General features: G+C 31.3%; 2 protein-coding genes and 3 long non-coding RNA genes across 5 annotated transcripts; 4 read left to right on the plus strand and 1 right to left on the minus strand.

Annotated features, from left to right (window-relative positions):
- Positions 1–13,628: 13,628 nt before the first annotated feature.
- LOC127700945 (uncharacterized) lies at positions 13,629–24,128 on the minus strand. The gene is made up of 8 exons (XM_052204681.1): positions 23,644–24,128; positions 23,041–23,100; positions 21,757–21,826; positions 20,696–20,725; positions 17,193–17,365; positions 15,485–15,610; positions 14,742–14,864; positions 13,629–13,907 (listed from the first exon to the last, which is right to left on the minus strand). Exons 1-8 carry the CDS (start codon positions 23,683–23,685, stop codon positions 13,764–13,766), a joined length of 768 nt encoding a protein of 255 aa, XP_052060641.1. The 5' UTR covers positions 23,686–24,128; the 3' UTR covers positions 13,629–13,763.
- Positions 24,129–28,055: 3,927 nt separating this feature from the next.
- LOC127700946 (uncharacterized) lies at positions 28,056–31,253 on the plus strand. Its single transcript, XR_007981779.1, has 3 exons — positions 28,056–28,189; positions 29,426–29,526; positions 31,221–31,253. It is a non-coding gene; the product is annotated as an uncharacterized LOC127700946 (long non-coding RNA).
- Positions 31,254–36,478: 5,225 nt separating this feature from the next.
- LOC127702894 (uncharacterized) lies at positions 36,479–40,063 on the plus strand. The gene is made up of 4 exons (XM_052207200.1): positions 36,479–36,632; positions 37,514–37,661; positions 39,083–39,246; positions 39,955–40,063. The coding sequence occupies exons 1-4, from the start codon at positions 36,538–36,540 to the stop codon at positions 40,061–40,063; spliced, it is 516 nt and encodes a 171-aa protein (XP_052063160.1). The 5' UTR covers positions 36,479–36,537.
- Positions 40,064–41,208: 1,145 nt separating this feature from the next.
- Positions 41,209–44,407, plus strand: LOC127702902 (uncharacterized). Its single transcript, XR_007982565.1, has 3 exons — positions 41,209–41,307; positions 42,100–42,177; positions 44,364–44,407. It is a non-coding gene; the product is annotated as an uncharacterized LOC127702902 (long non-coding RNA).
- Positions 44,408–44,429: 22 nt separating this feature from the next.
- Positions 44,430–49,147, plus strand: LOC127702903 (uncharacterized). The gene is made up of 5 exons (XR_007982566.1): positions 44,430–44,553; positions 44,956–45,106; positions 46,055–46,143; positions 46,880–46,992; positions 48,106–49,147. It is a non-coding gene; the product is annotated as an uncharacterized LOC127702903 (long non-coding RNA).
- The last annotated feature ends 20,410 nt before the right edge of the window (positions 49,148–69,557 follow it).

Raw genomic sequence — 69,557 nt, forward strand, 5'->3', positions numbered from 1 at the left:
AGTGCTATATTTGTTGCATTCAGCAATATAGGGTGCCAATATTGATCATTTTCTTGGTTATTACTTATCGGCATTAACATTTTATCCTTTCGGTACCTGAGGATTGATAGTTTTACACAGGTTTGGAGTCTACGGTTACTAAAACATTTGTCGACAACTATAAGAATGCATAATTTGACAACAATTGAGAGATTTATAAGTGTACGGTTACTGATATTTATGTCGATACCAATTAAAAGTGACAATATTTCATATGTTGTATAATATCTATGAGTTTAGATAAATTCTCAGACACAAATGAAGAAAGAAATGAATGTTTCAGGTTGCTGTATTTGTTGTCTGCATCTATAAATGGAGCCAATATCTATCCCTTTTGATGATACTTCTGTGCCAGCATGAACATTTTATTCTTTTGATGGATAATTTGACACTGTATAAGTCTACGGTTACTTATATTTCTGTCAATAACAATTAAAGGCGACAATATAACTCTCTTTTTGATGATACTTCTGTGCCGGTATAAACATTTCATTCTTAGGATGGATAAATTGACACTGTATAAGTCAACGGTTACTTTTATTTGTGTCGATAACAATAAAAGGCGACAATATTTCTTTCTTTTTATTGATATTCTTGTACCGGCTTGGTAATTGAGTACTTTTTGTACCTCAAAATTGATTGTTAGACATTAGAGTGAAGGATTTTAAGTTTCAAATTGCTAAGTAGGTTTTTTTTAACAATTTCTTCAAGAAGGTATGCCAAAATTTGCATATGGAAATTCAGGGGAGATAATCTGTTAAGGCTTATAGGCAAAATTTGAATATTAAATATTAAGAAATGATAGCCTTTCATGAAGTTTAAGTGTCAAGCTGCTATATTTGTTGTATTCATCAATATCTTGGGCCAATATTTACCCTTTTTTTTGAATATTCTCTACCGGCATAGTAAATTTTTCTTTATGTACCTCGCGATGAAAATTTTTTCAAAAATTAAGCGCTTCGTAAGTCTACGGTTGTTATACTAAAACTTTTGTCGGCAAGAATAAAAAGAACCAATATTTCTTCTTTTGAATGATATTCTGGTACTGGCCTTATAATTGAGCACTTTTAAATACATCCTGATGGGTTGTTTGACATTAAATGGGAATGAAAACAAGTTTAAATAACAAAATTTGTTGTCGGTATCAACAAAAGGTGCCAATATCTTCCCTTCTTCCTGATTTTTCTGGTCCGGCATCATTATTTGAATCTAAGAATTAATGGTTTGACACAAATTGAGAGATTTATAAGTGTAAAATTATTATGCCGATAGAGAATATTCAAGGAAAAGGGTAAATATTGGCGCAAGATATTGATGAATACAACAAATATAGCAGCTTGACACTTAAACTCCTTCATGAAAGGCTATCATTTCTTAACATTTAGGTGGAGCACATTGGATCGTTGTACCACAGTTTCTGACACGTTTTCTTCGGCGACCTATAACTTTTGAATGCCCCGATACATTTTCAATATCAAGACACCAAAACGCTAAACAGTTTATAAATCGGACGGTCAACAACAGAGATACGATTTTTTCAAAGTTTGCCTATAAGCCTTAACAGATTATCTCCCCTGAATTTCAATATGCAAATTTTGGCATACCTTCTTCAGGAAATTGTTACAAAAAGACTACTTTATATACAACTAAGTATGTATTACTGTAGGGGGACCCTTGAATCCAAAACATATCGGCGCATGCGCAATTGAAAGGGTTAGGGTTAGAAAAAAAAAGATCCGGCTAACCCAAACCCTAACCCTCATATATTCATACGCCAGCCATATCACAACCCTTAATTGTCAGCCTACACCCCAGGTGCCCCCCTCTATATGATACCTAACCCTAACCCTAACCCTAACCCAAACCCTAACCCTAACCCTAACCCTAAACCCTAACCCTAACCCTAACCCCTAACCCCAACCCTAACCCTAACCTCAACTTGGATTTTTATCAAACTATGCAGCTATACAGTACTTGCAACCTTAGGCGTTACTTTTTGACGTGAACTTGACTGATCGGTGAATGGTCGGTGACGGATGTTTGACTGATCGATGACTGATTGGTGATCGATGACCCATAGAATCCGTCAGATACGTCAAATAAGCTATGTGAGACTTACCGTGACAACGGTCAGCGATCGATCAGGAAAATAATTATATGCACGGATCGGACGGATACGTATATAGTTAAAATTCTTATGTAAAACAAACTCCAAAGTATTTACATTCGATAAACGCGGACCTCAACGAAAACACCTTTACTCGTTAATTTGTAATCAATGTGGTCGTAATAACACAATATAAATTAATATAATATAAATTACTGTTCACGCACATTATATGTATTACTTCATATTCTCTTATTTTGATAGAGAATGCAATCATTTCTTTAATGTAATGAAAGTTATTGACCGCCATCGGATTTTTGTACTTTTTATAGTTTAGGATTGATTTTTTTTCTTCATAAAAGTAAAAGAATATCAGAGAAAATATACTAAAATGTTGTTCGCGTTGTTCAAAATTACCAATTTTTCTTCTTTTGTTAAAAAAATAATGCAATGTTATTTGTAACTAGTTATTTCAAAGGCCTCTAGATAAGATTGTTTTTTTTTAATTTTAATAGTGTAAGGAGAATGATATTTGAATTTCAAGGAAAAAATACTAAGTTTTTGTTTGTGTTGCTTAAAAATGCAAATAATTCTTTTATATCAGAAGTAATGCAACATAAATTGCAATCAGTAATTATAGATGCATTTAGATAAGTAATTTTGTATAAGATATAAATTTATAGATGAATATGAATTAACTTTTTGTTTTTGTTGAATAACAATATGCAATCATTTCTTTTTTAATGGAATTTATTGACCGCCATTGGATTTTTGTACTTTTTATAGTTTAGGATTGGTTATTTTTCGTAGAATTAAAAGAATATCAGAGAAAATATACTAGAATGATGTTCGCATTATTCAAAATTACCAATTTTTCTTCTATTGATGAAAAATAATGCAATGTTTTTTGTAACTAGTTTTTTCAAAGGCCTCAAGGTAAGACTTTTTTATCAGAATTTTAATTATGTAAGGAGTTGCTTAAAAATGCAAATATTTCTTCTTTAATATCAGAAATAATGCAACATCAATTGCAATCAGTCATTATAAATGCCTTTAGATAAGTAATTTTGTATTAAATGTGAATAATTGAAGGATAGATGTGCATAAACTTTTGTTTTTGTTGAATACCAATGTAATAATTTCTTTATTTTGATAGAAATTACTAACCGCCATTAGATTTCAGTACTTTTTGTGTATCAGGATTGGTTGTTTTTCATAAATTATGCTGAATTTCAGGGAAAAGATACTAAATTTTTGTTCGCGTTGCTTAAAAATGCAAATGTTTCTTCTTTTATATCAGAAATAATGCAACATCAATTGCAATCAGTCATTATAAATGCCTTTAGATAAGTAATTTTGTATGAAATGTGAATAATTGAAGGATAAATATGCATAAACTTTTGATCTTGTTGAATATGAATGTAATGATTTCTTTATTTTGATAGAAATTATGAACCGCCATTAGATTTCAGTATTTTTTGTGCATCAGGATTGGTTGTTTTTCATAATATATGCTGAATTTAAGGGAAAAGATACTTAATATTTGTTCGCTTTGCTTAAAAATGCAAATATTTCTTCTTTTATATCAGAAATAATGCAACGTCAATTGCAATCAGTCATTATAAATGCCTTTAGATAAGTAATTTTGTATAAAATGTGAATAATTGAAGGATAAATATGCATAAACTTTTGTTTTTTTTTAATGAGAATGCAATCATTTCTTTATTTTAATGGAAACTACTGACTGCATAAGTTTATTGTACTTTTTGTAGTTCAGGATTGGTTGTTTTTCATAAAATTAAAAGAATATCAGAGAAAATATACTAAAATGTTGTTCGCATTCTTTAAAATTTTCAATTTTTCTCTTTTTGATAAGAATAAATGCAATGTTTTTTTAAACTAGTTATTTCAAAGGCCTGAAGATAAGATTTTTTATGAGAATTTTAGATATATAAGGCTTAAACTTTTGCTTGTGTTGAAAATGATTGCAATAATTTCTTTATTTTGATAGAAATTATGAACCACCATTTGATTTCAGTACTTTTTGTATATCAGAATTGGTGTTTTTCATAAATTCTGCTGAATTTCAGGGAAAAGATACTAAATTTTTGTTTCGTGTTGCTTAAAAATGAAATTATTCTTTCTTTAATATCAGAAATAATGCAATGTCAATTGCAATCAGTCATTATAAATGCCTTTAGATAAGTAATTGTGTATAAAATGTTAATAATTGAAGGATAGATATGCATAAACTTTTGTTTTTGTTGAATAGGAATGTAATAATTTCTATATTTTGATAGAAATTATGAACCACCATTAGATTTCAGTATTTTTTGTACATCAGGATTGGTTGTTTTTCATAAAATATGCTGAATTTAAGGGAAAAGATACTAAATGTTTGTTCGCATTGCTTAAAAATGCAAATATTTCTTCTTTTATATCAGTATATCAGAAATAATGCAATGTCAATTGCAATCAGTCATTATAAATGCCTTTAGATAAGTAATATTGTATAAAATGTGAATAATTGAAGGATAGATATGCATAAACTTTTGTTTTTGTTGAATAGGAATGTAATAATTTCTATATTTTGATAGAAATTATGAACCACCATTAGATTTCAGTATTTTTTGTACATCAGGATTGGTTGTTTTTCATAATATATGCTGAATTTAAGGGAAAAGATACTTAATATTTGTTCGCTTTGCTTAAAAATGCAAATATTTCTTCTTTTATATCAGAAATAATGCAACGTCAATTGCAATCAGTCATTATAAATGCCTTTAGATAAGTAATTTTGTATAAAATGTGAATAATTGAAGGATAAATATGCATAAACTTTTGTTTTTTTTTTAATGAGAATGCAATCATTTCTTTATTTTAATGGAAACTACTGACTGCATAAGTTTATTGTACTTTTTGTAGTTCAGGATTGGTTGTTTTTCATAAAATTAAAAGAATATCAGAGAAAATATACTAAAATGTTGTTCGCATTCTTTAAAATTTTCAATTTTTCTCTTTTTGATAAGAATAAATGCAATGTTTTTTTAAACTAGTTATTTCAAAGGCCTGAAGATAAGATTTTTTATGAGAATTTTAGATATATAAGGCTTAAACTTTTGCTTGTGTTGAAAATGACTGCAATAATTTCTTTATTTTGATAGAAATTATGAACCACCATTTGATTTCAGTACTTTTTGTATATCAGAATTGGTGTTTTTCATAAATTCTGCTGAATTTCAGGGAAAAGATACTAAATTTTTGTTTCGTGTTGCTTAAAAATGAAATTATTCTTTCTTTAATATCAGAAATAATGCAATGTCAATTGCAATCAGTCATTATAAATGCCTTTAGATAAGTAATTGTGTATAAAATGTTAATAATTGAAGGATAGATATGCATAAACTTTTGTTTTTGTTGAATAGGAATGTAATAATTTCTATATTTTGATAGAAATTATGAACCACCATTAGATTTCAGTATTTTTTGTACATCAGGATTGGTTGTTTTTCATAAAATATGCTGAATTTAAGGGAAAAGATACTAAATGTTTGTTCGCATTGCTTAAAAATGCAAATATTTCTTCTTTTATATCAGTATATCAGAAATAATGCAATGTCAATTGCAATCAGTCATTATAAATGCCTTTAGATAAGTAATATTGTATAAAATGTGAATAATTGAAGGATAGATATGCATAAACTTTTGTTTTTGTTGAATAGGAATGTAATAATTTCTATATTTTGATAGAAATTATGAACCACCATTAGATTTCAGTATTTTTTGTACATCAGGATTGGTTGTTTTTCATAAAATATGCTGAATTTTAGGGAAAAGATACTAAATGTTTGTTCGCCTTGCTTAAAAATGCAAATATTTCTTCTTTTATATCAGAAATAATGCAACGTCAATTGCAATCAGTCATTATAAATGCCTTTAGATAAGTAATTTAGTATAAAATGTGAATAATTGAAGGATAGATATGCATAAACTTTTGTTTTTGTTGAATATGAATGTTTGGATTTCTTTATTATGATAGAAATTATGAACCGCCAATAGATTTCAGTATTTTTTGTACATCAGGATTGGTTGTTTTTCATAATATATGCTGAATTTAAGGGAAAAGATACTAAATTTTTGTTCGCGTTGCTTAAAAATGCAAATATTTCTTCTTTAATATCAGAAATAATGCAACATCAATTGCATTCAGTCATTATAAATGCCTTTAGATAAGTAATTTTGTATTAAATGTGAATAATTGAAGGATAGATATGCATAAACTTTTGTTTTTGTTGAAATCGAATGTAATAATTTCTATATTTTGATAGAAATTATGAACCGCCATTTGATTTCAGTATTTTTTATAGATCAGGATTGGTTGTTTTTCATAAAATATGCTGAATTTAAGGGAATAGATACTAATTTTTTGTTCGTGTTGCTTAAAAATGCAAATATTTCTTGATTTATATCAGAAATAATGCAACGTCAATTGCAATCAGTCATTAATAATGACTTTAGATAAGTAATTCTGTATAAAATGTGTATAATTGAAGGATAAATACGCATAAACTTTTGTTTTTGTTGAATAAGAATGCAATCCTTTCTTTATTTTGATGGAAATTATTGACCGTCATTGGATTTTTGTACTTTTTGTAGTTCAGGATTGGTTGTTTTACCTTAAATTAAAAAATATCATAGAAAATATACGAAAATATTGTTTGCATTGTTTAAAATCATCAATTTTTCTTTTTTTGTTTTTTAACAATGCAATATTTTCTGTAACTTGTTATTTCAAAGGCCTCAAGATAAGATTGTTTTACAAGAATTTTGATTATGTAAGGAGAAAAATACTTAAACTTTTGTTTGTGTTGAATATGAATGCAATAATTTCTTTATTGTGATAGAAATTATGAATCGCCGTTTGATTTCAGTACTTTTTATACATCAGGATTGGTTGTTTTTCATAAATTATGCTGAAATTCAAGGAGTAGATACTAAATTTTTGTTTGTGTTGCTTAAAAATGCAAATTTTTCTTCTTTTATGTTAGAAATAATGCAACTTCAATTGCAATCAGTCATTATAAATGCCTGTAGATAAGTAATTTTGTATAAAATGTGAATAATTGAAGGATAAATATGCATAAACTTTTGTTTTTGTTGAATAAGAATGCAATCATTTTCTTTATTTTAATGGAAATTATAGAGCGCCATTGAATTATTGTACTTTTTGTAGTTCAGGGTTGGTTGTTTTTCATAAAATAAAAAGAATATCAGAGAAAATATACTAAAATGTTGTTTGCATTCTTTAAAATTTTCAATTTTTCTCTTTTTTTAATAAAAATAAATGCAATGTTTTTTGAAACTAGTTATTTCAAAGGCCTGAAGATAAGATTTTTTATGAGAATTTTAAATATATAAGGCTTAAACTTTTGCTTGTGTTGAAAATGACTGCAATAATTTCTTTATTTTGATAGAAATTATGAACGGCCATTTGATTTCAGTACTATTTGTATATCAGGATTGGTGTTTTTCATAAATTCTGCTGAATTTCAGGGAAAAGATACTAAATTTTTGTTCGTGTTGCTTAAAAATGCAAATATTTCTTCTTTTATATCAGAAATAATGCAACATCAATTGTAATCAGTCATTATAAATAACTTTAGATAAGTAATTTTGTATAAAATGTGAATAATTGAAGGATAGATATGCATAAACTTTTGTTTTTGTTGAATATGAATGTAATAATTTCTATATTTTGATAGAAATTATGAACCACCATTAGATTTCAGTATTTTTTGTACATCAGGATTGGTTGTTTTTCATAAAATATGCTGAATTTAAGGGAATAGATACTAAATTTTTGTTCGTGTTGCTTAAAAATGCAAATATTTCTTCTTTTATTTTAGAAATAATGCAAAATCTATTGCAATCAGTCATAATTAATGACTGTAGATAAGTAATTTTGTATAAAATGTGAATAACTGAAGGATAAATATGTTTAAACTTTTGTTTTTGTTGAATAAGAATGCAATCCTTTCTTTTTTTTGATGGAAATTATTGACTGCCATTGGATTTTTGTACTTTTTGTAGTTCAGGATTTGGTTGTTTTTCCTAAAATTAAAAGAATATCATAGAAAATGTATAAAAATGTTGTTCGCATTGTTTAAAATCATGAATTTTTCTTTTTTTGATAAAAAAATATGCAATATTTCTGTAACTTGTTATTTCAAAGGCCTCAAGATAAGATTGTTTTACAAGAATTTTGATTATGTAAGGAGAAAAATACTTAAACTTTTGTTTGTGTTGAATATGAATGCAATAATTTCTTTATTGTGATAGAAATTATGAATCACCGTTTGATTTCAGTACTTTTTGTACATCAGGATTGGTTGTTTTTCATGGATTATGCTGAATTTCAAGAAAGAGATACTAAATTTTTGTTCGTGTTGCTTAAAAATGCAAATTTTTCTTCCTTTATATTAGAAATAATGCAACGTCAAATTCAATTGGTCATTGTAAATGCCTTTATATAAATAATTTTGTATAAAATGTGAATACTTGAAGGATAAATATACATAAATTTTTGTTTTTGTTGAAAAAGAATGCAGTCATTTCTTTATTTTAATGAAATTTGTTGACTGCCATTGGATTTTGTACTTTTTGTAGTTCAGGATTGGTTGTTTTTCAAAAAATTGTAAGAATATCATAGAAAATATACTAAAATGTTGTTCGCATTTTTTAAAATTACCAATTTTTCCTTTTTTGATAAAAAAAAAATAAATGTTTTTTCGGAAAAAAAATCACAATCGTGATAAAAACCGTTTTAGCACTCTTCGGGTATGAATATATCTAACCTAAATAAAAACAAAAATCACAATTCTTTTATAATGATATTTAAAATCAGTTTTATCTGCATATTTCTTTTCTTTTTAAATTCTTAAAACTTTGCTGAATAATTACTAAAAAAAAGTGTGATCTTTTGTACTTGAACGTTTCGTATTTCCCATGGCGCCATTTTGATTAAATGAAACGAAACTAAGATTCCGTAATTTGTATTAATTCATCATGTGACGTAGTAGAGTTCAATCCGTCAGAAAGGTCAATCGGTCCGATCCGTCCGATCCGTCCGATAAGTCAAATATTTTTACTATAAGTCTGACGGATTGGTGACGTGAGTTTGACGCGAACTTGACTGATCGGTGACGGATCGATGACCGCTGATTGATCGCTAAAATAGTAACGCCTAAGGTTGCAAGTACTGTATTAGTAATATATTGATCTTACTGAATCACAGGTCATTATGTAGTTTGGTGTGTTGCTTACAAATTTCTAGGTAAAAAAAGATTGAATTTGCAGTTCGGACTATATTCAGATAGTACACTTTAATTTTTTTTATAACTTTTTCAAATCAACTAGGATTTTCATCAAACTATACAGCTATCTTAGTTATATATATTGATCTTACTGAATCATAGGTCATTATGTAGTTTGGTGTATTGCTGTCAAATTTAAGGATTAAATTAATCTAGGTCCAAAAAGCTTGAATTTGCAGTTCCGACTATATTCAGATAGTACATTGGTCTTACTGAATCACAGGTCATTATGTAGTTTGGTGTGTTGTTTACAAATTTCTAGGTAAAAAAAGATTGAATTTGCAGTTCGGACTATACTCAGATAGTACACTTTAATTTTTTTTATAACTTTTTCAAATCAACTAGGATTTTCATCAAACTATACAGCTATCTTAGTAATATATTGATCTTACTAAATCATAGGTCATTATGTAGTTTGGTGTGTTGCTGTCAAATTTAAGGATTAAATTAATCTAGGTCCAAAAAGCTTGAATTTGCAGTTCCGACTATATTCAGATAGTACACTTTGAATCTTTTGATAACTTTTTCAAATCAACTTGGATTTTCATCAAACTATACAGCTATCTTGGTAACATATTGATCTTACTGAATCAAAGTTCATTATGTAGTTTGGTGTATTGCTGTCAAATTTAATCTAGGTCAAAAAAGCTAGGATTTGCAATTTTGGACAAAATTCAGCATTTCAGATAGTACACTTTAACTTTTTTATAACTTTTTCAAATCAACTTGGATTTTCATCAAACTATACAGCTATCTTGGTAACATATTGATCTTACTGAATCAAAGTTCATTATGTAGTTTGGTGTATTGCTGTCAAATTTAATCTAGGTCAAAAAAGCTAGGATTTGCAATTTTGGACAAAATTCAGCATTTCAGATAGTACACTTTAATTTTTTTTATAACTTTTTCAAATCAACTTGGATTTTCATCAAACTATGCAGCTATATTAGTAATATATTGATCTTACTGAATCACAGGTCATTATGTAGTTTGGTGTGTTGCTAACAAATTTCTAGGTAAAAAAAGATTGAATTAGCAGTAAGGACTATATTCAGATAGTACACTTTAATTTTTTTTATAACTTTTTCAAATCAACTAGGATTTTCATCAAACTATACAGCTATCTTAGTAATATATTGATCTTACTAAATCATTGGTTATTATGTAGTTTGGTGTATTAATGTCAAATTTAAGGATTAAATTAATCTAGGTCCAAAAAGCTTGAATTTGCAGTTCCGACTATATTCAGATAGTACACTTTAAATCATTTTATAACTTTTTCAAATCAACTTGGATTTTGCTCAAACTATACAGCTATCTTGGTAACATATTGATCTTACTGAATCAAAGGTCATTATGTAGTTTGGTGTATTGCTGTCAAATTTAATCTAGGTCAAAAAAGCTAGGATTTGCAATTTTGGACAAAATTCAGCATTTCAGACAGTACACTTTAATTTTTTTTATAACTTTTTCAAATCAACTTGGATTTTCATCAAACTATGCAGCTATATTAGTACACTACCAACAATTTGCCTAACGTTTACATGTACATTAAATGCCGCTATATAAATAGTACTTTTAGGAAACACCACTAATCAGTACATTAAATACCACTATATAAACAGTACATTTAATGCCGCTATATAAACAGTTCTTTTAAAAAACATCACTAATCAGTACATTAAATGCCGATATATAAACAGTACTTTAAAGAAACATCACTAATCAGTACATTTATTTATATATCATTTTTAGTAATGTTGAGACAAAATTGTTTTCGGTACTGAAAATTTCGGTCACTTTCCAGTACTGAAAATTTCAGTAATTTTTCAGTACTGAATATTTCAGTCATTTTTCAGTACTGAAAATTTCAGTCATTTTTCAGTACTGTAAATTTCAGTCATTTTTCAGTACTGTAAATTTCAGTCATTTTTCAGTACTGTAAATTTCAGTCATTTTTCAGTACTGAATATTTCAGTCATTTTTCAGTACTGAATATTTCAGTCATTTTTCAGTACTGTAAAGTTTAGTAGTTTTTCAGTTCTGAACATTTCAATCAACTTTCAGTAATGAAATAGTATTCATATGTTATACCTAATCAAAAAGTCATCTAAGAACTATACTATTGTAAGATGATTTTTGTTAAGTATTCTTTCATTTAACTTTCCATTTTGCCTTGAAAGTTTTTTCGATGAACCACATGCTTACGCTGCATTTTGTTTATATATCTTATTAACCTTGTTTATATCTTGTTTCATTTTTGGCTGCTGCTTTAATGTTAAAGTTGAATATTCAAATAGACACTTCAGCTAGAACAGATGTGTCTCCTAAAGGTAAGGAGTGTTACACTAACAGAGATTTGAGTTTCCATGCAATATTATATCCTCATTGTTAATGTGTATGAAAAGCAGATTTTCAGCAATTTCATTTATAAGTCACAATGCCACAGTCTTTAACAGTAGGTAGTCCATGCCATGCAATAAGCTGCGACTTGCTTCAACAAAAATTAAAATGGTAATACTATTCTGACGTGCAACACAAAATTTCACTCAGTAAAGTAAATGCTAAACTACACAATTACATACCAATGGCACTATGTCCTTTTTTGACTTTGGACAGACTCATATAAATGTAGCGGACTTACACTTTTGCTGACCTCAAATGTATATTACATTATGATTACTGGTTACTCCTGTTCTTTGGTTGAAAGATTGCAATCCTACCACATGTCCTTGTTTTTTATTACCACATTAAACTATAGATTATAAAGTAGTCCATATCAGAACTGTTACTGTTTAAACGTCAAACAGTGGTTATAATGATAAGACAGTTTACTTGTTTGAACTACTTAAACTGCAAATCCAGTCTTAAATGTAAAGTTCACATATTTCCTTACTAGATACAAAGTTTTTTTTCTGGTACATTGACTATTTTGTATGGTTATATTTTGCAAAGTTACTTTTAAGAAAGTACACACCTATCAATATCTCTTGGCCCAGTTTAACCAATTTTTTGGGATACCTCATTTAAAGTGACACTAGCAGACATTGTCCTTTGACATTGTAATGTCTAATATTTGCAGGGTATTTCCATGGAGTATTTTGTGGAGACGATACCCATGTTGACTCCATATCAATACGGATGATGTTTTCAGGATTTTTTGGTTATGAAATTAAGCATGCAGGGAGAACTTGACAAAAAAGTTAAAATGTTCGTGATTAAATTGTATTTCAGGTATCTGACAATTGATTAATTTTTTACAAAAAATCTTTTTTTTTTAAGAAATGTCTTGAAATACTCAACATCAGTATTTTGTATTCAACGAGAACAAATTGTAAACCGACTTTATGGTTTTCTTATCTTTTTATTTGTGTGGTTTTAATGTTGAAGGACAATTTTGAATGAAGAGCTGAATAATTTTAGGGTATTAAGGCATCATTCGTTTATACTAATTTGAATAAAAAGAAATGTTAGCTAGGTTATTGCACATGCACATCAATTTTTAACAAGGATATTCAAGTTAATTACATATTATAGTTATTAACCAAGCAAGTCTGTATACATCATTTAATCTGCACGGCTCGGGTGACCCTAAATAACCCGAACAATGTAGGACGCCTATCTGTTGTTGAAAACAATACTATACGTTGTCCTCTGGTAGTCATTAGTTTGGTTTTTTTTTGTCATTTGCTTGCTGACTTATTGACGTACAACCTACATCTCCTACAGTTTTAGTTCCGTTTTGTGTACTTTTAAATCGATGTATGAAAAATCATAACTGAAAGGGTTATTGAGTATATTAATTTACTTTCTTTCCCTCAATAATATGCTTAGAGGAAGTGAACCGAGGAGAAATTTACCAATATTTGAAATATTAAGTAAACAGAAAAAAAAATGTTTCACTTTTCAATCTTTGACTTCCCCCGTTCCCCCTTCAATTTTTTTCTACTGTATTAATTTTTAAGACAATTCGCATCTAAACAATTGATCTGCAGCTTATTATCCCTCGCCCTGTTTGAGGTAGTTAAAGTTGCACACGTTTGCTGTGCATTATCCAGATTATAGCACAGTTAGAACGAAGAGATTTCACCCATTTGATGTGTTAACCAGATGTTATTGTACAGTATATATGCATCAAGACTATGCAAGGTCCTAAAAACTGTCCACATTTGAGTACGAACATGATTAAATATCTTAAGAAAACATTAATCCAAATAGTCCAACAACAATGAGTTTCAAGTTTTTTATTGTTCTCTCTCCTCCCTCCTCAAGAGTCCTTGGTAGAGGGAAAGGCGTGTTTCTTTTTCCTTTCCCTCAATCTCAGTATGTAGATCTTCCACCTTTCTCCAAAAGGTTCCCTTTGGCGGATTTTCTCTATGAAGAAATCTCTATAAAATAAATGAATACAAAAATTGATTTAATTCCCACTAAAAACAAAGGAATTTCCCGGCATAATATTTTAGTAATAAATTAATAAAATGTAAAAGAATTTTGCAAATGTTTGAATAGTATTGTTATCAAATATATCATTTCAAGACTGCGTTCAATGAAATCCAAAAAATGGCGGCATAAACAGGCATATCAAACACAACGTGAAAATGACATATCGTAAGGTCAGACTTAAAGAACATTCCCATCTCAAAATGATTAATCAACTTTATCTTCATTTTCCGGTAAAACTCTTAATTTTCAAAACAATTACAGTACCTAAAAGTATTTGGTCTTGTCCGGAATATGCCTGAAATATTTGCAACTTGACATTAAGCAAACCATCAATCAATCAATTGGTATTTAGTGTAAATTTAAGTATCGTGTCTTTCTTAAGTAACAGAAATATTCATAAAAGAAAAGTCATTTTTTTTGTCACTATATTACAAGAATATTTTGTATGAATGCCAATCAGACAACTCTTTGCTGGTGATCAAATCACACAGAAATCAACCACAATAGGTCACCGTACGGCCTTCAACAATGAGCAAAGCCCATACCACATAGTCAGCTTAAAAAGGCCCCGAAATGACAAATATAAAACAATTCAAACGAGAAAACTAACGGCCTAATTAATATACAAAAAATAACAAAAAGAAAATATGTAACACAGCACAAAACGACTGACTTGGGACAGGCACATACATATAGAATGTGGCGTAAATTTTATATTTGATTGATTTTGTTACTGGATGTGGTGGTTTTTTTTCATGAAAATTCTTCCATTTATTTACCATTATCAACACCATTTGTTTTCTGTAATCAACAACTTCTTTGTCTGCTGTTGATGCGTCGGTGTAGTTTCCGAACAAACTCCGTAGTTGCTTCTCTTTAGTTTGTTCCATAGTTGCTCTGAGCTACAATACGAAATTTTAAATTGATCATGTGACAGCATGCAGTGTGGAAGCAAATGTAACTAGTGAATACATAACCGATTTAGCACTTAGCAGTCAAATGAACTTCTACGTTTTTTTTCTTTTTCTTAAGTTCGAGTAGATGCAGGTGAATGGCATTTTCTTGAACTTAATGTGAACTTGCTGTGAACTTCATGCTTTGCTTAATCTTAGCTTAATTTCAGCCTTCATTGTTAAGTGATAATTAAATTTAGTTGCAGTTGATTTGGATATTATTCAAAATATACATTATTTGGTTTTGTGGTTTGGTTTTTATTTATTTTAGTTCATTTATATGTTTTGGAGTTTAGTGCGATGTCTATTTTCACTGAGCTAGTACTCATTATTGGTTAGGGGCCAGCTGAAGACAGCCTCTGTGTGTGGGGTTAACTCGCTGTGTTGAAGGCCCGTCGATGGCCTTGGGCAGTTTTCTGTTCTGTTGTCGGTGTGTTGTCTCTTTGACACAATGCACATCTCCATTCACAATTTCATCTTGTTAGTAGATAGGTATAAAAAAAAATCTGTTTTTTTTTATTGATTTGTATGACAGTAACATAACCTAGCTTTATTCAAACTACATTTACCGTTCTATAAATGGCTGGCCTGTATTCAGTTGAATACTTTCTTTTTACAAAAGATAAAGCTTTCTTTATTTCGGAAATTTTTGCCTGCCTGCCCATTTCCTCTTGTATCAATTCACTTACTTCAGTCTACAAGAAGAATAGAAAGTTTTCCTCCTAGACCTTATATTAAACAAGATTGCACACGCTGAAATATCTTGCCTTTCTTACTTACCATTGATTTTATGTTGTTAAGCTTTAATTACTACAACTATCACATACACTGAACTGGATCCAAGACAATGAGGTCAAGGTCAGATAAACCCAACTTGAAATACTTGTACATTTTACAATCAATTCATACACCAAATTTGCTTTGAATATATTTGATATATTGCACAATGTTTCTATGAAACAACATTTAACAAGGAAAATTTAACATTGATCAATGAATCATGAAAATGATGTCAAGGTCAAATGAGCCCCGCCAGACAGACGTGTACATCATATATTTATTACATGCTTTATATATTGTTGACATATTCCATATCATAGAATCTGAGAAACAAAAAATAACTAGGAAAATTTAAGATTGACCACTGAGGTCATGGTCAGAACATTATTGCCAGATAGACATATACACCTTACAATCATTCATACAACAAATATAGTTGGCCTATTGCTTTAAGTATTAGACACCCGTCGTGACTTTATTGAGCGAAAATACCATCAAAACGTAGACAGTCACTGTTCATGCAATATATGAAGCCTCAAATAAAGTAATCCATTACACAGTTTAAAGATCAGCTATAAAAGTCTATCTTGTTCAAGTAAGTATGTTAAAAACGGCCATTGACTATACTCTTATGGATACAAGTTTCCTTTTTAGACTCATATCTTATTAACGAAATAGACCAAGTACCGGCATTCATATCAAATAAGAAGATGATAAGTAAGTATCGTTGTCAATGAGACAGCTCTCCACCAGAGACCAAATAACGTAAAAGACAACAACTTTAGGTCACTGTACCGCCTTCAACCAAATGAGAAAACCATATCGAAAAGTAATTTATAAAAGGCCCCAAAATTATAAAAGTAAAAAAATTCAAACGAGAAAACTAACGTCTTTATTGATTTACAAAACAATAAACGGAAACAAATATGATATACTACACCAAACGACATTCACCGATTTACAGGATCGTGACTAGGGACATACACATACAAAATGTGGCGGGACAAACATGCATGTATGCTGACCTGAGACAGTTGTGTAACAGTAAAACATCAGGACAAGCTATAAATACCAGATCGCTACAAAACACACATAACACAACTTACAGAAACACCAAAGACACAAAGTTTAGAAATACCCGTCGATACTGAAAGCTTCTTGAAAGCCAAAACAAGCAATAAAAAGGTAACGTTTATAATGCTAAAGTATCAAACCGAAGTATTTAACATATAGTCGTCATTAACAGTCATAGAAATACATAACTGTGTGCAATGTTTAAATATATACATGTAAGTAGCGACAGATTGTAGGACTGTGAATGCTCATATGTTCAGATTGATATGAATTTACTGACAACAAAATTAAATTGTATTGAGCACCGACTAAAAACCAGCAAATATCGAATATAACAGCCGTTTCCACGAATTCCGAAAATGATAATTCCTGGTTGACAAAATACAATCAATACAATAAAAACTTTATTATTATAGCACTCACTTTGCAAGCATCCGGAATTGAGAACATATTACGGCCAAAATACCGCTTTGCAATTACGGCTATATCCCTTTTTATCTGGCCTTCTACCCTAAATTGATGGCTTTGTTGCATGGTCTGATGCATAGCCTTAATTTCCATTTCCATGTCCTGTAACATTTTGAAGATGTTTCTGTCTGTAAAATAATACATTACGGCTGTTTGACCATTTGCTTTGTATGTTTTAATATATATGCCCCAAAAAGAAAGTGTGAAAGTACTAAGGAACCCAAAAAAGCAATTTTAAAATAAATACCTTGACATTATTAAAGTCGAAATTTACAGGGCCGTAACTAGTCTCTTTTAAAAGTGAGGCAAAATATATTCGGCGAGGGGTCTGGGAAAAAGCTTTGGAAAAATTGACGCAAAATTGTGCATTTTGAGCGTTTCTCGGACCCGTTCTCAATCTGAAACGCAAGTTTTGTTTTAATTATGTTTTCGACAATATTCTGGTCTCAAAGCAAAATATATAGATTCATTGTAAGACCCTTAGTTTTTAAGGACAACATCAAAAGACCGATAAGAAGGATTAAGCAAAAATCGTATTTCACATAATTAAATGTGTGGCTGCTGTTTTTTTTTTTTTTTTTGGCAGGCAGAAAACGTATTGTACCTGTCAATTATTTTTTTAAGAGTTAAGAGGGGGCTGATTATCATTTATTTAACTATGTGAATTCAGATTTTATAACGCATTTCAATTACAACTACTTGATGTAGTTGCTAACTGGGATAAAAGGGTACACTCAGGGTAGTCTCAGGAAAACTGTTCTTAGACCTCATTGCTACATTTTATACCGGCTGATAATGTCGGATCTGTCTGTTCTGGTCTTGTATTGTGTTTAGACTTTGGTGTATATTTTTGTGACTTTGAAATTTATTCACAGTACAATACTTTAAGTATCGCTTAAGTTGACGCTAGGGGCCGTCTTGACCTTGTTGTAGGGTATGAATGATTCTTTCATTGTTGAAGACCCTCAAGCGACTGTCAAGATGAAGAACAAAAATAAAAACCCTGCATGTTCATTGATAATTTGTACTTTTTCTATGTAGTGTGTGCGATTTTGCCCCATGCACATTTACTCCATATCCATTTACTTTCTATTTAAGGGCCTGAACACGGCTAAATGCAAGTTTAGCCTTCAGTGTAAAAGGTCGTATGGCAATACATGATTTTTCTTTTTAAATGATTTGATTCCGGGAGATTGGTTGTCTCACTTTAATTTAACCCATGTCAGCTTTTTCAATGAGTTTTATTTACAGAAAAGAGAGCCAGTCTTGTATTCTTTAATATAAAGTTTAATTTTCCATGAAAAAAACGACAAATTTTTCTATGTCCGGTAGCATGGAATCTTCTCAAACCATTCTTCGAACAATATCTGGACATCGGTGGACATGCAACATTGCCAAACCACACAACCTTTCACCCGTCATCGTTGATCTTTCTCAAGTCTTAAGTCTACTCAAAGCAGCGAATGAACGTTTACAACATACAGATGTTACGAGAAGAAACCAACAACAGCTTAATATTGGACAACTAAAGCGTTAGTCATAAAGATTGATTGATTGATTGATTGATTGATTGATTGATTGATTGATTGATTGATTGATTGGTGTCCGCTTAACGCCGCCTTAGAACAAAAAATTGAGAGCTAATTTCAAATAGTTTTACAATTTAAAGTAGGTTTTAAAATTAGACAAAAGGTCCTTAAACATAAAATAAAATTCAAGTTTAAAACAAAATTACTAAATTAAATTTTTAAATGAAATTCAACACAAAGACAATAGTCATAAAGAAGGGCAATAAACGACCAAAAGACAAACCCGGTAACAGATAAGACACATAACGACAAACAATATAGACCATCAACACTGAAAACTAAAAATAAATGAGGAACATGGATCCCGAAAAACAGGGGACGACATCAGAGGATGAACAGAACTTGCTTCTTGCAAGACACTCGCCGTGAAAACAATTTGATATGAAGGCAAGCTTTTGTTTCAATTTATCATTTTTTTTTCAAAATTTTCAACATGAGGCATTTGCCTCATTTGCCTCAATGTAGTTACGGTCCTGATTTAATTAAAAAGAAATGGAGAAAAAAATAAGGAGGTGTGGTATGATAACAATGATTACCAATGATACAATTATCCACCAAATTTCAAACGAAGTAAATGTAAGCAATTAAAAGGCAAATGTACGGTTTTCAACAATGTGAAAAATACACACCAAATATTTGGCTATAAAGGAGACACTTTGTATTTATATTAAATCTGTTTCTGACCCTATAATCATCTTACATCTTTAACTGTTGATTTTGTTTTACCGACACCACATTGAAGAAAAATCTACGTATCAAAAGTTTTAAAACATTTTTATGCCCCACCTACGATAGTAGAGGGGCATTATGTTTTCTGGTCTGTGCGTTCGTTCGTTCGTCCGTCTGTCCCGCTCCAGGTTAAATTTTTTGGTCAAGGTAGTTTTTGATGAAGTTGAAATTCAATCAACTTGAAACTTAGTACACATGTACCCTATGATATGATCTGTCTAATTTTAATGACAAATTAGAGTTTTGGCCACAATTTTACGGTCCACTAAACATAGAAAATGATAGTGCGAGTGGGGCATCAGTGTACTATGGACACATTCTTGTTTTAAATTTAGATCGTTTTTCGTAAATTTTATATATTTCCTATACAATATTTATGTTCACCTATTTTGAAAGATTTAAATCATATATACTTAAGACTAGACAAAGTGATGCCCCCGCACTCCACTGTGAAGTAACTGTATTATAAAAAAGTCAATGTGAGACTTTCTTTGAGATATTGTTGTGTATGGGAGACAAATTGATGCCCCACAGATGCAACGTGTTATTTAAAAATAACTATAACATTTAACCGCATACACCCCAAAAAATGACAAAGTAATTTTATCTCCCAAAAGCAAAAATTAATAAATTAATCCTGACCACATTCACACCTTCAACATATGTACAAACAGCCATCATAGTGAAAACTGCCTAGCATTAAAACTGTAGGAGGAGTTATCTGGAAACAGTTAACGCTCCTCTTATGCAAGTATATACATCAAAATGGGATGGACTGACGGACGGAAGGACAGACAGACAGACAGACAGGGGTAAAACAATATACCCTCAGTTACAAATATAAGAGATAAAAGGGATTTTTTTCGATATTTAGTTGTTCAACGAGCCAATTGAAAGGTGTATGCGAAATATTTTAAGAAAATCTATGACATAAATTGAGAATGGAAATAGGGAATGTCTCTTTATCACAGCTAGAAAACTTTGGTAGTGTCACTTTTATCTTTCTTGCGTTTATGGCCTTTTATAATCTTATATGGATCATCTGTGTCTCATGGACACATTCCCCATTTATTTCTTAACAAGGCACTTGTTCTCCACTTGTAGTAAACTGTTACTTGACCTTAATTGCCAATTTCTTACCTGGAACATGGTCTTGGTTGTCACTTGTTCCTGAAACATTTGTGTGAGAAAGATGCGTATAAGAAATTGCTAAGTAAAAAATTATAACGAACAATAAATAAAACTTAAGATGATATGCGACGTTTAACACACCGTGCAAATCCCGCACCCTTCAAGTGGGCCTTAACTAGCCCCGTAACAAAAATGTATACTAGTTAAGCGAAAAAAGACCTAACCCTAAGGTCAGAAACATATAAATGAACCACAATTAAAAAGAACATAAAAGACTAACAGAGGACAGAGGTTCCGGATTTAGGACAGTTGCCAAAAGCTACGGGGTTATAAGTGTTTTGTTTTCCTCTAGCCAATGTCGAATAAACAAATACACACTTACACCGCTGTTCCATGTTAGGGGAGGGTTTAGTTCCTGCTAACATGTTTATCCCAGCCACATTGTGTATGGGCCTGTCCAAAGTCAGGAGCCTGTAATTCAGTGGTTGTCGTTTGTTGCTGTGCTACCTATTTGTTTTTCGTTCATTACTTTCTACATGAATTGGGCCGTTAGTTTTCTGGTTTGTATTGTTTTTACATTTGTCATTTATGGGCCTTTTATAGCTGACTATGCGGTATAGACTATGCTCATTGTTGAAGGCGTTACGCCAACCTATAGTTGTTTATTTCTGTATCATGCTTGTATTAAGTCATAAATGGCTCTATATTGCAACCCTTATATTTTGCGCAGTCATGATGCATTGACTGTATATTTTTTTCCAATTCTTTTTTGTATATACTTAGCAATTAAAACATATTTCTAAGTGCAGAATATTATTTTTTCTCATGGAGAGTCTGCTTTTTATAATTTTATATTATTTTATATTGCATGTAATTTAAACTGATTGGAAATAAGGGAAATAAAATAACTGGTTATGGATTCTGGAACTGTGTTACTACTAGAGAAAGAATAAGATTTGTTCAACCCTTGATTAGCCAAATGTTCCAAGAAATGATGTATTTGTAGTTGTTCATAGTATTTTATAAAAATCTAATGGCTAAAGTGTAATAAAAGAGTACGTATAATTCACCTTCATTTCTTTCAACAATCTGTGAAATTGTTTGGCTCTCAAAGCTGTCTGGAACATAATCCAACTGATCCTAAATTAATGAATTAAAAACTTCATGAACTGATTTTGAAATTGTAGTTTCTTAATCTGTATTCAAATAGTATTTTTTTTCATTGTATGGTTACTAAAATAATGCTAAGGGCAGCATAAATCGTTAATGACGAATACTTAGGAGATATCTGTATTGTATTTTAAGCTACGATGGCATCTATTGGTTATTTGATGGTCGCAAATTAAGAGTACGGGTATTTGTCACCATCAAATCACCAATTGATGCCGTCAGAGCTTAAAATACAACATTGTTATCGCCATTCTAATGAAAATGACAGAAAACAACGTCCAATATACATTTAAATTTGTCATACGTCGATTGCACATTCGCGCACGTTTAAATAGCACCAATTGTTGATACCATGAAAATTGGTGACGTTATCCTATGAAAATGAACCTTAAAACATTTTCATAGAAAACTATAAATTCTGCTTATGTGTTGTAAAATTTCACTTTATCTTTCAAACAAGTTGAAGAAGTGTCTGCATTACAGATCAAAACTTTAGTAAACACTTCAACTGAAGTTTCATGCTCCAGTCAAAATATATGACATTTTTGCTCCTGTCTAAATTCAGGAGTCTTGCATGTTTTTCAATTTTAGTTTATTTATATGTTTTGGAGTTTAGTGTGACGTACATTTTCACTGAATTAGTACACAATTTTAGTAAGGGGCCAGCTGAGGACCACCTCCTGTTGTGGGATTTTCTTGCTGCGTTGAAAACCCATTGGTGGCCTTCGGCTGTTGTCTGGTTTTTGGTCTTGTTGTTTCTTTGACATATTCCCCATTTCCATTCTCAATTTTGATAATTCTATTTGATGCCAAGACAACTATGACGAAAATTTATCTTGTACCATAAACATTTGAATGAATCGTTTAAGTAGATTCAATGAGATGTAAAACGTTGATCGAGGCACACTTTGTGTGAACCTCAGGAGCTTGCTGAACATGTGTGCTTAGTCAACAATTCAACAGCCATAATGTAATTACAAAAACGATGCTAAAATCACTATGTATATAATTCATTTCTTATAAATAATCAAAAAGTCATTTCACTTTTGCTATTACGTTCACAGAACCTTTGTCAGTTGTTACCTAAATCTTTTTGTGCAGTTGTATGTCTGCTTTGAATACAGTTTTTTTGTGTCAATTGTTTCTTAAAAATATATAGAAGGTTAATGCCAAGTTCTACCAACCACTCTATTTTGATTTCTTTGAAGATTTTCTGCACTTTCTGTTTCTTCTTCTACTTCATTCTATTTTATGATGAAAGACATAAAGACATATATAGTTTTGCAGCAAGAACTTTTTATCTACAAACCATCTAGATGATGAATTTAAAACTACTGACAGTATTCACTTTTACAGCTTTTATATGATCATATTCATACATTTTAGTATAAGCTTTTTGTTTAATTCTATGAAAATTTTGAACTGTTAATTCTTCACATTTGACTTCGATTTAACGGAATTTACCATGTATTTTTTTTTTAAACGGACGAAGAAGAAAGTACAAATAACAATCTTTCGAATGTTATACATCATGAAATGGCCGTTTGTGCAGTGGCTACATTAAATTCGTTCACTTAAATTCTGTTTGAAGTTTGTCACTCCAATTGAAGACTTCATTGATTGTTGAGTCTTTAAAAAATATACCTAATTCTGGGCGACATAATGAGAATAATCAAAACAAGAAGACAACTTTTGTGTTATCATCCCAGCACAGTTTATCTAATTTTTCTAAGCGTAGATGTTTTCTACTAACTAATACTTAATTATGATTTATATACATGTAATACCTCAAGTGGCATCAAGAAAAGTTTTCTCAGCATTTCAGCCATATCTGGATCTAGGAATGATAGTAAAGAAAATATATACTTATTACATAATTAAAGCAGCAACTTATGTCTGTAACACGGTAAAAAAGTCAAATTTGATCAAATATGCATTGGGATTACCCAGTTGTTTAAACCCATTGCCCCAGCAGTTCTGTATGGCTAGGGATTATAGACTTTGCTCTTATAAATAGCTATTAGGTAGTACTTCATCGAAGGGGCAACGAATTTATGGGATGAACATTCCTAGGGTACGAAAATTACGTCCGTAACATGGAAATAAAGCCAAATTCGATAAAATACGCATTCGGGTCACCCACTTTCCGACCCATTGTCTCGGTAGTTCTCTATGGCTAGGCAGCATAGATGCTGCCCTAATGAATAGCTATTGGATAGTACTAAAAGGTGAGGGTAAAGAATTTCTGGGTTAGCATTCTTAAAGGCCGAAAGTTCCGTCCATAGCGCGGAAAAATAGTCCAATTTTATCAAAGATGCACTGGGGTCACCCACTAGTTTAAACCCATTGCACCGGCAGTTCTGTATGGCTAAGGATTATAGACTCTACTCTAATAAATAACTATTGGGTAGTACTACAACGAGGGGAACGATTTTATGGGATAATCATTCATAGAGAACGAAAATTGCGTCCGTAACATGGAAATAAAGCCAAATTCGACCCATTGTCTCGGTAGTTCTTTATGGCTAGGCATTATAGATGCTGCCCTAATGAATATTTATTGGATAGTACTTCAAGGTTAGAGTAAAAAATTTCTGGGCTAAGCATTGTTAAAGGCCCAAAATTCCGTCCGTTACACAGAAAAAAGTCAAATTTTATCAAATATGCACTGAAGTCACCCACTTGTTCAAACCAATTGCCCCGGCATTTCAGTATGGCTAGGCATTATAGACTCTGCTTTAATAAATAGCTATTGGAGAGTACTACAACGAATGGGCAAAGAGTTTCCGGGGTAAACATTCGTAGAGGACGAAAATTGCGTCCAAATCAGAAAATAAAGAAAAATCTGATCAAATATACACTTCGGTCACCCACTTGTTCAAACCCATTGCCCCGGCAGTTATATATGGCTAGGAATTATAGACTCTGCATGCCCTCATAAATTATATAGCTATTGGGTAGAACTACAATGAGGGGGCAACGAATTTCTGGGGTATGAATGAAAATGTTAATACTTTAACACGTTTAAAACCCGCTGCATTTGTTTGCACCTGTCCTAAGTCAGGAATTTGATGCCCAGTAGTTGTCGTTTGTTGATATGGTCCATAAGTGTTTCTCGCTTCTCATTTTTTATATAGATTATAGACCGTTTATCTTCCCTTTTCAATGGTTTTACACTTGTCATTTTTTGGGCCCTTTATGGCTTGCTGTTCGGTGTGAGCTAAGCTTCTGTGTTGAAGACCGTACTTTGACCTATAATGGTTTACTTTTACAAATTGTTACTAGGATGGAGAGTTATTTTTTGATATTTTATAAAAAAAAATTTGGCACTCATACCACATCTTCTTATATCTATTTAGATGATAATCACAAGTTAGTGTTCACATCCTTAAAAATTGAATAACAGATGTTTTGTTCAATTTCTTCAAATATTTAGAACAACCTGGGAACAGTATATCTAACATATATGTTCCTGGAAAACTTCACATTAGTCCGTGCTCACTTTTCATTTTTTTTTAAGAAATGGATGCTTGTAACATATTTAATTTGCTCATTCAGTTTAAACATGGAAGTTATATTGTTTGAATATTACTTCCATGGTTTAAATGATGACTTTTTGAGAACGTTGCATGGCGAAGTTTCCATAAATTTCCTTTTTTAAGTGAATAATTCATCTGTTGATATATACTGTGAACGTTTTGTGTATATTCATATGCGGACCCAGGGGGTCTAGTCCGCCCCCTTTCGTGGGAACAATTTGGTTGATTATATAGGGAATCACTGAAGCATGACTCGACCCCCCGGCTCATTTTTAATTAAGACTTGTATGACTTGTATATATGACGGTGCATTACGTTTGCGCGCATTACCATTACATTTGCGAGCAAAAATCATTACGATTGCGCACAGCTTTTGATAACATTTGCGCGCATTTATTTGGCAGGTAACTACAGGTAATAGTACTTATTTATTTATTAATTTATTCAATTATTTACTAGTACAAATACCCTTTCCGTTAGTCTGACTCTGAGTCCCCTACACACCAACGAGGAAGTGGATCCCAAGTGGGATTTCAAGCAGAATAAGTCCGTTTTATTATATTCTGTCAGTATGGAAAGTAAATCCATCGTATACTATAAATGATTTTTACCCGGTTTGTAATTTTTTGGCCCGATTTAAAAAACATAACAAAATAGGGCCAATTTTAACCCTTCGTGAACCTTCTCCTTTGTGACGATGACCCTCGGCGATTGAGCTCGGCGATATTTGATCTTTCAACGTTCACGTCTCCATTAAATCGGAATAGATCTACTCGTGTTCCGTGCGACAATTTCTATTGCATTTTTTTTTAAACATACCCTGAAGACCCTCAATGGTTTCAATGTTTTTCTATTATCTGCTTCAGTGAAGACACCAATGGATAGATCGTATGTAAATTAGCTACGTGTAACTGATTTGTTGGACTTCATCTTACTTTTATATCAAAATATACGTTACTTTAGTGTTTTGCAAATCACCTGTTATTGTCTCTCTAAGACTATCAAAAATTCTTCTTTTTTTTGTTTTAAAAATATGTCTTCTTTTAATCTTTATAATATGTCTCGTGAAATAGTTGCAGACGAAAATTATACTCCAAGGTTTTAAAAACGTTTGAATCGACGCGTTCTAAAGAGCTTTTACAAGCGCTTCAATCACCTGATCACTGCACGAGCATTCTGCTTCTGATTCTGCATTTGAAATGTTTCAGTGTAATCCTTGCGAATTTTCAACAGAAAAACAGAGCAATTACTGCAAACATCTAGAAACAAAAAAGCATAAAGATGTAATAGGTTTATTGCAGTTTTGTGAAGAAGAACAAAGTACAGAGACAAATGATGTGTGGCAAGAGAACTTCAACATTGACAGTGACAGTGCAACTAAACAGGAACTCGATGACTCAGAGATTTTTACAGACGACTACTTCCCTTTCGCCAACAGGCTAGAGCTACTGCTCTACGTGTTACGTGGATCATATTTATCACTGTATAGATTGCGCTTTTATAATCATATATATTGCAATCTTCAATCTTGCAATCATGGTGTCCGGTAGTCCAAATAATTATGACGTCTTGAAAGGCTATTATATTTTTTTTCTTTGACGCCTTACATCGATGTAAGGCGTCAAAGAAAAAAAATATAATAGCCTTTCAAGACGTCATAATTATTTGGACTAGGTGTCCGGTCAAGCAAATTAGTATCAATCCGGGGGGGGGGGGGGGTTTACTGACTATCCTTTTGGCTATAACTGTGCCGACAGCACTTGCCAAATCATACCCTGTTCTAACTAGAAAACATTGAAAAATATACCCTGTTCTAAACAGATATATTGAAAACATACCCTGTTCTAGACACACCCAAGAAAATGTAAAATAGATGCTGTTCTAGACCCGGGACCGGTTTCTAGACTGTATCTTAAACAGTTAAATAAGCAATCCTGTTCTAGACAAATACTTTGTTTAAAAAAAGACCCTGTTCTCACCAGCAGGGCATGAAAAAGCGACCTTGTTCTAACCAGCAGGACATGAAAAGGGACCCTGTTCTCACCAGCAGGGCATGAAAAAGCGACCCTGTTTTGCGGCACACTCGTATCACTAAAAATGTAGGATGTAACAACCCCCCCCCCCCCCCCCCCCCCCGGGTATCAATTTAAAAAAATACACTTTATATGGATGCATAAAAATATGAAAAAATCTTGCACTGAAGTTTCTTTATGATATAGAAATGCATTTCAAGAATTGGATAAATATTATTTTTCACCAGTAATTCGTTTCATATGACTTTAAGAAGATGTGGTATGATTGCCAATGAGACTATGAAATCATCCTGATAGTGATAATTAAATGACAACAACTACATGTCTATGCACAACCTTCAACTATGAGTAAAACTAATGCATCAAAGTAAGCTATATCATGATAGAAGGCCCAGAAATGACAAATAATAAACAATAGAAAAAAGAAAATTAATGGCCTGATTTAATTTATACTGTACAAAATATTAAAAATGAAAAACAAATATGATGTATAATTTAACAGCCAAAAAAGATGACCACTAAAATTGTGAACTACATGCATGCAGACTTCCACATACAGGAAGTTGCTGGTTAACCAAACCCTTCGCCAAACCTGGAACAATGATGTACATTGCAACTCTTTCTATTTTTAGGATCAAGAACTTTTTAAGTTTATTTTACACATAATCAGAGTAGTAGTTGAAGACAATATAAAGAGTATTCCTCCATTCCATAAGATATGGAATCTTGACATTGAAGGATTAGAACTTAAACCATCAGTGGTAAGATACATGTAATCTAGCTGTTTTGACAAATTTGCTATTTTTAGAATACTTTTAATTGAAAATGGATAGTAATGAAATTTTCCCTACAAATGTATGTATGTTATAATGTACAATGTATTACTTATTTAAAAAAAAATTGCCATGATTTTACCACTACAAATTTTAGATGAACATCGAAAAGTCAGAAAGAGAAAATTCCATAGCACAATCACAAATTGCTAATATGACCATGCAAAATTTTCAACAAAAAACCAGAAAATTATGATACTAAGAATTTCAGAGAACTTTTCAATATCTTACAAAGCTGTAAGATGAATATAATTATGCCATATTTGTCATTTTTTTTGGTTTATTGCTTTGTGCATGAATTGTGCAGTTAAGTTTCCTTGTTTGAATTATAATAATGGATAGATTATAAAATGATAGGGTTTGGAAATTAATATAGGGACCAGGAGAGGCAATTTATATTATTATACCTTACATATATTACAAACAATTCTATTGGGTAACACCTTATCACGTGACATGGAATAATTCAGTTAATTTTCATTTAATTGCAAGGGAGGACGAATAACCCTTAAAATTTACACCAGCGATGAATGACCCTATCACTCACCGGCGAATAACCTTTTGAGTGTCTAGATTTGCACTTGAGTTATCTCCCATGAAAATGACGTCACAGACGTAAATAAACAAAATGGCATCGTTCACGTTACACTGACAGCCTATCGAGAGACGAGGAAATAAGGCTTTGGACATGACTAGAGTGCCAGCAGCCAATGATATCTCTTATAAACGGTCCTTTTCAGGCCCATCAATATTTTACAAAAAGATTCTACCTTTGTTGTACATTCGAGAAATTCCAGAACACAAATGTATTTTCAAACCTCAGCTTGTGTTTGTTATGTAAAGAAGATAGTAAGTGTTCTAAATGCCCTTCCACTGTTAGTTCGGTATATCATAAAACAATTGTGGCCCTTAGAATCCATGAAAATCCAAAATTGTCAACCCTTCAAAGTTATTTCACTTCGGGCTGCGCCCTCATTGAAATAACCTTCTTGTGTTGACAATTTTGGATATTCACCTTTTCAACGGGCCATAATTGTTTATTGTTTAAAGACAAACTTTAATGTTATTTCTTTCAGTCTTCTAATAAGGGTTTGGAAATTAATATAGGGACCAGGAGAGGCAATTTATATTGATTAAAGACAAACTTTAATGTTTTTCTTTCAGTCTTCTAATAAAGATACCGACAAAGACATCTTTTACATAAAGCCATCTAGTATAATTGAAATGCAGCTTTCAAAGAAAAACACAGCAATACAGTTACAAAGGTAGTTCATTATGTTATTTTTCTATTATTCTTTATACCAGCCTACCACTTAATTGTTTCATCAGCTTTAAGTTATTTAAGTGTTATCTTAAGTCTAAAAGAGAGGTGAAAGATACCAAAGGGACATTCAAACTCATGAGTCAAAGATAATGGCTATAATAGAAAAATACTCAACAGTCACAAACAATTTAATGGTTCTTTGAAATTTTTTATTTATTTATAGAAAAGAAAGTTAAGAATTTTAAAAATATTGAAATATGTACAGATTTTCTTTACAATTATCAAGATTTAGTTGGGCAAAGCTTGAAATGAAATACTGGTAAACTACCATGTAATATACTATTTCAAGTCTTGATATTTAGGTGTATCATAAGCAGGGGTCAAAATTGGCGCTGGTCTGGTGGACCGAGACCAGTAGAATTTGCGTTGGACCAGTAGATTTTGTCAGCTGGTGGTCCGGCGGACCAGTAGAAATTTGTCGAAAAAACTCCGATTGCATCCCAAAATCGGTTTGTTTGCAAACAATTTTACCTGCAAAATCAATTACACTGTACTGGCGGTACTAAGTATTACAATTGATCAAGTTAATTAATATCGTGAGCGTCCTACACAACAACACAAAATGTGGAAATTTTTGGAAGGACATCTCTACAAAAAAATAAAAAAGTGTCTTTCAAGAGGAAGATCGGAATAAAGTTTAAGAAATTGACAAAAGGAAACGTTAATATAAAAAATCCTTGGAAAAAGATCGCGAATTGTTAAATTATATAGTCGACCGCAATGTAGTGAATTAAATAACAAGTGAAAAATTTGTCCCGGCTATTCAAATGTGGCAATTCTGGGCAGCGCTCCAGACAACCCAGTCAGGCGCCCTATGGTCGTCTTGATGATTGTGATGACATGGAAGACAATGTTGACATTTTTTCTGTTCTTGATACTGATTTTGATAAAGAAAATCATTGAGATTATCAAAGCCATTATCAAAATCAGGATGGAGACTCTCTCTTTTTCTTGTCTAACATATGTAAAAGAAAGCACGAAAATAAAAGTAAATATCTATCATTTATATTAGTGTCAAATTAATGTAATTTTTGCAGGACCAGTAGATTTGCACCCGGACCAGTAGATTATTCAGTCCACTGGTCCGGCTGGCCAGTATACATAAAAGCTTAAATTCGACCCCTGATCATAAGCCAAAGATCAAGACTTAGTGACTACCATGTACTTCATCAATAATTAAAACATCCTATACCCAATGCTCAAGCCCAAATTTGGGTTATATCATCAGGTCACATGTTTTCTGTATCATGTCAAAATGTTTACCGTATCATGTCAAAATGTTTACCGTAACATGTCAAAATGTTAACTGTAACATGTACATTAGCTTAATAAAGATTAGGTACTGTAACATGTGTAACCATTGAACATCCCATCGGGATTTTTCACTGACAGGGATAATTGAACCTGTTTAGATATCAACAAGATTCATATTTATCCACCTGATATATATCTGATCTACCTGATAACTGTACCGCCAATTAACGGAACAGCCTGTTTACTGAACAGCTCAGGTTAACTCTGAACCACCAGTTATCACAGTTACTGTATCTTTATTAAAAGGGTGCAAACATTAATCTTCCATTCCTCCTCTGATGATGGCCCCTTTATAAAACATTTTTTTTCTTTCAAAAATAGATTTCCCAGACAAAGCAACTTTTTTGAAGGGCAAAGTAGTGGAAGCAAGTGGAAGACTGAAATAAAGTCTTTGATGGCAAAAAATTCATCTTCAGAAAGAATATAGAATGGCACAAATGGAGAGTGTGGGACTGTTGTTCAGTTTTTTTCCCAGGTAATAATGTAGATTTAATGAAGAAATGTTATTTCCACTTCTGAGAGACCAAATGACACAGGAATAAGGTTATTTTAAGTCAATAAAGTACAGCTACTCTGACATGTTGTACGTTGTATAATTGAATTAAAATGTTATCATTGCATGTTAAGTGTAACAATTCTGAATATATATGAACGAAAGTTGTGGATCTTGCCTTAAACAAATAACACATTTTAAATTCAAACACATTATGTAAGAAAACCTTTGTTCACACATGTATCTAATATTTTTATAACTGTATATGACTTCTTTAGCTCAGATTCAGTCATCTGTTTAGACATGGCAACTACATCCTATATTGTCATTGACACTTATTATTATGTTTTTTTAGGAATTTGAAAATACACATCAAGTATATGCATCTGTAAAGTGTGAAAGGTTGGTATAAACACTACAAATGTAAAGAGAAATAAAATAATGAACTGGTATACATTCATTTTGTGTACATTATAAAAGTTGAAGACAGCAATTGAACATCATTAAATGCTGTTTTTTCTTCTTAAAATTACAGTGCATGGTTATTTCAATGTGTAGCAGGAATTTATCTTGCTATCAAACCAGTGAATCTGCATTTTTTTTTTAATTATTAACTTTGAACAGATTGAAAATATAATATTGAATAAATACAACATGCACTCATGCAGTTTTTTATACGCCTGTCAATTTTTGACGGGACGTATTATGGTATACAAATGTCCGGTGTCCGTCCGTCTGTCCGTCTGTCTGTCCAGCGTAAACATGTCGCACCGTAACTTGAGAATGACTTATCCAAATTTCATGAAACTTAACATAGTTGTTTCTTTTGATGGTCAAACGATCTGTATACTTTTTGGTGAAAATAAGATTAAAACTTTTTGAGTTACAGGACTTAGCAACTAAAACAGGTGTGTGTTTTTTTTCACATGTCACACCGTATCTCAAAAACAGTTTATGATTATTGCTTAAAACTTTACACACTTCTTAGTTATATTTACCTTAAGATCTGTATACTTTTTGGTGATATTCAAAATTTTTTTTTGAGTTATTGAGTATTTTGTAAAAAAAGGGGGAGGGGTTTTTCACATGTCGCGCCGTATCTCAAAAACGATTTATGATTATTGCTTAGAATTTTACACACTTCTTAGTTATATTAATCTAAAGATCTGTATACTTTTTGGTTTTGATTCAAAATTTTATTTTTGAGTTATTGAGTATTTTGTAAAAAAAAGGGGAGGGGTTTTTTCACATGTCACTCCGTATCTCAAAAACGATTTATGATTATTGCTTAAAATTTTACACACTTCTTAGTTATATTAATCTAAAGATCTGTGTAATTTATTGGTTTTGATTCAAAATTTTATTTTAGTGATATTGAGTTTTTTGTAAAAAAAAAAGGGGGTTTTCGCATGTCACGCCGTATGTCAGAAACTATTTATGCTTATTGCATAAAAATTCACACACAAGACGACGGGCGTATCATGCGCTCATGGCGCAGCTGTTTATTTTAGTTGATATATGCACTTTCATCTACATGAAGGATATTTTTTTACTCAGGTAGTGATGGGATTTCTCTTTAATAGAAGAAATTAAAAGGTCCCAGTGAATAAAAATAACTGAGAAAATAGGACAAGTGAAGTTAAAAATGTTTAAATCCAGTTATCAATAGGGGAGATCTCTGTAAACAGTTTCATTTAAGAATTGAATGCTTCTTTTTGTAAATTTATTGGGGTGTAAAAGTAAATCATTGGGGTGTAAAAGTAAATTCATTGGGGTGTAAAAGCTTTGACCGAAGTACATTTTGTATGAAGCGTGGAAGCGCTTCATTCTAAAAATGTGCGCATGGTCAACGCTTTTACAACCATATGAAATTAGTAAAAGAAGCATTCAATATTTATAATTACATTTTTTCGCTATGACAATGGACAATCTATTTTTATCATTTCTTTAAATAACCTGTGCACTTTTTGGGATAGCACGTGTCAATATGAACTTTTGGGCTATGAAGGTGAATTCTAGTATGACGAACAAGCGTTGTTATCCAATCAAAATAACGGATTCTTCTGAAACATACATGTAATGTAATCATTTGGTTCACATTAAAACTTCTGAAATTAAGTTACTAATTCAAACTCACCATATCTAGATGTAAAAATTAAATCATATACAAAAATTTCAGCAGTACAAGTAATAGATATTTTCAGGAAATGTTTATTATGTTTGTATCTTTTGGTAACTGTGAGTTTTAATATAATTGTAATCTCTATTTGTAGTACAAGAAATATATCTGTGATAGCAAATGATCTGTTGAAGTTGGACCAGACAAATGTGAGTTTGTTATAAAAAAATATTATGAGCTACTAGATTAATACCTGTGTGTTTATATTTTGATGATGATGCGATCAAAATTAAATAATAAAATTGAGAATGGAAATGGGGAATGTGTCAAAGAGACAACAACCCGACCACAGAACAGACAACAGCAGAAGGCCACCAACAGGTCTTCAATGCAGCGAGAAATTCCCGCACCCGGAGGCGTCCTTCAGCTGGCCCCTAAACAAAAATATATACTAGTTCAGTGATAATGAACGCCATACTAAACTCCAAATTGTACACAAGAAACTAAAATTAAAAATAATACAAGATTAACAAAGGCTAGAGGCTCCTGACTTGGGACAGGCGCAAAAATGCGGCGGGGTTATACATGTTTATGAGATCTCAACCCTCCCCCTATACCTCTAGCCAATGTAGAAAAGTAAACGCATAACAATACGCACATTAAAATTCAGTTCAAGAGAAGTCCGAGTCTGATGTCAGAAGATGTAACCAAAGAAAATAAACAAAATGACAATAATACATAAATAACAACAGACTACTAGCAGTTAACTGACATGCCAGCTCCAGACTTCAATTAAACTGATTAATAGATTAGGTCTTCATCATATGAATATCAGGCACAATCCTTCCCGTTAGGGGTTTAGTATCATACCATCATAACATATATGAGAAGAACATAACCCGTGTCATGCCAGCAACTGGTTTTTAAATAAATGTGTTTAGTGCCGATGTTTAGTGTATGAAATATTTCACACAGAATGAACACGGAATATAGTAGGAATATTGTGATGAATTCCTACCAGAAAAGAGTTATATTCCAGTCAGACTCCAGTAGGAATCCACACGGAAAATTATAAGACGAAAAATTTAAATTAGCAGGAATTTCTTAGTAGGAATATTGTATATTCCTACCAGGAATATTTAAATTATTAGGAATAATTTGGCGGGAAAATAAAATTCCTACTAGAAAAACCTGGTAGGAATTTTTCAAAATTCCACATAGAAAAAACATATTTTCTAGTAGGAATCTAAAAATATACAAAATGTAAGTGTATATTCACAAATACACAACTGGGTCAATCATTTAAGTTTGAATCTCAACAACAAAGAACAAAGGAAATGTCTGGAATAGATTTATTAAAAAAAAAGACTTTTGAAATGTATTAGGAAACTGTGATGTATTCACGTTAGAAATTGTGTTATATATGTAGATGGACAAAAATGTTGATTAGATGAAATTAAAGAGTTATGAACAAATAATGAGGAAAGTTATGCACTGTTGTTTAATTAACTAATATATATTGGCAAACAGATAATAAATTTCATATTAAAAGTATAAAAATTACCTTCAATCAACATGAGCCATATTTTCTCATATTTCAATATTGTAGTTGTTTGATCCTTGCAGCGTTGTGTTCCAACACAACTTTTCATTCTTCTACCCTCCAACTTTTGAATTTGTGAACTGGAACTTGGTTGCATTCAACACAGCAAAATTTGTGTCATTAGCAAACAGGAATCCAGTTTAAGATAATTAAAAAGATTCCATGTAAAAACATTTTCTAGTAGGATTAAATAAATTCTGGTAGGAATCTTGTAGTAGGAAAATGAATAAACTTATCATATTTCCTGTCTAAATTCCCACTTAAGATTTTCAAAACAGAAAAAAATTCATACAGACTTTTAAAATTCCTGCTAGATGGTAGGATTTTCTAGTGAGAAAATAAAAAAATCCAGTCAGAATTTTGTTCATTTTCCCTGTCCGTCTACTTTCTATACAGAATCTTTGATTCTAGGTAGATTCCTACTACATTCCTTCAAGTGTCTAGGTGGAATCCTACTACTTATTTCATACGGGACACTACGTCTATATATAAGTAATTACTAAAACAAAAATTACCAATAAAATAAATTTTAAAAAAAGTATGCCACTAGTTTAAAAGAAAAACATATGTTCAGTCACTAATCATTATACAAAAAAGTAAGTACTTTAGCAGGGAAAGCAAAAACATTACTCATTAATCTGTTTGTCAAGTTATTGAATGGTTATTTTTATGGAATCAAAAAGACATAATTATCTTCAGCAAGACAGATGACATGACAGATATGATGAGGCAAATACATGAAACGTTATTTTTTTTCTCAAAAAATTTGAGAGAAAACTAGGTCAAAAATCAATTAAGTTTTTAGTGTATTTTGGATGATGTTTGTTTCACTTTCTATTATTCTTCACTAGGTGTATGAGGGTGATGATGTTGAAAGAGTACAAAATCTGATTGAGATGTCAAAACAGCTAGACATGGACATATACACAGTTCCTATAAATATATTTGTAGATGACACAAGTGGTAACAGGTACATAGAGTATAAACATGCAAGAAATTGTAAAATTATTTAAATTTTAAAATAGTGATTTGATAACAGGTATCAATACCCCCAAAAGGGTTAGTGAAAGTTATTGTCATTGTGGATCGTTCTTTATCTATCATTAAATATGAAAATAAATCTTCTCTGATGAAACCACTGAACTAGTGTAAACCATATTTGTTTTTCGTAAATTGTTTTGTTATAAAACATTTTGTTTTCTCAGTTGAATAGTGACATTTTTTCATGTGGTTAATACTGTATGGATTTTTTTCATTGTTGATCAACATGATCAAAGCTGTGTACACAAGCCTTCAATTGCTTACATAAACTTCATTAGACTGTATAAGACAATTACTTATATAAACATTATACAGGTAAAAAAAATGGAACCCATTAAGTGTGTGGACTCTTCAGTTGGCAGGATTACCAACTTCTGAAAAGATGAAGAAATCATCACATCATTTCATTGGAGTAACAAAACCAGAAGACGGGTCATTCGTTACACCTGTGGTGAATGATTTGAATGACATGTTTTAGTAAGTGTAAACATTAATTAGCAAAATAGAAAAAAAAATATACTTTCAAGAAAAAGACTCTTTGATGTGTATATTTTTACAAGAGAGGGTCAGTGTAGAGCAACACCTGTAAGGTGGTAGTTGCTAATGGCTAGTACTTCATCTCTATTTGATCAGATTTAGGTTGAACAGAGACAAACATTGAAAAGAACTCAATAACATGTCTAGCGGAGTCATCGATCTCTCGTTTGTGCATTGGGGTCTATTTAGGGGTATTTTAAGGGGCCTGAATAAGGGAAGGGTTAACTAGAACACTATGGGCCCGATCCCCACCTAAACCATATATATACTTGTATAGGACAATAAAACAAATCAATTGAAAAATATTAATTAATTTGCCTTAATCAATTCATTAAATAAATATACATGTTTAAATGATTTTACACTATTCATTTTTTGGGGCTCTTTATAGCTTGCTGTTCGGTGTGAGCCAAGGCTCTGTGTTGAAGACCGTACCTTGACCTATAATGGTTTCCTTTTATAAAATGTGATTTTGATGGAGAGTTGTCTCATTGGCACTCATACCACATCTTCCTATATCCATGTAAATGAATGCTTAATGTTTGTTCTTTCAAATTGTTTGCATCGATTTTTGGTTAACTGTCTATAGCGCTATGATTTATATCGCTTATTATCAGTGGTCCAATTGACAGTTATTTATATGGCATCTAGACTAAAATACACAAGAAACGAAGCTACATATTATCGAGCTATTATATTGTTTATTTTAGAATTTTTATAATTTGGATAAATATTTTACATTGTTATAAATCAAATATGAGAATTTGAGTCAAATCAGAATACATGAAATCCCAAACTTGATCAATGTATTTAAATTTTAGTGAAGGAAAAGTAATGTATGGTGCAGCTTACAATAAAAATGTTATTGTAACATCCCAAATAGCAGTTGGGTTAATGGACAACAGTATGGCCTCAGAATTTTGTCACCACATGGGTGCTGCAGCTAAAGAAAACTGTAGATTTTGCAGGGTAAGACAATTAATGATAAATATTATCACTGATAAATAGTATCTGAGTCAACAATAGTCTCAGGTTTCCTTTTTTCCATTGCTGTGTAATATTATAAAGGTTTATTGACATATGATAAATTGTTTTCTTTTTTTCTTCTGTTGAAATAAGCTAGGTCTACAGGACACAGTTTTAAATCTATGACTTATACAATATGAAATTCATGTCAATAGCTATAAACAGTTCCCAAAAGTTCATGAACACTGCTTACAGCTCTTTTGGATTACTTGTCCAAAAACTAAAATCCTCTTTTAGCCCTCATGGCCATCACTTGGTAATTTCTGCCATCGTTCTTAAACTTTCACAAAATTCTTCTATGAAACTATTTAGCCAAATTGAACTTATCTTGGCAACAATCATTATTAGGGTGTCTTGTTTTAAGATATGTGTCTGATGACCCCCACCTGCCAACCAACATGTCCTACATGGCTGAAAATAGAACATAAGGGTAAAAAGCAAGTTTTGTTTATTATTTTGAAGCTGTTATAAATATTGAAAATCTGAAAGGGGCAAAAATGTTCAGAATGTTTAGCTCTACCAATTGTAAATATACGTCAAAACTTTTCTTGATATTTCACAAAATAGCACTGAAACTGACTGATTTGCATTAACAACCTGTTTAAATATTTATTATCTCCCCTTGAATTTGATCATTATCATTTCTTGCTGATAGAAATGACATTGCATTTAAGGAATAACAGTACTGTAGTTGAAAAGTTGCCACCTTCAATTGTCCATTTGACGGTCGCAAATGTAGTTTTACTGGTGACGCGTAGAGGAGACAGTAAAACGGAGATTTGCGGCCTTCAAATCAAAATTAACGGTAGCAACTCTTTAACTACAGTACTGTTATTCCGATTCTAATACATTACAAAAAGAAATAATACAATAAAGCTTGAAAAAATGTATAAATTTGACATACAAAATAAATTCTGCGAAACTTCATGAATGATTTTGGCGCGAAGATGTCATGGCTAAACGTGACGTCATACAAATGAAAACTTACAAACTGGAGGTTATTACGTTACCTCTGCGATTCAAATTTGGATAAAATTACTTTAAAACAGTGAATTCGAGGTAGGTGTTGTTTTATTTTCGATGATATTAGTAATTGAACATTTATTGATTCAATCAATTCAAAATGGCGGGTCCCTCCTTAGTTACCCCTGGTCAACTGTGGATTTGATGGTAACTTTTAGCCAATGAAAAAAATTGTTACATAAAAATTGCATTAAACTTTATGAGCCATCAATGTTCCCAGTCTGCTAATTTATTCAGGTCCTATATTTGATGGTCTTGAATTGGATAACATTTTTTTTTTACAAAAACCCAATGACTAAATATTAATCATATATATTTTATCTTGTTCCTTTTTTTGTCAGTATCGAAATAACCACTTACTTATTGGAGAATTAAGAACAAAAAATAAAACTGAGGAAATTCTAAAAGAGATTGAAAATAGTACAGAAACATCAACAATGACTGGGATAAAAAAGAAAATATTGGCTGAAGAAATGAACAAAGCTGCTCATTGGGATCCACACAGGTATGCATGACTTTATTATATATTATTATATATGGTGTGAAAGCATTATTAGAATTACAATATTATATAATCATTTTATAGTTATATATACAAGAAGCAAAAACAATTACATGCACTGAAAATTGAAACTTAGCTTTGGACATGCACACTTCATATATATTGTGATGCCCACACATACACAGGAATGTTGAGAATGCTGAGCTCTGCCAATTGTTTACATTACAAAAAATCTGAACTTTTTTTTTCAAATAATCACTGAACCATGAAAGTGAGGTTAAGGACAATGGACGTATGACAGGCAAAAGCTTATGAACATGAGGCATAAACAAAGTATGAAACATGCATGTCTTCCAACTTCTTAGATCATAAAGCTTTTAAAAAGTTAGTTGGCATCACCGCCGCTGGATCACTATCCCTTTGTCTAACTTTCTGAGACAGAAGTTGTGGATTACGGTAATGTTAACAATAAATCATAAGGTACAGGTGCAGGGTAGTTAATTTAAGAACCATATATATTTGTATTCTGTAAATTTGTTACACCTAAATCAAGATTCATTATTGATTTAATCAATAATTTATAATAAAACTGCAATAAAAATATTCTTACAATTGGTATCACATATGATATCAAGAAATCCACAGTTTTACTAAAGCTAAACAACCAGCTGCACTGTTTAATTATTGTTTTCTTTTTAATTATAATTTCAGGGACATTCCTCCAGATATGCTTCATTGCATATACTTAGGAGAAGTTGCAATCCTATTAAAATGTATGCTAGGCAACTGTACTGACCAGCAGAAGGTAATTGTGACTTGATATCTTTTGTTTTAATGCTAATCATTCTTTTAAATACTATAAAATTTATTTATGTAATAGTCTGATTTATTTCTTTTGGATGCCTACAATATAATTTTTTTTTCACAGGTCTATGTTCTAAGTAAAATTAATTAGTGTGATTCAAATTCTTAATCCTAATCTCAACACCAAGCTATGGTATCTATTGGTGCATTATAACCACAATTTTTTGAAGCATCAAATGTTTATTATTTCTATTGGGTCAAACACATAATGGCACATAATGTTGTTAAATTCTTTCATATGGAAAACATGTTATCATACTGACACATCTGCAACTTACATTTATGAAAGCAAGTTATAAATTATAAATGTAAAAATTAACTAAATTTTAATGATTATTGATCATAAGTTAATGTGTATATATATAGGCTTTACTCATTGTTGAAGGCCGTACAGTGACCTATAGTTGTTTATTTTTGTGTCATTTGGTCTCTTGCGTAGAGTTGTCTCATTGGCAATCATACCACATCTTCATATTTATATTTATTAATTAGTATTTACTGAACATACATTGAAATCAAATTGACATATACTATTGTCCATTAAAGAAACAAATTATGAAATATGAAATACATATTTGAACTTAACCATTGAGACTTTTGGACTGAGCTATGCAAATGTTAGAATAAGTTCAATACCGTTTTAGAATCTAATGCATTCAGGGTAATATTTACAATAGCGTACACCAAAAAGTTGTGATTGGTTTAGAACGTGATAAACAATAGAAATGCAACCAATGACGTAAATTTATTTTCATTTTGGTGTACGAACAATGAGATTACCCATAGTCCTCTAGATTCTGAAAAGGCGAATTTACAATATGTATTCCCTTTACTTTTAATGGATCCTGAGTAATTGTCTCTATTATTGGAAAATTGTAGAATACAGTTGTGAATTCCAGCTGATAAAAAGCCAGTTTATACATTGTATTTAAATTTATGAAGTGTTTTGTATCACAGCACACTTTAAGATCAATCTTTGATAAAACATTTTTGGTAAAGATTGCATAATCAAAACCGTTTTGTTGCTGGCTAAGGATAGTTGAAGATAATTCTGGTTCTTTTAATACTTCTGGTTCTTTCTTACAGGAAACTTTACAGCTAACGTTAAATGCAGCTGACTGGAAGGGCTTTCATCACAAATGTGGAGAAAACTTTGTGAAATATCACAAATCAAGCCAAGGGAAAGACTTCAGGTCATTTGTAAGTGCCAACTCATTAAATTGCTGAATCCATTAAAGAATTATATGTTTTATATAGAAATCTGGAATCAGTTGTGGATTGGTGATTTCAATTGAGTGTTACTTATTACTTAGCAATGCATGGGAAATTGCAGTTGAATCCAGAAACAGACCATGTAAAATATTGTGACTGTCATAATCATCACTTTGCATCTATCCATGAAACCTATGGCAAATAACATCTTACACATTTGGAACTGTATCATAGTAACAATTAATGTACGTTGAGGTTCCAATTAGGGTTAAAAAAACCATCTGATATACCCTTGCTTTTTCCAGTTTTCCAGAATATATACTGTTATTGCTATTTTACGAATTTTCCTTTGATCTTGTTGACTGATAATTTCCTTTCTCAGCGGAGTCGTCAGTGATATGAAAATAGAGTTGAGTGATGAAAATTATGGCTAGAAATTAAGGGAACATGTGCTGTTGTCCAGGAAATTAACAACATCTTCATAGGCTAAATAGCGATAAAGAGATTATTATTGGTCATCTCAACTCAATTGCTTATCTTACTTTCCCCGTCCAGCTGAAGCAAGAAAATCAATCTCTTGAGGTGATCAACGATAATCTATAAATATCTCTTGTTTTTAATCCAATGATTAAAACTATATAGACATATTGTAATCTGTAACTATTTTAACTAATCGATCAACAAGTAAAATAGTGTCACCATATGCAGTATCTGTTTGAAATAATAAAAATACTGCATAAATGTATATTTAATATAGAGCATTTTTATTTCTAAATCTAGGTACAACTTGCACCCTTTACAGTTCATCACGCAGGATTTAGTAAAGAAATAGTAAAACTTTGGTGTCTATTGTCTGAGGTAGGTAAAACTAACAGGTTCAACTATCTTACATGTATCATAACTATTTTTGGCGTATTTGTTAGTGCAAAACCAGTTTTAGTTTGATAAACTTTCCATTTGTTAATGAGAACCAGTTTGAAACTAGTTTCGAACCTAAACTGGTTTGCCATTTGTTATTCTTAAACCGAAACTGGTTCCAGAAACTATTCAAACCACGTTCATGGGTGGTTTGTGGTTTCGGTTTAGGATTTAAAATGGCGGCAATGTTGATGCAGTGTAGTGGTCGCGAAAAAATGTATACAGATTCTATGGTCAAATTGATTTTTTTAATGGATTTTCAATACTAATGTATAACCTTTTTGTGTTTGGTGTTTTTTTTATCTACACAGCGTTTTTATTTATTTGTTACTGTTATTGCTATTTTTTTCTAGTCGGACAGTTGTCATCTTGTATAAATTGGCAGTTAAAAAACGTTTTAAATTGTTAATTTTTATTTGTTGTGAATTGGAAAATACTGAGATGACGAATAAATGTTTATGAGATAACAATCCGATAAAAAAAATTGTAAACCTTACTATAATTAAAAACTGTGAAGTAAATTTAAATAGCCTATGAGAACAAGAGCTAATGAAATTGTTAAAATTATTAAAATTTGTGATTAAGACTTCATTTCTAGGTCAGTGATATTTTGTTTATATGTTGTTGCATTAAGATAAGCACAACTCATTGTGAAATTAAAAAAAAAAGGCTCCATTCTCCGATTGGTCTAGAAACAAGTTGTTTTGACATCATTTTTTTTAGATAAACTTTACATTTGTTGAAAAATATCTAAACCAAAACCAGTTTTGAAACCTAACCTAAAACCAAACCAAACCAGTTTTAAATCAAAACCTAAAACTAAAACCAGTTTTTCTGTAACAAATACGCCTATAAATTGTTTTATATTACATAAGCAAAAGGAAGCATTCTTAGGAAAATATTCTCATTTATACTGCAACTAGTTGTGTTTATTTCTTAAATAAAGTAACACAGCTATAGTTTGTGCAATGTCAATTTCATCATGGAACACTTTCTCCACAATCAGTGGTTCATTAAGTGATGAAAATAAGTTGGACATTTGTGTTACAATTTAAAAAGCTATCATTGTATTAGTTTAAGTTGCACCCTTCCCCAGTTTCTCAGCCTCATACAAAAAAGTTTATATTTTTCTGACATTGACCTTATATTGTTTATTTACTTCTTGCCAGAAAATTAGGCACTTATTGGCCTAGTTTTCTTTGTAGATAGATATAGGAAGATGTGGTATGAGTGCCAATGAGACAATAATTTAACTCTCTATCCAAGTAATAATTTATAAAAGTAAACCCTTATAGGTATACATTACATATGAAAACTAGCATATCATCTCTTGGTGTTTGTTGCTAAACAATAGTTTAGTTATGCAGTATACAGTAAAGTTTGATGTTTGCTTAACACATAATTTACTATTTCAATGAGTACTTACTGTGACACAAATTATTATTTAAATAACCTATGTATGAGCTTTCCATACTTTTTTTTTCGTGCTTAAAGATACTGATTTTATATTTGATTTAAAGTTTTGCATTTAGTTCTGGTTCTAAAAGTTACAGAATTATGGTCTCTGGTGTTATAGTAATGTGTTTTAATCTCACCTGGCTCAATGGGCCAAGTGACCTTTCTTCTCATCACTTGGCATCTGTCGTCCGTTGTCTTAACTTTTACAAAAATCTTTTCCTCGGAAACTATTGGGCCAAATTGAACCAAACTTGTCCACAATCATCCTTGGGGTATCTAATTTAAAAAAATGTGTCCGATGACCCGGCCAACCAACCAAGATGGTCGCCATGGCTAAAAATAGAACATAGGGGTAAAATGTAGATTTTGGCTTATATCTCTGAAACCAAAGCATTTAGAGCAAATTAGACTCATCAGTAATGCTCAGACCAAAATAAGTAAAAAGCCAAACAAGTACAAAGCTAAAGAGCATTGAGGACCCAAAATTCTAAAAAGTTGTGGCAAATACGGTTAAGGTAATCTATGCCTGGGATAAGAAAATACTTCGTATTTCAAATAATTCATACTTTTTCATACAATTAATTTAAACATATGACCATATAATTAATATTCATGTCAGCACTGGGTTTGTGGTTCATTAGTAATTATTATTATATTTATATTTTCAGATTGTTCAGTTGAGTAACAAAATGAAATTGCTGGAATCGGAACTCACTAGGCTAGGTGATCTGCAGTACCAATTTAATGAAAACATTTACAAGCAGTTTCCAGAAACATTGAAAAAACAGAAAATACACCATAATCTTCATACTGAGCAACAAATCAGACTTCATGGGGTCCCTATAGGTTATACTACTGGTAAAAGTAAATAAATGTTATTTTTATACACCTAGCTGTTGATTATTTGTTAATTTGCTATTCAAGATGTTTGGATTTTTTAGTACTAATTTATCAGTTGATTTTTTTTTAAAACAAACTACAATTTTGTTGAATTTTAACAGGATTGATAATCCAGCATATAAAAGCATGTAGTCAAGTAATTGTTAAAACGATTTTCAAATTGAAAAAATTCAAAATTGAGAAAAGTAAAAAAAAATATCCGGAATTGTTGAAAGACATGTTCAAGATGAAGAGACAAAAAGACAACTCAGACCACACAGAATTGTAAAAGTTAAGAACTGAATGTTATATAATGCAACTTATTAATTTGACATATTTTTCAATTTACCTACAATTGTATAATTATTTTTTTTATTTTAGAGACAGGGGAAAGCTGGTGTGGTATAGTCAAACATTTTCAGAGCATTACAAACCACCACAATGCCAACAAAGACACAGCTTTGAAGTTAGCTCATGTTGAGGAAGTTTGCCATATCATTGACAGTGGGACATGGTTTTCAAATGGGAAAAGGTATAGGACAGCATTTATCATGTGATAATTCTTATATGATTTGCATATTTGGGAATACATTGATATGATTAGTCGAGAAAACTTCGTGTAGCTGTTCTTAATGTTGTTTTTTTTCCCCGATAGACGACATTGACCTAACTTCTTTTCATAACCAATGTAAACAAGATGGTGGCAATGATAACACAATCTGGACCGAGGTTAACAAAATCTTTTTTCACTTAGCATTAATCGTTAAATCAAAAAATAAACACACAACATTTTTTTGAATGATAATAAGAGTTTTTGTAGTTTATTCTTTATCAGATAGCAAATTCACGAAGTACATATATTTTAGTTAACCAACATATATATTCTTGCGCTAGGCTTATTCAAGTTCACAAAAATACAATTTACGTGTGATATGGGTTATGAGTATGGTTAAATGTATTCCTTATCTCCAATTCTAAAGAATTTTATCGCACGGCGGGTAAATTATCACGTTTTGATTGGTTTAAAGCCGTCACGTGGTGACCCCCTATGGATCCGTAGGGGGTTAGTAAATTTCATAGGGGGTTCATGACGTCACATCTACTGTTTATGGTGACGTCATCTATTACTGTTGTTGTGTTTCATTGTTTATTTTTCAGTAAAATGCCGCAGAAAAAGTCCAGCGAACGATAAATTCGTTATACGGTTAACTATTGACCCCCTACGGACCATAGAGGGTGAATAAAATCCATAGGGGATTAGGCCTACGGCCTCACACCCTATGTATTTTACTAACCCTCTATGGATCGGTAGGGGTCAGTAGCAAACCATATAACTTATAATAAGGAGTAAACACCTTTTAAAGGAATTTATTGGTGTAGAAACTGGACCAAGTCACTCACAAACTTCGGACTTTTATTTGTTTGTGAGTGAATTGATCGAGTTAATACAGGGGAACTAAAAGTAATATATTTTTTACAGAGTTCAACCTGCACAACAGACAATTGAAGAGATAAATCATCCACGGATTCAAACTTTTGTAATGGGAAATAGGACACAGAAAGAAGATGGTAGGATTTTAATTTTGGATACAATAATTTTTTTTTAAAGTTGCTACAAGCTTTGAATGAAGTTGCAGAGGGTATCATGTTTTTGACCCGTTGTCTGTCCTTCTGTCAGTCTATTAGTCCTGTTCTTGTCATCGCAACTCCTCTAAACCACACACCAGAATTTCATGAAACTGGTAGATAATAAAGACATACTTTGAAGGTGTGCATATTGACAAGAAATTGATTCAATTTTTTTTTCTAGGAGTAATGCCCCTTTGAACTTATTTGCCTCAATATACTTCTGCAACAGTTTGTCATCGCAGCTCCTCTGCAACTGCACAACAGAACACCCTGTTGATATCTGTTGGGCTGTTAATGTATGATAAGACACCTAATTGCAGGATAAATTTATAAACCAAAACACTGAAAGCTAAAGTTTTAGGCATTATGACTTCCCACAAGAAACTGGGAGTTGAAATCAGATGCTATAGAATTGTAAGCCTATTCTCCTTAACTAATGGCACCTGTAATGTTAAACAATTAAAAGTCAAATCATTAGAAGTCAAAGTCTAGTATTTTAATGAGTCAATAAATAAGTTAAAAAGGAAGAATGTAAGGAAATATATGTTCAGCTGTTCTTGAAACACTTAACACCATTTTCTATACAATAAAACTGAATTCTTAAATAATTTAGCAGATATCACTTAAATGTATTATTGTCTTCTTAAATAAATTGACATTTTACAATTTTTATTAGAACAAATTATAGGAGTGAAAAGAAATGTAGGAGACGAAATCAGAAACATGAAAAGGAAGGATGGAAGTAAATTAAACATTGGAGAAATTGTTTATTTTAAATTAGATGACCATGTAAGTATGCCATTTTTTTTATTCCAGACAAGTTTGTTCACTGTGATTTTCTCACATGCTTTTATCATGATAGATAGACAATAATAGTGCATTGACTTGACATTTCAACGATATAAGGATGAGGCTTAGAAACAGGGAAATGCGAGGCTCTGCAATCTAGAAAAAAACATTTTCAATTGTTGTTTAATGTGTTAATATTATTTATTTGAATCAAATATTGTGAAAAATCGCCCTTTAAAAGGCCTCATATCAGGCGGAGAAATATACAACACAGTGAACTGTACATTACCTGTTGAAACCCTCAATCGATGGTGAACAAATCTGTTTGAGTATGGACTAAATTATCAACTATACATAAATCATTTATAGATTTCAAACAAATATTATTAACAAATGAAATATGTTTTTCCAAAATATGTAAAAGAAATAATTAAGTTTGAGTCGTTCCACTCATCATTGTAACATTGGAAACAAGAACAGGTTGAAGAGGTAAATATTTATGAGGAAAAGTGATATAAGGTCAGTTACGGTATGTGACAAAGAAATATACAGTCAACGCATTTTGACTGCTCAAATAGAATGAGTGCAGTATGAAATAATACAATATGAGGATGAATACCATTAAACCCTGGAGCTTGTTCATTGTCCAATAGTTCCAAGCTAATGATTGCCATATTAGAGATATGAACATGTTCAATTTAAGATCAAAACACTAAGTTAATATCAAAAATTATTACATAAACATGTCTGTTTAACAACTAATCTGTGTATCTCCGAGTGATATAAAACAAAAACAAAAATCAGATGTTACACACCTATAATGTATTTCCCCAGATAAATCACTCAATAATGAAAATTTTTCCTTTTGATAAGTTCATTGTTCATTTTTAGAATTTAAACAATAAACTGATACCAAGGGGTAGAGATATATTAATAAATGCTTATAAAGATTTTTTTTTTATGGATTTTTATTGGTTGGAATCTAAAAGTTTTTACGTCTACCTTAATCAATTGTTGTAAAAGATGCAAAATATCATAAATTATGCAAACAATTCAAATTTAAAGTTGTTATTTTTTTGAAAGATAAAGTATCTTTAAAATGTTCTTTTTCAGATTAATTATGGTAAAATTGACTGCAAAACCAGTTCAGATGTTACTGTTTTGTTGATGATACCTCACCAGGAAGATCCCTTATTCCATTGCAAGAGCCTTACACTCACCACAAGAAGAAAAAGCTTGCCTTACAATATCATTGAGGGCTCTTTGTTTGTATCTCATGATTGTAGAAATGGTGGATGCTGTTCCATGGTTACAAACCAATCTATTAGACAATTTCGTCATAATTATAAACATGGTGTCTATCTTATTAACAGATTTAAAATTCATTTTAATTATAAACAATTTAATTCCTGATTTAAGGGCATACTATATAGTTAAGCTATATGTTCATGTTAAACACAATAAAGGGAACAGTCCAAGTTTGCACCTGGGGTAAGAAATAGAGATCAGCACAATTGAAAAAGAATTGTTATCCTTAATTAATAATATTCGATTTTTATAAAACTTATTTGGTAAGTGAAAAAACTACTGGAAATGTTTTACATTTTAATTTTACATTCTAATTTGTATTTGGTTAGGCAAGTGCTCAGGTCACAGACACTACTGGTAATAATCACCTCTGGAAATGTATGTCTTTAATAAAATATAACAAGTCTTTAAAGCACTATTATAATTCCAAAATCAACTAATTATTATACCAAACAAAGAAATCACAGGAAAAATGTAATATCTTTTATATTCAGAAAAAAATAATACCACCATTCTTAATAAATGAAAAACCGGATTATTGGCTACCTTTTTCCATAAATTTTCTGAAAACATCAATACTTTAGGTGAATAAAATTTAGTCAAATATATTTTTCCGTCAGTCATACTACTGGAATTGTAAATAAGTCAAAAATAAAGGAAAATTTACCATAGAATATACTTGTGGTCATCAAAATAACTTTTAAATGCATTCTTCAAACAAACAAAAAACTCTAATGTCAAATACAGATCTATAACAATTCTACATGATTGTGTTCATAATATGAATTTGAAATAATACCAAAAAAACTCATCTTTTCAGTTTATAACCAACTGATACAAAATTGTTTTTTTATAATATTTTCTGGTTTTAAATTAGGACATCAAGAATTTTAAGCAAATTATTGTTTTCATCATTTGTATGCTCTTCCCCCCTTTTCCTGTAGACATAGGCAATAGGGGCATTAAGAGTTACCCTTTACTGTCTGACCATCCCATTTTCGTCTCTGCACTTTAAATTAAGTATGACTTATAGAAATTTAATTAAACTCCTACACAACTCTAAATAAAAACTCACTCGCAGACAAGGTCTAATTCAGCAGTACGTCAATAACCTTTCTAGAATTATGCCCCTTTATAACATGGAAAATTGCAATATTTTTTTCTTGCAATCTAAAGTTTTCCTGATCCAAGTTTTATGAAACTCAAACAAAATGCTAAGAACCACGACAGGTAGACAAAATTCAAATATAGGTTGTGAGTCATTTACCATTCTTGAGTTATGCCCCTTTTTAACTTTGAAAATTGGAAAGTTTGGGTGGATACCTTCATATTTTAAGACACACTCTTATTCTATTTTTTTAAATTTTGTATCAAGCAATAAATGATGCTACATTAAGGCAGACTTCAAAGAATCTATTCATTCAGCCATAGTAGTTAAACAAAAAATATTTATTGTTGTAGTGGACTGAAAATATTTTCAAGGCTATAAATGATCAACACTTAATAGATTTAAAAATGTATAGATAAGAAAATTAAGTTTATTTCAATTTTTTATGGGCATTAAGATAATCTGAAAATGAATACATTTACAATTTGAATAAATTTAATGGAAAAAATATGGTCATTTTTGAAGGGCAATTTCAAAAGAAACTACTGGGCCAATTTAACCAAATTTGACCACAATCATTATACAAAATGTAAGGGTGTCTAGTTTAAAATTTGTTGGACTACCCTGCCTGCTAACCAACATGGCTGCCATGACTAAAAATAGAACGTAAAATACCTGTTTTTTGCTTATATCTCTCAAACTAAAGCATTTAGAGTAAATTTGACATGGGTACAAATGTTCATCAGGTTTAAAATCAGTCAACCAGTAGTTGGGTAACGCTGCACTTGAAATATTAATTTTAAGAAAATTTTGGTGGTTTTAGTTATCTTGAATATTTTTATATATAGAAATAAACTGTAAACCCAATAATATTCAGCAGAGTAAGATCTACAAATAAGTCAACTTACCAAAATTATCAATTGACTCCTTAAGGAGTTATTGCCCTAAATAGTCAATTTTTACCAATTATTTGTAAATTTTTGTCATATTTTACAAAAATCTTTTTCCTGAAAATAGAACATATAGGTAAAATGCAGTTTTTGGCTTATAACTCTGAAACTTCTAAGACAAATTTAATCAACCTTGGCCACAATCATGAAGAGGGTATCTAGTTTAAAATTGTGTCCGATTACCCTGCCTGCTCACCAACATGCCTGACATGGTTAAAAACAGAACATACATGTAATGGTAAAATGAGTTCTTGGCTTATAGCTCTGAAACTTAAGCAAAAGTATAATGGTTGCATTATTTTATGCATCAATTGTAACAAAAAATTCAGGTGAACGACACAGGCTCCTTGGAGCCTCTAGTTAAATAATTAGATTATCTTCATATAATAGCTTGTTTTCTGCTTAGCATGATTGTTTCTTGATATTGTTAAGAAATATATTAAATTCAAGAAGGAAAACGGAGATGATTTTGTTCAATTTTACTGATAGTACTCATGGAAGTAAGGTCTTAAATGTAATTAAGAAGCATACAGAGATTTTTTTAAAATCTATTTATACTGATTACAATCTAAATGAAAGCTATAACTGTATTAGAATTTGATAAAAATACCAAAGTGTACCACTAACTGAGCATTGCTATCTCATAGATTGAGCCATTTGCTTCCTTGTTTAGTATATTTCTTATTAAAGTTTATTTATCAGTGTACATGAGTATCTGGTAAATTTAATTTCTAAAACTAAAAATAACAATATCAAACCTTTTGCATTTTGGCATTTTACAAGATTTGCATAAGAAATTTCGTGAAAATTTTAATGTACAATAAATCAATATATGTAAAGATATCTGGTTTTGAACACAACCATATTGTAAAATATCAGCAGTGAGTGCAGTCAATGATCTGAAAGGCAAAACAAAAACTTATTTTGTATTGATTTGTATAATGGTATAATGGTGTGATGGTGTTGTTGAATATCTGTAGACACTGTGTAAATATTCAGTTATTATGAACCAGAACATGAGAATTTTTTTACTATAACAATGTTTAAGACCATAAAAAAAAGCCTGTTCTAGACCCTCAAAAAAGGGGCTCAAAACAGGTTAATCACTTTATTGCAATACAACATTTTATTAAAAAGTATGATGGAAAGCCTTTTTTCTTTGTATTCTTTGTATAATTTCCATTGTGATATATATGACAGTTTTAATATAACATTTATGGTTTATGAGTCAAAAGTTGTCTATACAGGGGTCAACCCTAAGTATTTGAAATTGGAATTTTTTCTTTGTATACCATGTGAAAATTCTGGACATTTATATTTGTGCTAGACTTTATTGGGTATCTCCATTCAAAAGGCCAAAATTTCCACTTTATTCCTATGAATTTTTTTCCCTAAATAGCCAGTGCTTATTCATAAATGATTTAAGTATTTAAATTTTCCTTGGTGATATGTTAAGCATGAATTATGATGCATTAATCACAGCCCTTTATCTAATCTTTATTGCCTTACCAGATATTCTTGATAAGTTCTCTCTCATTGTGACATGACTGATTAATCCTGCACTTTTAAAAGATATGATAATGTTGCTGATACAAGCTTTATCTCTTTATCTTATCATTTTACAGGCAATTAAAGTACATCCAATCATATTGCTAAATCATGTAAAATTACATATGTAGGATAAAAAAGTTGTTTGATTTATTGAGAAATTATAGATATTAACTCTATGATGTTGAGAAGAGTGGTGATGTCAGAAGGCATCGATATGCCCCTGCTGTAGCAGAGGGGGCATTACATTTTACCTTTGTCTGTCTGTACGTCAGTATGTCTGTATATAAGTCTGTACGTCCCAAAGTTGGTTCAAAACTGTCCGTTATCTTACTTTAGTTTGCCTCAACCAAATGTTATGACACTTATACACAACGCTAGTTAACACAACACACAGATCAAGTTTGAATTTTGGTGGTGTCACTTTAATCGTTCTAGAGTTATGTCCCTTTACAACTGGAAAAAATGCTGATTTTGTTTTCGTTTCTGTAATCCAACATAAGTTTACTACAACCAAATGTTATAAAACTTATAGACAATGCTTATTCAACAAAGTACTGATCAAGTTTGAATTTTGGGAGTGTACCAATTTTTTTTTGTAGAGTGATGCCTCTATACAAATGTTTTTGTTTCTGTTCTCCAACTTAAGTCATCTCAACCAAATTTTATGAAACTTATACACAATACTCATGTCCCTTTATATAATATGCAAACAGTGGTATCATCTGTGTCCAATGAACACATTCCCTATTTTTTTCTATGGCCATCACCAACACAACTGCATTTAACTTTGCAAACAATTTGAACTTTGTAACCCATACAAAAATAATTTAAAGCATTCTAACACCCATATTTTTTTTTCTGTAATAGCCCTAACCTGATTTGAGTAATGCTCAAAGGTGATTTTGATAATTCGTAATTTATATGTAGAAAGATATTGTATATACACATGCATAAAAAATTCCAAAAAACTGTGTCTGTTTGTTTAATTTATGTTTATTCATTATAACTCTATTGCACATCATTACAGAAAAAAACAGTTTTTATCTCTCCTCGACAAGAGATTAGATTTGAGACTTAGGTATGCTATAAACAGGAAATGTCAGTTGAAGTGGAACCACTAATGGTATGTCCATGATATGTGGTATGCAGCTCCCATCTCATGTACTTCCATGGAGATAATTTGGCCGGCCCCATCAGTTATGGTCCATTGACTCTGAAACTTTTTTCTATTTAACTAACTTTCATAATTTATACATTAGACACAAATTTGTGTCTTAAGCCACAAAAAAACTATGAAATATTATCAAGGCCATGTAATACCAGAGAAAGGTTTGGTCAGTTAAAGAAAGAATTCCAGCATGTAAACCTGTAAGAATTCAGATCTATGCACGCTAAAATATCTGTTCTTTCTGTTGTAAATAATTTAGATGAGAATTAAGTTGAAACCTACAGAAAACCTGATAGACAATTAACTTTCAGAAAATATTCTCTGAACCACTTGACATGCAGGGCTTAAACAGCAACCATGGCAAAAATATACCTCGAAATGTTATTATTTATTACCGGTAAGGCTGTTCAAATCATTTACAAATGTTCCATCATGTATTTTATCGATTCTGATAACTCTGTGACATCATAACACGGAATTTGTACTAATGTAAAAATAAGAAGATGCGGTATGATTGCCAATGAGACAACACTTGAGACCAAATGACGTAGAAGATAATAATCAAAAGTGACTGTATGGACTTTTCGAAGTGCAAACCCATACTGCATAGATAGCTTTTAAGGCCGCAAAATAACAAATGTAAAACAATTTAAACGAGAAAAACTAACGGCCTGATGTACGTATAAACAAAAACAAAATATGATATTTATACAATAACACAAACACTGAATTACAGGATTCTAAATCTTGACATACAGAGTGATGAAGGGTTTGTATTGTGTAACTGATAACAATCACATCAACGAAACTTCTTTTAATGACAACATGTCGAAAATGTCACAAAAATAAAGGAAGCATGTATACTTTCGGATTAAAAATTCCAATTTGTCTGTTTGTCTTTTTCTTTTTTAGCTAAGGCGTTCTCAGTTTATTTTTAGATCTACTTGGTGACTGGGACTATTATACTAATAGTATAATAGTCCCAGTTGGTGACAAGTATGTCGAATCAAAATAGAGTTTTACCTGAATACTTTTGATTGTCTCTCTGGTATCTTAATTTCGCCCCTCTTCTATGGTCTTTGCTTTATCATACTTTATGATTGCTATCATTTAGCGATCACTATGATGTCTTTAATCATTTTTAGTTTGTTTCTTTGTATATAGTTACTAAATGAAAAGCAAGTTGTCCATTATCACTTAACGTAAGTAATTATACAAATAAAATAGTTTCAAGTCTAAAAAAGATTGTGTTACCTTTTATTGATCTTCCATTTTGATGTCATAGATAGGAATGTCTTCCCTTCTGACAAACTCTCACAATGAACATATTTGCATAATCATCCTTATGCTTTCGATTTATATCTTATTAACTATATTAAAGTACTGAAACTATCAGTTCTTGAAAATGACTGACTTTTGCAGTTCTGAAAAAATGACGGGAAAATGCAGTACTGAAAAATGACTGAAATATTCAGTACTGAAAAATGACTGAAATTTACAGTACTGAAAAATGACTGAAATTTACAGTACTGAAAAATTACTGAAATATTCAGTACTGACATATGACTGAAATTTACAGTACTGAAAAATGACTGAAATATTCAGTACTGAAAAATGACTGAAATTTACAGTACTGAAAAATGACTGAAATTTTCAGTACTGAAAACAACTTTTTCTCAACATTACTAAAAATGATATATAAATTAATGTACTGAAAATACATGGGTAAGAAATGTACTGATTAGTGATGTTTCCTAAAAGTACTGTTTATATAGCGGGATTTAATGTACTGATTAGTGATGTTTCCTAAAAGTACTGTTTATATAACGGCATTTAATTTACTGATTAGTGATGTTTCCTAAAAGTACTGTTTATATAACGGCATTTAATTTACTGAGAAGTGATGTTTCCTAAAAGTACTGTTTATATAGCGGCATTTAATGTACATGTAAACGTTAGGCAAATTGTTGGTAGTGTAATATATTGATCTTACTGAATCACAGGTCATTATGTAGTTTGGTGTGTTGCTTACAAATTTCTAGGTAAAAAAAGATTGAATTTGCAGTTCGGACTTTATTCAGATAGTACACTTTAATTTTTTTTATAACTTTTTCAAATCAACTAGGATTTTCATCAAACTATACAGCTATCTTAGTAACATATTGATCTTACTAAATCATAGGTCATTATGTAGTTTGGTGTATTGCTGTCAAATTTAAGGATTAAATTAATATAGGTCCAAAAAGCTTGAATTTGCAGTTCCGACTATATTCAGATAGTACACTTTAAATCTTTTTATAACTTTTTCAAATCAACTTGGATTTTTATCAAACTATACAGCTACCTTGGTAATATATTGATCTTACTGAATCAAAGGTCATTATGTAGTCTGGTGTATTGCTGTCAAACTTAATCTTTCAGCCTACCACACCAGCAGCATTACAGTTTCAGCCTACCACAACAGCAGCATTACACTTTCAACCTACCACACCAGCAGCATTACACCTTCCTGAATTTGACCCAGTCTTGACAAGCTTCACACAAGATGACGTCAGGTCCCTGTTCCACTTCGATGTAGAGGAAGACAGTGCGTAAAAACGTTTTATTTTTATCTGTATAGTTATTTATGTTTAATAAAAACTGTGGTAAAAAAGAAATGTGATTGTTCATGTTGGTATAAGCCAATGCAGGTATGTCCGATTATTTGTATGACTGTTATGTGGGTGGCAATGGTATGTATGTATGACAATTTGTTATGTATATATGCATGTAATCCTTCAGTGTGTGTTAGCAACTGTAAATACAGTATGTGTGTATTTATGTATGTATGATTGTCTATTACTGCATGTTTGTTTATGAACGTATTAAACAACTTTATACCTAAGTAGTACACGGTGTTCTGTTCTTTATCTGCATTTATTTTGGGTCATCATGTTGACCAAAACAGTATTTCTGTCCACTACTCACATGTATCGCTTCATGTATTTCGTTGGAGTTCGTATTCCCCACACTTTACATTTCAGTGTTTTATGTTCGTACGTCTCTCTCTGGGTTTGTTTGTTTACCAGTCTTCTCGTTTACATATTGTCCTTTGGATAATGATTTCAATTTCCTTTCTGACATTGTTTGATATGTATTTAATACACATGAAGAGGGATATCCGAACACGGGAAAAACACAGAACTAGTACTTACACATGACAACAGGTTATTGGTTTATGGTCGCCATCATGAACTGATTGGCTATTGTAACAAAAGTCTGTCACAAATTATAAATGATATTCTTCCTAAGTCCCAACTAACCCTAATCATTACCAGACTGAACACAGAAATAACACGAGGGGTGCCGTATACGATGCAGGAAATGTTTACCCTTATGGAGCACTTGATTTCACTGTCGGTTTTCAGTGTTGTTCCTGTTCTTTCGTATTTAATAATATTGTTCTAAATTTCCTTTGTTTACTCTAAGGTTTTGATAATCTCATACCATAATATATTTCGATAAAGACGGGCGTAGAAAAATAAGATTTTATATGATTGCCGATGAAAACTCTCCATCTAACACCAAGTAGCAACTTGACAGTCAGAATATTCCCATCTGAATTGATGCATTTCAGTCTGATTATATATTTTTTTTTTTAATTATCCATTTCATTGAATTAGATCAAACAAATTGTCATCTTATAATCATCCCATGGTGAAACAGTGACTCATATTGTAGGAAATTAATGCATGCTAATAAAAGAAAGAGGACAACAGACTACCTTTATTCATGAATTACAACATGCATGTCAGATGCCTTTTTGGAACTATATACATGAAATGTGAAATGAAATAAGTTGGTAAATATGTATTGTCACAACGTATATAAATAATGTATAAAATAAATAATGCACACAAAGAATAAGAGAAATAAAAGTTAAAATGTCACACTGTCAAACAGACAGGCATCATGATTGTCTTAATTCATGATTGTACAAAAACATATGTTTAAAAAGAAATGTTGAACGTAACAATGTTCAAATGTTTATGGCCAGCTGGATATCCGTGGACGTAATGGTCGTTCTTTTGGCGTTAATTGCTCACAATTCACTGTCTGTAAACAATCCTACAAGGTAAGCTTCATCATTGGCTTCCTAAAACAATTTAATTTCCTACAATATGAGCCACTGTTTCACCATGGGATGATTATAAGATGACAATTTGTTTGATCTAATCCAATGAAATGGATAATTAAAAAATATATATATAATCAGACTGAAATGCATCAATTCAGATGGGAATATTCTGACTGTCAAGTTGCTACTTGGTGTTAGATGGAGAGTTTTCATCGGCAATCATATAAAATCTTATTTTTCTACGCCCGTCTTTATCGAAATATATTATGGTATGAGATAATCAAAACCTAGGAGTAAACAAAGGAAATTTAGAACAATATTATTAAATACGAAAGAACATGAACTACACTGAAAACCGACAGTGAAATCAAGTGCTCCATAAGGGTAAACATTTCCTGCATCGTATACGGCACCCCTCGTGTTATTTCTGTGTTCAGTCTGGTAATAATTAGGGTTAGTTGGGATTTAGGAAGAATATCATTTATAATTTGTGACAGACTTTTGTTACAATAGCCAATCAGTTCATGATGGCGACCATAAACCAATAACCTGTTGTCATGTGTAAGTACTAGTTCTGTGTTTTTCCCGTGTTCGGATATCCCTCTTCATGTGTATTAAATACATATCAAACAATGTCAGAAAGGAAATTGAAATCATTATCCAAAGGACAATATGTAAACGAGAAGACTGGTAAACAAACAAACCCAGAGAGAGACGTACGAACATAAAACACTGAAATGTAAAGTGTGGGGAATACGAACTCCAACGAAATACATGAAGCGATACATGTGAGTAGTGGACAGAAATACTGTTTTGGTCAACATGATGACCCAAAGTAAATGCAGATAAAGAACAGAACACCGTGTACTACTTAGGTATAAAGTTGTTTAATACGTTCATAAACAAACATGCGGTAATAGACAATCATACATACATAAATACACACATACTGTATTTACAGTTGCTAACACACATTGAAGGATTACATGCATATATACATAACAAATTGTCATACATATATACCATTGCCACCCACATAACAGTCATACAAATAATCGGACATACCTGCATTGGCTTATACCAACATGAACAATCACATTTCTTTTTTACCACAGTTTTTATTAAACATAAATAACTATACAGATAAAAATAAAACGTTTTTACGCACTGTCTTCCTCTACATCGAAGTGGAACAGGGACCTGACGTCATCTTGTGTGAAGCTTGTCAAGACTGGGTCAAATTCAGGAAGGTGTAATGCTGCTGGTGTGGTAGGTTGAAAGTGTAATGCTGCTGTTGTGGTAGTCTGAAACTGTAATGCTGCTGGTGTGGTAGGCTGAAAGATTAAGTTTGACAGCAATACACCAGACTACATAATGACCTTTGATTCAGTAAGATCAATATATTACCAAGGTAGCTGTATAGTTTGATAAAAATCCAAGTTGATTTGAAAAAGTTATAAAAAGATTTAAAGTGTACTATCTGAATATAGTCGGAACTGCAAATTCAAGCTTTTTGGACCTATATTAATTTAATCCTTAAATTTGACAGCAATACACCAAACTACAAAATGACCTATGATTCAGTAAGATCAATATATATAACTAAGATAGCTGTATAGTTTGATGAAAATCCTAGTTGATTTGAAAAAGTTATAAAAAAAATTAAAGTGTACTATCTGAATAAAGTCCGTACTGCAAATTCAATCTTTTTTTACCTAGAAATTTGTAAGCAACACACCAAACTACATAATGACCTGTGATTCAGTAAGATCAATATATTACTAATATAGCTGCATAGTTTGATGAAAATCCAAGTTGATTTGCAAAAGTTATAAAAAAAATTAAAGTGTACTATCTGAAATGCTGAATTTTGTCCAAAATTGCAAATCCTAGCTTTTTTGACCTAGATTAAATTTGACAGCAATACACCAAACTACATAATGACCTTTGATTCAGTAAGATCAATATGTTACCAAGATAGCTGTATAGTTTGATGAAAATCCAAGTTGATTTGAAAAAGTTATAAAAAGATTTAAAGTGTACTATCTGAATATAGTCGGAACTGCAAATTCAAGCTTTTTGGACCTAGATTAATTTAATCCTTAAATTTGACATTAATACACCAAACTACATAATGACCTATGATTTAGTAAGATCAATATATTACTAAGATAGCTGTATAGTTTGATGAAAATCCTAGTTGATTTGAAAAAGGTATAAAAAAAATTAAAGTGTACTATCTGAATATAGTCCGTACTGCTAATTCAATCTTTTTTTACCTAGAAATTTGTTAGCAACACACCAAACTACATAATTACCTGTGATTCAGTAAGATCAATATATTACTAATATAGCTGCATAGTTTGATGAAAATCCAAGTTGATTTGAAAAAGTTATAAAAAAAAATTAAAGTGTACTATCTGAAATGCTGAATTTTGTCCTAAATTGCAAATCCTAGCTTTTTTGACCTAGATTAAATTTGACAGCAATACACCAAACTACATAATGAACTTTGATTCAGTAAGATCAATATGTTACCAAGATAGCTGTATAGTTTGATGAAAATCCAAGTTGATTTGAAAAAGTTATAAAAAAAATTAAAGTGTACTATCTGAGTATAGTCCGAACTGCAAATTCAATCTTTTTTTACCTAGAAATTTGTAAGCAACACACCAAACTACATAATGACCTGTGATTCAGTAAGACCAATGTACTATCTGAATATAGTCGGAACTGCAAATTCAAGCTTTTTGGACCTAGATTAATTTAATCCTTAAATTTGACAGCAATACACCAAACTACATAATGACCTATGATTTAGTAAGATCAATATATTACTAAGATAGCTGTATAGTTTGATGAAAGTCCTAGTTGATTTGAAAAAAGTTATAAAAAAAATTAAAGTGTACTATCTGAGTATAGTCCGAAATGCACATTCAATCTTTTTTTACCTAGAAATTTGTAAGCAACACACCAAACTACATAATGACCTGTGATTCAGTAAGACCAATGTACTATCTGAATATAGTCGGAACTGCAAATTCAAGCTTTTTGGACCTAGATTAATTTAATCCTTAAATTTGACAGCAATACACCAAACTACATAATGACCTATGATTCAGTAAGATCAATATATATAACTAAGATAGCTGTATAGTTTGATGAAAATCCTAGTTGATTTGAAAAAGTTATAAAAAAAATTAAAGTGTACTATCTGAATAAAGTCCGAACTGCAAATTCAATCTTTTTTTACCTAGAAATTTGTAAGCAACACACCAAACTACATAATGACCTGTGATTCAGTAAGATCAATATATAACTAATATAGCTGCATAGTTTGATGAAAATCCAAGTTGATTTGAAAAAGTTATAAAAAAAATTAAAGTGTACTATCTGAAATGCTGAATTTTGTCCTAAATTGCAAATCCTAGCTTTTTTGATCTAGATTAAATTTGACAGCAATACACCAAACTACATAATGAACTTTGATTCAGTAAGATCAGTATGTTACCAAGATAGCTGTATAGTTTGATGAAAATCCAAGTTGATTTGAAAAAGTTATAAAAAAAATTAAAGTGTACTATCAGAGTATAGTCCGAACTGCAAATTCAATCTTTTTTTACCTAGAAATTTGTAAGCAACACACCAAACTACATAATGACCTGTGATTCAGTAAGATCAATGTACTATCTGAATATAGTCGGAACTGCAAATTCAAGCTTTTTGGACCTAGATTAATTTAATCCTTAAATTTGACAGCAATACACCAAACTACATAATGACCTATGATTTAGTAAGATCAATATATTACTAAGATAGCTGTATAGTTTGATGAAAATCCTAGTTGATTTGAAAAAAGTTATAAAAAAAATTAAAGTGTACTATCTGAGTATAGTCCGAACTGCACATTCAATCTTTTTTTACCTAGAAATTTGTAAGCAACACACCAAACTACATAATGACCTGTGATTCAGTAAGACCAATGTACTATCTGAATATAGTCGGAACTGCAAATTCAAGCTTTTTGGACCTAGATTAATTTAATCCTTAAATTTGACAGCAATACACCAAACTACAAAATGACCTATGATTCAGTAAGATCAATATATATAACTAAGATAGCTGTATAGTTTGATGAAAATCCTAGTTGATTTGAAAAAGTTATAAAAAAAATTAAAGTGTACTATCTGAATAAAGTCCGTACTGCAAATTCAATCTTTTTTTACCTAGAAATTTGTAAGCAACACACCAAACTACATAATGACCTGTGATTCAGTAAGATCAATATATAACTAATATAGCTGCATAGTTTGATGAAAATCCAAGTTGATTTGAAAAAGTTATAAAAAAAATTAAAGTGTACTATCTGAAATGCTGAATTTTGTCCTAAATTGCAAATCCTAGCTTTTTTGACCTAGATTAAATTTGACAGCAATACACCAAACTACATAATGAACTTTGATTCAGTAAGATCAATATGTTACCAAGATAGCTGTATAGTTTGATGAAAATCCAAGTTGATTTGAAAAAGTTATAAATAAAATTAAAGTGTACTATCTGAGTATAGTCCGAACTGCAAATTAAATCATTTTTTACCTAGAAATTTGTAAGCAACACACCAAACTACATAATGACCTGTGATTCAGTAAGACCAATGTACTATCTGAATATAGTCGGAACTGCAAATTCAAGCTTTTTGGACCTAGATTAATTTAATCCTTAAATTTGACAGCAATACACCAAACTACATAATGACCTATGATTTAGTAAGATCAATATATTACTAAGATAGCTGTATAGTTTGATGAAAATCCTAGTTGATTTGAAGAAGTTATAAAAAAAATTAAAGTGTACTATCTGAGTATAGTCCGAACTGCACATTCAATCATTTTTTTACCTAGAAATTTGTAAGCAACACACCAAACTACATAATGACCTGTGATTCAGTAAGACCAATGTACTATCTGAATATAGTCGGAACTGCAAATTCAAGCTTTTTGGACCTAGATTAATTTAATCCTTAAATTTGACAGCAATACACCAAACTACATAATGACCTATGATTCAGTAAGATCAATATATATAACTAAGATAGCTGTATAGTTTGATGAAAATCCTAGTTGATTTGAAAAAGTTATAAAAAAAATTAAAGTGTACTATCTGAATATAGTCCGAACTGCAAATTCAATCTTTTTTTACCTAGAAATTTGTTAGCAACACACCAAACTACATAATGACCTGTGATTCAGTAAGATCAATATATTACTAATATAGCTGCATGGTTTGATGAAAATCCAAGTTGAGGTTAGGGTTAGGGATAGGGTTAGGGTTAGGGTTAGGGTTAGGGTTAGGGTTAGGGTTAGGGTTTGGGTTAGGGTTAGGGTTAGGGTTAGGGTTAGGGTTAGGGTTAGGGTTTAGGGTTAGGGTTAGGGTTAGGGTTAGGGTTAGGGTTTAGGGTTAGGGTTAGGGTTAGGGTTAGGGTTAGGGTTAGGGTTAGGGTTAGGGTAAGGGTTAGTGTTAGGGTTAGGGTTAGGGTTAGGGTTAGGGTTAGGGTTAGGGTTAGGTTAGGGTTAGGGTTAGGGTTAGGGTTAGGGTTAGGGTTAGGGTTAGGGTTAGGGTTAGGGTTAGGTTAGGGTTAGGGTTAGGGTTAGGGTTAGGGTTAGGGTTAGGGTTAGGGTTAGGGTTAGGGTTGTGAGCAAGTTATAAAAATGTAGCCATATTTTCCCAAACTGCGTGATTACCTACCTAATGGCTACTTATGAGCGTGACTTGGTTACTTTTTACTGGAATTGGGTACATTTTGGCGGGAATTGGGTACATTTTGCGTCAAAATGGTTACAAATCAAAGGAAAAAATTCTAAGTCCAATTTTTTTCCCTTTTTTTTGGACCTTTTTCAGAGTTTAGTTTTTTTTTCATTTTATATCATTTGCAGTCGATTAAGACCAATTTGTTCGAACATATTTTTTTTCATAAAATGCCTTCAAAGTTGTGATTGTGACGTATGGACATTTAATTTGATGTGATTAAAAATGCATATCAGTTTGTATGAATGTATGGATGTTATGTGTGTATGTATATATGTTCGTATGTAGGTATGTATGTATGTGTGTATGTATGTATGCGTGTCTTGATGGATTGATGTATAAATGTATGGATGCCTGGATGGATGTCTGGATCGATTTATGGATGTAGGTATGTATCTTTGTATGTATTTATGTATGTATGTATGTATGTATGTTTGTATGTCTATATGGATGTATGTTTGTATTTCTATATTTATGTATGAATGTATGTTGTCTGGATGTCTGACTGTCTTTATTTTTGGCAGGATTGATGGATGTTAGTATCTATATATGTATGCAAGTATGTTTGTATGTATGTATGTATGTATGTATGTATGTATGTATGTATGTATGTATGCTTGTATGTATGTATGTATGTATGTATGTATGTATGTATGTATGTATGTATGTATGTATGTATGTATGTATGTATGTGTGTGTGTATGTATGTATGCGTGTCTTGATGGATTGATGTATGAATGTATGGATGTCTGGATGGATGTCTGGATAGATTGGTTGATGTAGGTATGTATCTTTGTATGTATTTATGTATGTATGTATGTATGTTTGTATGTTTGTATGTCTATATGGATGTATGTTTGTATTTCTATATTTATGTATGAATGTATGTTGTCTGGATGTCTGAATGTCTTTATTCTTGGCTGGATTGATTGATGTTAGTATGAATATATGTATGCAAGTATGTATGTATGTATGTATGTATGTATGTATGTATGTATGTATGTATGTATGTATGTATGTATGTATGTATGTATGTATGTATGTATGTATGTATGTATGTATGTATGTTTGTATGTATGTATGTATGTATGTGTGTGTGTATGTATGTATGTATGTATGTATGTATGTATGTATGTATGTTTATGCATTATGTTTCATAGGCCTTGATAGTATTTTACTTCTAGCTGGCTGCCATAGGTGTAGCTTTTATAAGAACATTCGTTCCATATTTCATTGAATTGCTTTGTTTACCAGCGAAGTTGTCTCCAATGAAACTATTCCCACATGCTTTGGCCAAGGAGTGAATATGCTTTATTCATAATCAAGGGGAAATCCTGGTATAATACAAAGCATTTAAAGACATCGCTGTAAAAACTCATAAGTTTTAGTTTAAACAATATTTATTAAAGAAAAATTTCAAGAAAAAAATATAAGAATGGTAGATGAAGTTCAAATATGGGATTCAGAAACAAGTTTGGAAAAACTTATAAAAAATCCGTCCCCCCCCCCCCCCCCCAAAAAAAAAAATAACATCTATTTAACCAACATTATTAGGTACCAACAGTATCTTCAGTTTAAAGTAGCATATGCAAAATTGAATAAATATACAAGAAGAAAAAAAAAAAACAACAAAGAAATAAAAAAAAAAAACAAAAAAAACATAAGTTCTGGATTGACTCAATATATTTGGTCAACTATTTGCGGTAAATGTCTACAATGTTACCAATTAACGCATACATGTAACCATGTAACGCGTAAATGTAACCATTTAACGCATATATGTATCCAATTGACGCGAAATGTATCCAATTACCGCTGCGTTAATTGGTTACTTCATTGCGGTAAATGACTACTTTGTAACCATTTAACGCATAAATGTATCCAATTAACGCATGTAGGTATCCAATTACCGCTGCGTTAATTGGTTACTTCATTGCGGGAAATGGCTACAATGTAATCATTTAACGCATACATGTATCCAATTACCGCATGTATGTATCCAATTACCGCTGCGTTAATTGGTTACTTCATTGCGGTAAATGGCTACAATGTTACCATTTAACGCATAAATGTATCCAATTACCGCTGCGTTAATTTGCTACACGTTTGCGTGATTTCCTACATGTTTGCGTGAAATTCCTACATAATTGCGTTAATTGGCAACATGTGTGCGTGAAATGACTACACTTTTGCGTTTATTGTCAACCATACTGCACCAATTGCCTTATATTTACAATTGTTTAAGTCAATAGTATTGGCAATAAATAAAAATAGAAAAATCATCTTTTTTTAACCTGTGCTATAGCCTGGTGGCATTGAATTAACCAACCGTTAAATGTATTGTTTTTGTTATGTTGTTATAAGAATGTGTCATATTTTCATTGGTAGTTCTAAACATGGTATCCTTCAATCAGTCAAAACGGAATAGAAAGTTTAATAAACGTTATCAACTGGCAAGCAACGTCTGTTTTCGTTACCCTGTTTATGCTTTCGATGGGAATGTTCCTAATGACAATTGGCCTATGTCTATATTTCTGAAAGTACACGTTAACATGGGACTGCATTAATGTATGTATGTATGGATGTATGTATGTATGTGTGTGTGTGTGTGTGTGTGTATGTTTGTATGTAGGTATGTATGTATGTATGTATGTATGTATGTATGTATGTATGTATGTATGTATGTATGTGTGTGTGTGTGTGTGTGTGTGTGTGTGTGTGTATGTATGTATATATGTATGTATGTATGTATGTATGCATGTTTGTATGTATGCATGTATGTATGTATGTATGTATGTATGTATGTATGTATGTATGTATGTATGTATGTATGTATGTATGTGTGTGTATGTATGTATGTATGTATGTATGTATGTATGTATGTTTGTATGTATGTATGTATGTATGTATGTATGTATGTATGTATGTATGTATGTATGATGTATGTATGTATGTATGTATGTATGTATGTATGTATGTATGTATGTATGTATTTATATATGTATGTATGTATGTATGAATGTATGTATGTATGTATGTATGTATGTATGTATGTATGTATGTATTTGTGTTGTATGTATGTATGAATCAATTTGTTGAAAATGGAACGGTTCGGTAAAGTTTTTCTGAGAAAAAGTATAAAAATACCGTTTTTGAATATGTAGACATTACTAGGGGTTGTATTAATTTTGTTTTGGTTTGCAATGTCATAAAAAGTACGTATGTTAAATAAAGCATATGGAATGCAGTTTTCCAGACTTGAAGGAATAGTTAATAAAAAAAAAAATTCTTAGAAAAATTTAATCACGAAAATTGTCTTTTTTGAAACCTTCAGAAAATTTAAATATATGCTTGTGACGGTTATTTTAGTCTTATATTTGAAGAATATGGTTCTTTATCTTCAATTTCCACCCTTACGTTTTTATTATTGTCCCTAAATAAAGGAGGACCTGACCTTAATACAAAGGGACCAAAACCAATTATGTGAATGCTATTTTTTTTAAATGCAAAGTGAATCAAGCGAAACTTTGTAAAGTTAATCTCTATAATAAGAAGTATATTTCCCGTATAAGGATAATGGCCTGCATCCTAAAATTTAGCAGTAATTGGCAACCCGTGCAAAAATTAGGGGTTTCCTTAATTTTTATATTTTCGATAGGTATTGATTAAAAGTTAGATGGATATGTTCGTAATGATGTATAGTTAACGTCAAAATCTTGTTTTCCCCTATCGTTGATTTTTATTGAAAATTTTGATATTTTCAATTGTGGTATCACACAAGCTGAAAATAAATCAAAACTGACTTTAAATACGGTAAAAAAAGGTGGAGTTCCCTTGAATTTGTCCAAAAGACATAAAATAACCAAAGAAAACAAATATAACACCATTTGACAACAGATTTGAACAATTAAGAAAAAACAAAATATAACACCATTTGACAACAGATTTGAACCATAAAAATATCATTTCCATTTCAGTAAACAATGCTATTATGTCATATATATTGAAACAATATCCAAATATAAAAAAAAAAAAAAGATATTGGTTCATCAGATACATTGAATAAATCCCTACACAAGATTGTATCCATTTGACGCAAGATTGTATCCATTTGACGCATGCAGGTAACCATTTAACGCATGCCGGTAACCATTTAACGCCAAAATGAAGCCAGTTAACGCTGCGGTATTTGGATACATTATTGCGTGAAATGGCTACATTGTATCCTTTAACGCATGCAGGTAGTGATCTAACGCTGCGGGAGTTGGATACATTATTGCGTGAAATGGTAACTTTGTATCCTTTAACGCATACATGTCACCATTTCACGCATACATGTTACCATTTCACGCATAGTTGTCACCATTTCACGCATAGTTGTATCCAATTAACACCAAAAATGTAGCCATTTCCCGCAAATTACTTTGCGTTAATGGCTACATTTTTGCGTTATTGGTAACATTTTGCGTTAATTGGTTACATTCTTGCGTTAATTTGTTATATTTTTGCGTTATTTGGTTACATTCTTGCGTTGATTGGTTACATTCTTGCGTCAGTTGACTACATTTTGAGATAAAAGATATATTTTGGGAGCATTTGGTACATTACTGTTAAGCAAGGATTCGTTTTTCTGAGTTTTCTTCTATCCCTTTTATTTGTAAGTATAATTATTATTTACAACCAATTTATGTTGAAACTAGATTGTTATTAATAATTTCAGACCAATGTGAAGATGGCATTTGCTCAATATTTTGCACATCCTTTTGTTTATCCTTATGGTTTGGTGCTTTTTGGTCAAATTTTGAACTTATTGATGCCTTAACTTTGTGTCAAAATAATATGATGTAATGGATTTACAGTTTTATGGTTTTAGTGGTAATTATAAGTGTTATCTATTTAAATATATACGTAGTATGTCTGTGTAGACATAGAAGGGTTATAACTTCTTTATTTTTTGTGTTTTTGGTAAAGAACTCAGAGAAGAAAGTGGTAATTATAAGTGTTATTTATCTAAATATATACGTATTCTTGTCTGTGTAGACAAAGAGTTGTTGTAACTTCTTTATTATTTTTTGTGTTTTTGATCATTTACATTGTTTTAATTGTTCGATATTTGCTTTGACATTTTTAAAGGAAATTTTGACGAGAATAAACGAAAATTAATGAATTAAACAAAGTTTCTTTGAATAAACCGAATTCTCCTTTTTCTAACCGTTGCGCTAAATGCCTACATTAATGAAAGTTAACTCACCTAAAAAATATAATGAGTTGAAAGCCAATCTTTTGTAATTATAATGTCTTTGACCTTTTAAACAAATAAGTAAACACTCAAATCGTTATCTCTTCCAGTAAAATATTTTTAGCTAACCATAAATTTTGGGAAAATGTTACACAATTTTAGCAATTTGATAAACTAGAAAATGTTTTTCAGGCAAAACTTTTTAACGGAGGATGGGGTTGGGGATATTTTTTGCATGCAAGGTCCCCTAAACATAGGCAATGTTTACACCCAAGAATGAGATCCGTACCCCTTAAAATAAAGGAGTTCCGATTTCTACTTAAGCAATAAAATGCATAAGAATTTTGTCGTGTAGTTGGGTAAGCCCATCTAGAGGGCATGAGTCAAAAAGTGCATTTTTGGGATTACACCCCCCATTTTTGGCATGGGGTTAGGGCGCGGTTAGGGGTTTTTAGTTAGCCCCTTGGGCTAACCCGTATTGGCCGGAAAAAAATTTCGGAGGGTTAAGAGGGATAGGGCGAGGGTTAGCGTTAGACTTTGGTAGCCATGGAAAAAAAATCGGCATGTGCGGTTTCCGGAAAAAAAGTCTGGGATCCTAGGTCCCATCCCCACTTGACCTTAAAAAAAAAACCGGACCTAAATCCCTTCCCCCAAAAAGTGTAGGGTAGGATACATGCACTAACGCACAGATATTTTCCCAAAAAAATAAACTGCTAATTAGGGTTAGGGTTAAGGGTTAGGGTTAGGGTTAGGGTTAGGGTTAGGGTTAGGGTTAGGGTTAGGGTTAGGGTTAGGGTTTAGGGTTAGGGTTAGGGTTAGGGTTAGGGTTAGGTTAGGGTTAGGGTTAGGGTTAGGGTTAGGGTTTAAGGGTTAGGGTTAGGGTTAGGGTTAGGGTTAGGGTTAGGGTTAGGGTTAGGGTTAGGGTTAGGTTAGGGTTAGGGTTAGGGTTAGGGTTAGGGTTAGGGTTAGGTATCATATAGAGGGGGGCACCTGGGGTGTAGGCTGACAATTAATGGTTGTGATATGGCTGGCGTATGAATATATGAGGGTTAGGGTTAACCCTAACCCAAATTAGGGTTAACCCTAACCTGGGTTAGGGTTTGGGTTAGCCGGATCTTTTTTTCTAACCCTAACCCTTTCAAGTGCGCATGCGCCGATATGTTTTGGATTCAAGGGTCCCCCAACAGTAATACATACTTAGTTGTATATATAGTAGTCTTTTTGTAACAATTTCCTGAAGAAGGTATGCCAAAATTTGCATATTGAAATTCAGGGGAGATAATCTGTTAAGGCTTATAGGCAAACTTTGAAAAAATCGT

Source organism: Mytilus californianus, unplaced genomic scaffold, assembly GCF_021869535.1.
Source record: "Mytilus californianus isolate M0D057914Y unplaced genomic scaffold, xbMytCali1.0.p SCAF_5, whole genome shotgun sequence".
Lineage (NCBI taxonomy): Eukaryota > Metazoa > Mollusca > Bivalvia > Mytilida > Mytilidae > Mytilus > Mytilus californianus.

Excerpts from the sequence above, each read along its gene's own strand:
- LOC127700945 (XM_052204681.1), bottom strand. The coding sequence starts at position 23,685 with ATGGCTGAAATGCTGAGAAAACTTTTCTTGATGCCACTTGAG. Across the intron at positions 20,726-21,756 it reads GATTGTTGAAAGAAATGAAG|GAACAAGTGACAACCAAGAC; the intron begins GTGAATTATACG and ends CAAATGTTTCAG. Across the intron at positions 13,908-14,741 it reads AACAAATGGTGTTGATAATG|AGATTTCTTCATAGAGAAAA; the intron begins GTAAATAAATGG and ends TTTATTTTATAG.
- LOC127702894 (XM_052207200.1), top strand. The coding sequence starts at position 36,538 with ATGAAGAAATCATCACATCATTTCATTGGAGTAACAAAACCAGAAGAC. Across the intron at positions 37,662-39,082 it reads AAAACTGTAGATTTTGCAGG|TATCGAAATAACCACTTACT; the intron begins GTAAGACAATTA and ends TTTTTTTGTCAG. Across the intron at positions 39,247-39,954 it reads GCTCATTGGGATCCACACAG|GGACATTCCTCCAGATATGC; the intron begins GTATGCATGACT and ends TTATAATTTCAG.